This window comes from Hemitrygon akajei, chromosome 9, assembly GCF_048418815.1.
Source record: "Hemitrygon akajei chromosome 9, sHemAka1.3, whole genome shotgun sequence".
Classification (NCBI taxonomy): Eukaryota; Metazoa; Chordata; class Chondrichthyes; order Myliobatiformes; family Dasyatidae; genus Hemitrygon; species Hemitrygon akajei.
The window spans coordinates 158121601-158193689 of NC_133132.1; positions in this window are offsets into that span (position 1 = coordinate 158121601).

Consider the following 72089-nt stretch of genomic DNA (forward strand, 5'->3'; position numbering starts at 1 on the left):
TGAAAGAAGGTGCAATCAACCATGTCAAACTGCAGCCCAGTTTCAAAGGATAAGATTGAATGATTGCCAGCAATTACCTTCAGAGGATGTCACTTATGACTTTGATGAGGGCTCTTTCTGTTACATGCCATTACTGATTACACAGAGCACTTTGCAAGGCAGGAGCTATTATTAAAAATAACACATTTAACTCTGACTACACTACAGGAAGGATGTGGAAGCCATAGAAAGGGTGCAGAGGAGATTTACAAGGATGTTGCCTGGATTGGGGAGCATACCTTATGAGAATAGGTTGAGTGAACCTTTTCTCCTTTGAGCAACAGAGGATGAGAGGTGACCTGCTAGAGGTATACAAGATAATGAGAGGCATTGATCATGTGGGTAGTCAGAGGCTCTTCCCCAGGGCTGAAATGACTAGCACAAGAGGGCATAGTTTTAAGGTGCTTGGAAGTAGGTACAGAGGAGATGTCAGGGGTAAGTTTTTTATGCAGAGAATGGTGAGTGTGTGGAATGGGCTGCCAGCAACAGTGGTGGAGGCAGGAACGATTGGGTCTTTTGAGAGTCTCCTGGATGGCTACATGGAGCTGCAGAGGGCTATGAGTAAAGCCTAAGTAGTTCTAATGTAGGGACATGTTCAGCACAGCTTCGTGGGCTGAAGGGCCTGTATTGTGCTGTAGGCCTTCTATGTTTCTATGAAAGCAGAGACAAATTTTTTTTAAAGTAATTTATAAATGAAGAAATACGGTCATCTCTAAGTCTTTACTTGTTCGGCTTTTAATCACTTGATTGCCCCCTTCCCCTCATTAAGATAGCACAATACTACAAGCAACACAGACAAAATACTAGAAGAACTCAGCAGGCTAAGCAGTTTCTATGGAAAAGAGTAAACAGGCGACGTTTCGGGCTGAAACACTTTATCAGGACAGTCCTGAGGAAGGGTCTCAGCCCAAAACATCGACTGTTTACTCTTTTCCATAGACGCTGCCTGGCCTGCTGAGTTCCTCCAGCATTTTGCATGTGTTGCTTGGATTTCCGGCATCTGTAGATATTCTCTTGTTTGTGACAATAATACAATGCTAGAAAGGTCTCCTCTGCACATTTACCTTTGACTATTGTAAACCAAATTGTAAAATAATGTAAAATCACTTCTAAGTTTACAGTTATCTCCGAATAAAGTAAAACTTGTTATCTGGTTCTATTTTTATCAAGCATAGGAAGAAAGTATTGTGATTTTCAGTGAGTACCAAAAAAAATCGTTTTTATTAGACTCTCACACATAAAGGTCAAACACGTTTCAGATAAGAAGCTTTTAAGCTCCAACTCAAACATTGAACACTACATCACAAGTCTCAAAGAATAAACATTTTTCAATGATTAAAGTTTCCACTGTAGAATACACTTATAATCCATAATCTTAGCATAATAAAATCTTACAATAGCAAAGAAAATAGCTTGAGGTAATTTTAATTTGTTATTTAGAAACCATGGTGTTTCCATGCTCGACTCAGAGCTACTTTAATCACAGACAATCCTAGCATCCCGAAACAACACACCCAAGATGTTGGAGGAACTCAGCAAGTCAAGCAGCATCTATGGAGAAGGGGACATAATTCACATTTCGGGCTGTGAGCCCTGAAGAAAGGTCTCGGCCCGAAACGTCAACTGCTCTTTTCCACAGACACTACCTGGCCTGCCGAGTTCCTCCAGCATTTTGTGTGTGCTGCTTTGGATTTCCATCGTCTGCAGATTCTTGTATTTGTGATACCAGCATCCTGAAAGTTGTGTCTTCTAAAGAGATTTAAAAAAAACAATTCTGCAAGTTATACTTTTTTCTTTTTTTTCCATGTAAGGGAATATTCTAGTATGGAGCAAGTTGATACAAAAGAAATTGATCTCCCATCCAATGGAAAGTCACTTGCTTCAAAATTTCTCATTGTCCTGGAGAGCTGAATATCTAAACATAAGCATCAATGCATCAGGTCTTATGTCCAAACATCACAATATGAACATCAATTGTGATTCTTCCACCTATCCTCCCCCTGCATCCCTCTTCCCCAGTCACCCACTTTTTCCCTCGCGCTTGGCCTAACCAGTCACCTGCAAACTTCCTCTCCCCCACCTTCTCACATTGGCTTATTTTGTTTATTTATTTACTGCCCTTCAAGCTGCACCACCCTACAGCCCCCAGTTTAAACCTAGCCTAATCACAGGACAATTCACAATGACCAATTAAGCTTACAACTGGAGGAAACACGCTTGGTCACAGGGAGAATGTACAAACTTCTCACGGACAGCAGCAGGAACCGAACCTGGGTCGCTGGTACTGTAAAGCATTGTGCTAAACACTACGCTACCATGCCACTGCCCCCTTACTTCAGAGGTGATGAAGAGCCTTGGCCCGAAACATTGACTGATTATTCCCCTCCATAGATGCTGCCTGACTTGCTGACTTTCTCTAGCATTTTGTGTGTGAACTTCAATGGGATGTATTTGGCAGGCAAAATAGAGTGAGCATACATACCCGAATGACATGCTTAATCCCAGCAGCCAAAGATACATTCTGAATCAAAATTCTTCTTATAGCAAAGTCCTGGCTTTTAATGTCACGTTATATCAGAAGACAATAAAAGACAGATGATAAAAGCAATAGTACTGCCAACTGTGGTTAGTTAGTAACATTCTTGCCTCTGAGTCAAATCTGAAGCACGAGATGTGTAAGCATTCTGTAATTTGGAGGTGAGATTGTTAAACTGACCTCTGAAGTGGATGTAAAAGCTGTCCCAGCACTATTTCAAAGACAATCCCTGGAATTTCTGATATTGAGGGAAATTCCAGTTCAGATGGAACATTGTCACACAGCTATTTGTTGGAGACTAGTGTGTGCAAATTCACTTTTTATGTTTCCTTCATTATAGGAATTCATTCCTTCCTTCCTTGTGCCTAAACGTCAACCAGTACATTAGCTGGTGTTTTCTCTGGGGCATTCTTAAAACTAATATCAGCACAACTCTTTTTCTCTTCTTTTTATAGCCAAGCCATTTCATACAAAAGCTGAAAGAATCATTCTTGTCATACAGTGGCATGGGATTATTTCATTTTCTAAATTTTATTACTTCATTTCTCCCTCTTCATCACTGGATTCAGGATAATAACTTTAAAGTTAAACCATTATTATTGGATTTTTTTCAAGGACAAAGAGAATTGATTGGTGAATATGTTAAAAGTGGCAAGAATATTCAATTTTTAAATAAACTTTTGATCATCTGTGGTCTAATTACCTATCCTGGTGCTGGAGGTGTGTGTCTGTGTGCCTGTGCACATGTGTGTGTGTGCCTGTGTGTGTGCATGTGTGTAAGTGCGTGCTTGTGCCTGTGTGTGTGTGTGAGAGAGAGAGAGGCATTTAAAACACCAGACTGTGTGGCGACACTTGTGGGCTGCCCCAGCACATCCTTGAGTGTGTTGGTTGTTAATGCAATTGACACATTTCACTGCACATTTCAATGTACAAGTGACAAAAATATCTGAATCTGTTTCTGTTTAATTTGGTGTCATCATAACTAATTGGTAAGCTATAGCTGCCTTTTGTTTTCCTGACATGAATGAATCAATTTCCTATTTAAGTTCTGTGAGCCTTGCCCAGTTCTTTCCATGTCAATGAGAATGAACCAGGAATGGTGATGATGCACATGTCACTTTCTCCATTAGTTCTTCCCCATTCATTCAATTGCATGTTAACGTCACTAATTTAGGCAAAAAATCATTTTTAGATACTGTTATAGAGTCACTGAGAAGTACTGCACAGAAATAGATCAGTCTGCCCATCTAGTTCATGCCATGACCATCTAAACTTCCTACTCCCATTGACCTGCACCGGAACCATAGCTCTTCATACACCTACTATCCACATAACCGTCCAAACTTCTCAACATTGAAATCGAGCTTGTATGCACCACTTGCACTGGCAGCTCATTCCACACTCTCACAACCCTCAGAGTGAAAAGATTTCTCCTCATGTCCCCCTTAAACTTTTCACCTTTAAACCTTGAGCCATGGCCTCTGGTTGGAAAAAAAGCCTGCTTGCACTTACAATATCTATAACCCTCAGGAAGGCAGATTATTATCTGAATGGTGTAGAGTTAGGTGAGGGAGAAATACAAAGAGATCTAGGAGTCCTTGTTCATCAGTCACTGAAGGTGAATGAGCAAGTGCAGCAGGCAGTGAAAAAGGCTAATGGAATGTTGGCCTTTATTACAAAGGGAATTGAGTACAAGAGCAAGGAAATCCTTTTGCATTTGTACAGGGCCCTGGTGAGACCACACCTGGAGTATTGTGTACAGTTTTGGTCTCCAGGGTTAAGGAAGGACATCCTGGCTGTAGAGGAAGTGCAGCGTAGATTCACAAGGTTAAATTCTGGTATGTCTGGACTGTCTTACGCAGAGAGGTTAGAGAGACTGGGCTTGTACACACTGGAATTAAGGAGATTGAGAGGGGATCTGATTGAAACATATAAGATTATTAAGGGATTGGACAAGATAGAGGCAGGAAATATGTTCCAGATGTTGGGAGAGTCCAGTACAAGAGGGCATGATTTGAGAATAAGGGGTAGGTCATTTAGGACAGAGTTAAGGAAAAACTTCTTCTCCCAGAGAGTTGTGGGGGTCTGGAATGCACTGCCTCAGAAGGTAGTGGAGGCCAGTTCTCTGGATGCTTTCAAGAAGGAGCTAGATAGGTATCTTATGGATAGGGGAATCAAGGGATATGGGAACAAGGCAGGAACCGGCTATTGATAGTAGATGATCAGCCATGATCTCAGAATGGCGGTGCAGGCTCGAAGGGCCGAATGGTCTACTACTGCACCTATTTTCTATAATATTGTATACCTCTAACAAATCTCCTCTCAATCCTCAATTATAATCCTAATCTATTTAATCATTCCTTTTAACTCAGGTCATCCAGACCCGACAGCATCCTTATAAATTATTTTCTGCACTCCATCAAACCTAGAAAGATGACATAGCCGTGGCTAACAAGAGAAGTCAAAGCAAACATAAAAGACAAAGAGAGGACATTTAATAGAGCAAAAATTAGTGGGAAGTTAGAGTTTTGGGAAGCTTTTAAAAACCAACAGAAGGCAATTTAAAAAATCATTACGAAGATAAAGATGGAATATGAAAATAAGCTAGCCAATAATATTAACGAAGATTTCAAAACTATCTTCAGATACATAAAGTGTAAAAGAAGACGAGAGAGGATATCGGACTGCGGGAAAATGATGTTGGAGAAGTAGTATTGAGGAGCAGTGAAATAGCAGATGAACTGAATAAGTATTTTGCATCAGTTTTCATTGTTTAAGACACTAGCAGTATGGTGGAAATTCCAGGTGTCAGTGGGAAAGAAGTGTGTGAAGTTATGATTACTAAGGAGAAGGTACTTGGGAAACTGAAAGATCTGATCGTAGATAAGTCACCTGCACCAAATGGTCTACAACCCAGATTTCTGAAAGACGTGGCTGAAGAGATTGTGGAGCCATTAGTAATGGTCTTTCAAGAATCACTAGATTCTGGAATTTTTCCGAAGACCAGAAAATTACAAATGTCACTCCAATCTTCAGGAAGGGAGAGAGGCAGAAGAAAGTAAATTATCAGCAATTCATCTGACTTCAGTGGTTGGGAAGATGCTGGGGTCGATTATTAAGGATGAGGTCTCAGGGTGCTTGGAGGCGCATGATAAAATAGGCCAGTAGTCAGCATTGTTTCCTCAAAGGAAAATCTTGCCTGACAAATCTGTTGGAATTCTTTGAAGAAATTACAAGCTGGACAGACAAAGGAAAATTGCTTGTTGTTGTGTACTTGGATTTTCAGAAGGCCTTTGACAAGGTGCCACACATGAGGCTGATTAGCAAGCTACAAACCCATGGTATTACAGGGAAGATTCTAGCATGGATAAAGCAGTGGCTGATTGGCAGGAGCCAAAGAATTTAAATGAAGAGAGCCTCTCTGGCTGGCTACCAGTGACTTGTGGTGTTTCACAGGGGTCCGTGTTGAGATCAATTCTTTTTAAGTTATATGTCAATGATTTGGATAATGGAATTGATGGCTTTGTTGCAAAGTTAGAAACAGAGAAAACCTACAGCACAATACAGGCCCTTTGGCCCACAATGCTGTGCCGAACATGTCCTTACTTTAGAAATTACCTAGGGTCACCCAAAGCCCTCCATTTTTATAAGCTCCATGTATCTATCGAGGAGCCTTTTAAAAGACCCTATTGTATCCACCTCCACCACAGTCACCGGCAGCCCATTCCACCCACTCACCACTCTGTGTTAAAAAACTTACCCCTTACATCTCCTCTGTACCTACCTTTGAGCACCTTAAAACTGTGCCCTCTCGTGCTAGCCATTTCAGCCCTGTGAAAAAGGTTTTGACTATCCACACGATCAATGCCTCTCATCATCTAATACAGTTTGCAGACAATATGAAGATAGGTGGAGGCTATTTTGAGGAAATTTTGAAGCTATTTTGAAATTTTGAGGAAGTAGAGAGGCTACAGAAGGACCTAGACAGATTAGGAAAATGGGCAAAAATATGACAGATGGAATACAGTGCTGGGAAGTGTATGGTCATGCATTTTGAAAGGGGTGACTATTTTCTAAATGGAGAGAAAATACAAAAAACTGAGGTGCAAAGGGACTTGGGAATCCTTGTGCAGGATTCCCTAAAAATTAATTTTCAGGTTGAGTCTGTGGTGACGAAGTCAAATGCAATGTTAGCATTCATTTCAAGAGGTCTAGAATATAAAAGCAAGGATGTCTTGTTGAAAATTTATAAGGCACAGGTGAGGCCTCTCTTGGAGTATTGTGTGTAGGTTTGGGCTCCTTATCTTAGAAAGGATGAGCTGAAACTGGAGAGGGTTCAAAGGAGGACACACAGCCTCAGAAATCAAGGATATCCCTTTAGAACAGAGCTGAAGAGGAATTTCTTTAGCCAGAAGGTGTTGAATCGGTGACGGCCAAGTCACTGGGTATATTTAAAATGAGGTTTGATGGGTTCTTGATTAGTAAGGGTGTCAAAGTTTACAGGGAGAAGGCAGCCGAATGGTGTTGAGAGGGAAAAGAAACAGCCAAGATCGAATGGCAGAGCAGACTCGATGGACTGATATGGCTTAATTCTGCTCAAGTGTTTTAAAGTCTTAAATGTCAAAAGTGTTGTGAAGCTATGCCAGAATATCTAACATAATGAAACACAACCAGAGTTAAAAATTGATCATAGAGTCACATGACTAAAGCAGAAAATGTAATGATATTGCTATAGATCCAATTCATTTTTAAACCTACACAGTCTGTCCAGAAAAGAAATATAATAACATGGAACTGCAATGTTTTCAAACCTACCATAAATCTGAAATATAAAACAAACTATAACTCTACTCCAGAACCATGCAATTATGCCAAATATTATTGCCAGAAGCAAAAATATAAACCCTATCAATGTTGTGGAGGCAGATTGGAAAACAGCATGTCTGATGTCAAATTACTACACCACCTTGACAGTAAACAATTAACAGCAAACTTTGAAACCCAGTGTGGGCCAGGTCCTTTTGCATTTTCTAACCCAGGGTCGAATAAGCTAACCCTCTGCCTTTAATGGAGGTGAGGCAGGCTCTGGACTGCAAATGGTTTCACACACTCCGAGGAATTCCCTGGGAGCCTTTGTAGTAGTTCATCAAAATTCAAAGTTCAAAGTAAATTTTATCATCAGAATACATATGTCACCACATACAGCCCTGCAATTCATTTTCCTGCAGACATACTCAGCAAATCTATCAAATAGTAACGGTAACAGGATCAATGAAATATAAAGTAGAGCAAAGAAGACAACAACCTGTGCAAATGCAAATATAAATAAATAGCAATAAACAACAAGAATATGAGATAACAAGATAAAGAGTCCATAAAGTGAGATCATTGGTTGTGGGAACATCTCAGTATCCCCTTTTGTTCAAGAGGCTAATGGTTGAGGGGTAGTAACTATTCATGAACCTGGTGGTGTGAATCCTGAGGCTCTTGTACCTTCAACCTGATGGCAACAGCAAGAAAAGAGCATGGTCCTGGTAGTGAGGATCTCTGATAACAGACTCTGTTTTCCTACGACCATCTTTCATGGTAGATACATTCGATGGTTGGGAGGGCTTTACCCACCATGGACTGGGCGAATCCACTGCCTTTGGCAGGATTTTTCATTCAAAGGCATTGATGTTTCCATTCCAGGCTGTGACGCAGCCAGTCAATCTACTCTCCACTACACATCCGTAGATACTTTTCAAAGTTTTTGATGTCATGCCGAATCTCCACAAACTACCAAGGCTGTGGTGCTTTCTTTGGAATTACATTTATATATTTTACATTTATATGGTGGATCTGATGAAAACAAATGAATTTAAATAAAATTTAAATCTATGACAATAATGTTTAAAATTACTAGTATGAAATAGTAAAAATAAAAGGATTTCAAGCATTTAAACTTTTCAATGGAATCAGTTACACCATTCAAATTAAAAAACATAGAATATAGAACATAGAACTCTACAGCACAATACAGGCCCTTCGGCCCACAATGTTGTGCCGACCATGTAACCTACTCTTGAAACTGCCTAGAATTACCCTAGCGCATAGCCCTCTATTTTTCTAAGCTCCATGTACCTATCTAAGAGGCTCTTAAAAGACCCTATTGTATCCACCTCCACCACCATCACTGGCAGCACATTCCACACACCCACGACCCTCTGCAAAAAACTTACCGCTGACAACCCCTCGGTACCTATTTCCAAGCACCTTAAAACTATGCTCCCTTGTGTTAGTCATTTCAGCCCTGGGATAAACCCTCTGGCTATCCACACAATCAATGCCCCTCATCATCTTATACCCCTCTATTAGGTCACCTTTCATCCTCCGTCGCTCCAACGAGAAGAGGCGAAGTTCACTCAAACTATTCTCATAAGGTGCACCCTCCAATCCAGGCAACATCCTCGTAAATCTCCTCTGCACTCTCTCTATAGTATCCACATCCTTCCTGTAGTGAGGTGGCCAGAACTGAACAGAGTACTTCAGGTGGGGTCTGATCAGGGTCTTGTATAGCTGTAACATTACCTCACCGCTCTTGAACTGAATCCCATGGTGAGGAATGCTGACACACCATATACCTTCTTAATGACACAGTCAAACTCTGCAGTGGCTTTGAGTATCCTATCAACACGGACCCCACGATCTCTCAGATCCTCCATGCTGCCAAGAGTCTTATCATTAACATTATATTCTGTCTTCAAATTGGAGCTGCCAAAATGAACCACTTCACACTTATCTGGGTTGAACTCCATTTGCCACTTCTCAGCTCAGTTCTGCATCCTATCGATGTCCCGCTGTAAACTCTGACAACCCTCAAGACTATCACGACACCCCAACCTTTGTGTCATCAGCAAACTTACTAACCCACCCTTCTACTTCTTCATCCACAAAGAGGATGAATCCCAGAACAGATTGCTGTGGAATACCACTAGTCACCGATCTCCATGTAGAATACGAACCATCTACAACTACCCTTTGCCTTCTGAGGGCAAGCCAATTCTGGATCCACAAAGCAAGGTCTAATTGGATTCTATACCTCCTAACTTTCTGAAGGAGCCTTGCATGGGGAACCTTATCAAATACCTTACTGAAATCCATATACACTACATCCACTGTTCGACCTTCATCAATATGTTTTGTTACTTCCTCAAAGAATTCAGTCAGGCTCATAAGGCACAACCTGCCCTTGATGAAGCCATTGCTCACTATCCCTAATCAGATTATGTCTCTCCAAATGCTCATAAATCCTGCCTCTCAGGATCTTCTCCAACAACTTGTCCACCACTGAAGTCAGACTCACTGGTCTATAATCTCCTGGTTCTCTACCCCCTTTCTTGAACAAAGGAACATAGAAACATAGAAAATAGGTGCAGGGGTAGGCCATTCGGCCCTTTGAGCCTGCACCACCGTTCAGTATGATCATGGCTGATCATCCAACTCAGAACCCTGTACCTGCTTTCTCTCCATACCCCCTGATCCCTTTAGCCACAAGGGCCATATCTAACTTCCTCTTCAATATAGCCAATGAACCAGTCTCAACTGTTTCCTGTGGCAGAGAATTGCACAGATTCATCACTCTCGAAGTTTTTCCTCATCTCGGTCCTAAAAGGCTTCCCCTTTATCCTTAAACTGTGACCCCTCATTCTGGACTTCCCCAACATCGGAAACAATCTTCCTACATCTAGCCTGTCCAATCCCCTTAGAATTTTATACGTTTCAATAAGATCCCCCCCCCCAATCTTCTAAATTCCAGTGAGTATAAGCCTAGTCGATCCAGTCTTTCTTCATATGAAAGTCCTACCATCCCAGGAATCAATCTGGTGAACCTTCTCTGTACTCCCTCTATGGCAAGAATGTCTTTCCTCAGATTAGGGGACCAAAACTGCATACAATACTCCAGGTGTGGTCTTACCAAGGCCTTGTACAACTGTAGTAGAACCTCCCTGCTCCTGTACTCAAATCCTTTTGCTATGAATGCCAACATACCATTTACCTTTTTCACTGCCTGCTGTACCTGCATGCCCACCTTCAATGACTGGTGTACAATGACACCCAGGTCTCATTGCACCTCCCCTTTTCCTAATCGACCACCGTTCAGATAATAATCTATTTTCCTGTTCTTGCAACCAAAGTGGATAACCTCACATTTATCCACATTAAATTGCATCTGCCATGAATCTGCCCACTCACCTAACCTATCCAAGTCACCCTGCATCCTCTTAGCATCCTCCTCACAGCTAACACCGCCGCCCAGCTTCGTGTTATCCGCAAACTTGGAGATGCTGTATTTAATTCCCTCGTCTAAATCATTAATATATATTGTAAACAACTGGGGTCCCAGCACTGAGCCTTGCGGTACCCCACTAGTCACTGCCTGCCATTCTGAAAAGGTCCCGTTTACTCCCACTCTTTGCTTCCTGTCTGCCAACCAATTCTCTATCCACATCAATACCATGCCCCCAATACCGTGTGCCTTAAGTTTGCACACTAATCTCCTGTGTGGGACCTTGTCAAAAGCCTTTTGAAAATCTAAATATACCACATCCACTGGCTCTCCCCTATCCACTCTACTAGTTACATCTTCAAAAAATTCTATAAGATTCGTCAGACATGATTTTCCTTTCACAAATCCATGCTGACTTTGTCCAAACAACATTTGCAGTCCTCCAGTCCTCCAGTACTTCTCCCTTCCTTATTGATGATGCAAAGATCATCGCAAGAGTCTCAGCAATCTCCTCCCTCGCTTCCCACAGTGGCCTGGAGTATATCTCACCAGTCCCAGTGAGGTTTTTATATATATGGCAGCCCATCTCGGTGTATAGCAGAGGGGTAGAGCAAGTGTATCCAAGCTGTCCCCTCAGCACCCTACTCTTTCATCATGGGTTTCAGCACAGAATCCAGTAATAGAGTGGAATTACAGTCAACTATTAGTTATCAGTGAATATGAGTGGCTTAGTAACACCACCAAAGGACCAAACTACAATCCCTCTTGAGCATCTGCCAATTTTCCACATTTCATTCTGATGATGTACATTTCTGCGCTGATTCCTTGCATTACCAGTTGACGATAGCAGTTTTATATCTTATGCATCTAGCACTTTGAATTGAGTCATCTCAAATTGCCCAGTGTTTGCCTATTTGCATTTCTTGAGCATTCATTCATGTTAGTGGTAGTTAAATTTATTTTTGGTTAAATACATTCAGGATAATTGGGTAGAGTTCTGAAGATAACAGAGTTTTACGTTATTTCAGAGTTGCACTGCCTCACACCCCAGCAACATGTGCGCACATTTTCATACTTGTCACAGTTTTTGATCTGGTACCTCATTTAAACTTTCTGCAGAGGCTGAAAAAAAAGGCAGTACAAGGCAAGATGTTGGAATTTATCCAGGGTGACTCCTATCCCTGGATCCCATTTTGGAGTGTTCAGTCCAACTTTCTCATCCATAATGCACATAATGGTAAAATATGGATGCACTCCCTCCTAGACATTGCTGAAATGTACTCCACGTTACACTTCACATTATGTTACTGCCAATTTAATTTAAAGCTTCACTTTAATCATGTTCTTTTTTTTAACTTCAAAAAGCAACAGAAAATACCAGAACATTGGAAAGCATATCAAAAACCTTTCAAATGTTAAAATTTACTGCAGGCATACTTCAACTCCCACTCTTGAGGATATGCATTTTTCAAAATCTTGCTTATTCCTTCAGAAATTTCTGAACTTGCCATTGTAAATTATACACATTTGTGTATGTTAACCTTTGCCTGCTTTGTAATTGATGGAGTGGTGCCATAAAAATTAATGTTCCATTGCAAATTGACTGAAAATAATTCTTTACATATGCCCTACATAAAGTCAATGAGCTTTACCAAAATAAACCAAATTGAAAATTATAATCTCCAAACATAAACAAAAGTTCATAAAATTCTCTATTGAAAACTTTTTAACTTTGTAAAACTAAAACAATGTATTATATATTATATTATATATTAACAATATATTATATAAATACATTATCAATTTAAAGCAGTTTGCAACTCCTTAAGATCACAAAAAGATTAATATAAATCTGAGCCTTCAATTTTTCTTCTGCAATATTTCCTCATTCACAAAACCCATACTTCAAAATTCACTACTTTTTCCCCTTATAATTTTATAACTTTCACTAATAATCTTACAATATAATATTTTATGAAATTGTGGTCTTCAGATTCAAAATCCTGTTCAAAATTCTCAGAGTAGTGTATTGTATTAGATTAATAAGCTCTGCACAAAAGTTTGTATACTATACTTTAAACTATTACATTATAAAAACACTGAAAACTTCTAATTAAGATGGGTATATGTTGGAAATTAATTTTTATTATCTATTTTCTCAAATATTCCACAATAGAAATTGACATATTAAAATAAAACAGATTATGCTACTGTTAATAGCTTTTAAAATATTAATTTCAACCATATCACATCATTAGCACTCAACATTATGCCAGATATTTACAAAAAGATATAATCAGGTGATAAAAGTTTTGTTTAAAAATTCTGTTTCTGTTTTATTGATTTTATTTTGCAGCTCACCAAATTTGCCGAGGCTTAACGTCATACCATAATGATTGCGTCAATACCATAAATGTACCCTGGTTAACGTAAAACCATATTGAATGCATCAATACCAGAAGTGTACCCAGGTTTAACGTAATACCATGTTGATTGCATCAAAGTTGCTTTCAGTCAAGGAAATAAAATTAACAAAACAACCAATATTTGAAAACTACAAGTAATGGATATTATAATCTAAAACAAATACTCAAAAATACCAAAATACGCCTTAAACTCACAGTAACTATGCTGGATATAACATGTTGCAAGTAATTATCAGCTCTGTGAATTAATGTTGTCATGTTGATGCATATAGATAATTCCACTTACTAATTGATTGTACACATTACTTTATTTCTATTGGAACAGTAGATTACCTTTAGGTGGGTTTGGAGAATGAAAACAATCATTTCTCCACCAATGTGTTCCTTCTTAATGCCTTGGAAGTTATCAGGATTATTAATATTGGCCAATTTACCCTTCCAGGTGATTCTTCCCAAAAACTTTTTGAGAAATTAGGAGGGACATTTTCCCTCCTAATGATTAAAATTGATTATGATTAAAATTAAATGACTGGTGTAAATTACTGTGCTCTATGTAAGTTAGGTTCAAAGTAAATTTATTATCAAATTACCTGTATGTCACCATATACAACACAGAAATTCAGTTTCTTGAGGGCATACTCAATAAATCAATAGGATGATAACCAAAGCAGAAAGACTCTCCCAACTGGACATTCAACAAGAGTACAAAGGATGCCAAACTGTGCAAATAGAAAAAGAAGAAATACCAGTAATAAATAAACAATCAATAAATATTGGGGACATGAGATGAATAGTCATTGAAAGTGAGTCCATTTGTAGAGGGAACACCTCAATGATGGGGCAAGTGGAGTGAAGTTATTCCCTTTGGTTCAAGAGCCTGATGGTTGAGGAGTAATATGAGCCTTGAGGCTCTTATACTTTATTCCGGATGGCAACGGTGAGAAGAGAGCATGTCCTGTATGGTTGGGGTCCCTGTTGTTTAGATTTATGTGCCAATTTCAAAGATATACAAAATTTTAATGTAATAAAACAGTAAAAGTATTTAAGAACCTAGTATATTTTGATTAAATAGAGTATAGAATTACATACAATCTTTGCAGTTTATCAGTAATCTGTTAATTCCAAGTAACTTACTTATTCAATTGTTTCATGTTCATCCATTTATTATTCTCGTACATTTTGAAATGAAACTGGAAGATTCTCAGTGACATTGTCAATGAATTTGCATTCTCATTATGGAGAAGTATACATAGGTGCTGAGGAGGTTTAGGATTCTGAAGGCACATTCTCAACGACTCAGAAACAGCTCTTCCCCTTGGGTACTATTTACTTATTATTTAATTTATAATAATTTTATATCTTGGCCTCTACATTCTTCTGAGTTTGTAAAGATTTAACATGTCTTTTAAAACTATGACAAACTTCTATAGATGCACGGTGAAAAGTATTCAGACTGTTTGCATCATGACCGGGTATGGAAATACAAAAAAGCATGCATAAAATATTGGACACAGCCCAGTCCATCTTGGGTAAAGTCCTCACCACTAATGAGCACAGCTACAACGAGTGCTGTCGTAGGAAATCAGTATCCATCATCAAGGACCCCCATTATGCAGTTCATGCTCTCTTTTCACTACTGCATCAGAAAGGAGGTACTGGAGTCTCAGGTCCCATGCTATCATGCTATTACCCCTCTTGAACCAGAACAGATAATATCATTTATCTTAACTCAACGCAACACTGATCTCACAAACTATGGACTCACTTTCAAGAACTCTTTAACTCCTGTTCTTGATAGTTAATGCTTATTTATTTAACATGTTCTTTATTTATTGTGATACAGTACAGAATAGGAGAGGGTGCAGAGGAGATTTACTAGGATGTTGCCTGGTTTGGAGAACAAGTCATATGAAGCAAGGTTAGCAGAGATGGGACTTTTCTCTTTGGAGCGTAGAAGAATGAGAGGGGACTTGATAGAGGACTACAAGATTATGAGAGGCATAGACAGGGTGGATAGTCAGTACTTGTTTCCCAGGGCACCAATAGTAAACACCAGAGGGCATATGTACAAAATTAAGGGAGGATAAGTTTAGGGGAGACATCAGGGGTAAGTTTTTTACACAGAGGGTTGTGAGTGCCTGGAATGACTTGCCAGGGATGGTGGTGGAGGTTAAAACATTAGGGGTATTTAAGAGCCTCTTGGACAGGCACATGGATGAAAGAAAAATGGAAGGTTATGGGGTAGGGTGGGTTTAGTACTTTTTTTTAACGATTATATGGGTCGGCACAACATGGAGGGCTGAAGGCCCTGTACTGTGCTGTAGTCTTCTATGGTTCTATGGTTCTAGGACCTCCTGGCCCTTCGAACCACACTGCCCAGCAATCTCCATATTTAATCCAAGACTAATCATGGGACAATTTATAAAGACCAATTAACCTACCAACTGGATTGTCTTTCGACTGTGAGAGGACACCAGAGTATCGTGTCTTTGACTTTCTTTCCATAAACATTTCTAACAAATTCAACCAGATCTAGCGTGATGAGATCATTCCTGTTATTCAAAGAAACTGTCAGGGAAACAATGGCTGGACTGGTGCCATCTGCCACAGTTTGATCTACAGATACCCTTCATGAATAGAATGGAATGAATTCAGTTACATTTATTACTGTCTCTTTAGGCTTCTTCCCATTGGTTGCTATTGAGGGCGTTAGCAACATCAGTCAACACAAAATGCTCTGATGCCTCACAGATACTGACATCATTATCACAGTGAAAACACATCAGCATTAGTAGAATAAAACAATAGCAGAAAATGTTGGAAATATTGAGTGTGCCGGACACAGTCCACATAGAGAGAGAGAGAATCCATGATTCCAGTCCGTAATTCTCAATCATAACAGCACAGTATCGTTTGCACTGCTTAGGTAATCTAGGGTCGTAACAATAATGTGGCCTTCAGGGACGTGTACGTAAATTGGTTTATTATTGTCACATGTGTGGAGGAAAAGTGAAAAACTTTGTTAGGCATGCCATTCCAATAAAGATCTTTTCATTACAACAGTGCACTGAGGTGCTGCAATGGAAATCAATTACAGATTGCAGAAGAAAATGGTGCAGTTGCAGAGAAATGGCATTACAGGTAGACAATAAGGTGCAAGGCATTGAGGTAGATTGTGAGGTCAAGAGTGTGTCTTATTGTACCAGAGTATAGTTCAATAACAGTAGAATAGAAGCTGTCATACCGCCACAGAGACATAGAAAACTGCAGCATAGAAACAGGCGCTTTGGCCCATTTATTCCATGCCGAACCACTTAAGCTGCCTATTCCCATCAACCTGTACCTGGACCATCGCACTCTATGCCCACCCCCTCCATATCCCTCCCATCCATAAACCTATCCAAACTTCTCTTAAACATTGAAATCAAAATCGCTTTCACCAGTTGCTGGTAGCTCATTCCACATTCTCACAACCCTCTGAGTGAAGAAATTTCTCCTCATGTTCCTCTTAAACATTTCACTTTTCACCCTTAACCCATGACCTCAAGTTGTAGTCTCACTCAACCTCAGTGGAGGAAGCCTGTTTGTATTTACCCTATATATACCCCTCATAATTTTGCTACCTCTTTGAAATCTCCCTCAACCTATTCAATACTCCTTATAACTTAGTTATAAAGAAACTAAATTACTAAGTTTCGTAAGAAAGTGGTAGATGCAATATGATGTTGGTAAATGCACGCTCATCCACTTTGGATGGATAAATGAAAGAGCAGATTATTATTTAAATGGTAAAAAAATTGCAGCATGCTGCTGTTGAGAGCAACTTAGGAGTGCTTGTGCATGAATCACAGAAGGTTGGTTTGTAGGTGCAGTAGGCTATCAAGAAGGCAAACGGGATTGATTTTAAGAGCAGGGAGGTTAGGGAGGTTATGCTGCAACTGTACAGGGTACTGGTGAGGTCGCATCTGGAACACTGCATGCAGTTCACGTCTCCTTACTTGACTATGGATATACTAGCTTTGAGGCAGTGCAGAGGAGGTTCACCAGCTTGATTCCAGAGATGAGGGGGTTAGACTATGCAGAGAGATTGAGTTGTTTGGGACTGTACTCACTGGAATTCAGAAGAATGAAAGGAGATCTTATAGAACCATATAAAATTATGAAAGATAGATAAGATAGGGGCAGGAAAGTTGTTTTCACTGTCAGGTGAGACTAGAACTAGGAGACACAGCCTCAAGATTCGGGGAGTAGATTTAGGACGGAGAAGAGGAGGAACTGCTTTTCCCAGAGGATGGTGAATCTGTGGAATTTTCTGCCCAATGAAGCAGTGAAGGCTACCTCATGAAATATATTTTAAGACAAGGCTGGATAGATTCTTGCATTGTAGGGGACTTAAGAATTATGGGGAAAAGGCAGGTAGATGGAGATGAGTACATGGTCAGACCAGCCATGATTTTATTGAATGGCGGAGTAGGCTTGTCGGGCCAGATGGCCTACTCCTGTTCCTACTTCTTATGTTCTTAATATGTTCTTATTAGTTCCTCCAGTCCTGGCAACATCCTTGTAAGTTTCCTGTGGTGAACTACATATACCTGTCTGGACATGCCCCCCTGCTGACTGCTCCTGTGGCTCCTCCCACAGACCCTGGTATAAAGGCGATTGGAGGCACTGCTCCTTCCTCAGTCTCCAGGATGTTGTGTGGTGGTCGCTTGCTGCTTGTGCTTACTTCCAGCCATTAAAAGCCTACCTTAACTCACGTCTCCGAGAGTTATTGATGGTGCATCATTTCCTCTATATTCTTTCAACCTTTTTACATCTTTTCTGTATGTAGGTGACCAAATCTGCACACAATGTTCCAAATTAGGCCTCACCAATATCTTATACAACTTCAACCTAATATCCCATCTCCTGTGCTCAATACTTTGATTTATGAAGACCAACGTGCCAAAAGCTTTCTATACAACCCTATTTACGTGTGACCCCACTTTCAATGAGTTATGGATCTGTATTCCCAGTTCCCTTTGTGCTACAGCACTCCTCACTTCCACTCACAGTGTAATGCAAGTAATGATCCTTGAGCCTAGTCGTACATATTTTCAGGCTTTTGTATCTTCTGCCCAATGGGGGTGGAGAGAAGAGAACATTTCTGGAGTGGGTGAGGTCTTTGATTATATTAGCTGTTTGAACAAGGCAATGAGAAGTATAGACAGAGTCCATGGAGGGGATTCTGTTTTCCATGATGTGCTGTGTCCACACAACACAGCATGATTTTTTTTGAGGCCGGGCAGTTCGACTGCCTCATCAGGATGTTATATATCCAGATGGGATGCTATCTATGATGCATCAAGAAGAATTGTTGAGGGTCAAAGGGGACATGCCAGATTTCTTTAGCCTCCTGATGAAGTCGAGGCACTGGTGAGCTTTCTTGGTAAAGGTGTCTTCGTGGTTGCATCAGGACAGGTTATTGGAAATGTTTACTCCTCGGAATTTGAAGCTTACAACATTTGTGACCTCGGCGCAATTAATTTAAATGGCAACAGCCCCCCTTCCTGAAGTCAACGATCATCTCATTTGCTTTGCTGACACTGAAGAAAAGGCTGTTGTCATGGCATTACTTCACCAGCCTCTCGATCTCCTTCCTGTTCCCCAACTCATTATTATTTGAGATTCCACCGACTATAGTGGTGTCATTTGTAAAATTGTGGATGGGGTTAGAGCAGAGTTCTACCAAACAGTTGTGAGTGCATAGGGAGCAGAGTAAGGGGCTGAGGGTGTGGCCTTGTAGAGCACCAGTGTTGGGAATAACTAGTGAAGTATTACTGCCTATCTGCACTGATTGTAGTCTGTTGGTCAGGATGTCAAGGACCCAGTTGCAAAGGAGGTTTTGATCACAGTCTAGGAGCTTGGAGACAAGCTTGCTTAGAATTATAATATTGGAAGTGGAGCTCTAGTCAATAAACAATAGTCTAATGTACATAACCCAACATCACACAGAAACTCATTGTTCTCTATCCTACACAGTAGCAAGTGCAACTGCTGGAAAACTGTAACTATTTGTCTCTTCCTGAGTACACTGGAGTAACACATGATGGTGAGCTCACTGCAAACTTTATATCTGTCCTTTGCAGCAAAGTGCATGGAATTAACACAGCAAAGAGTATTCCTGAGTCTTTTGGAATAATGGCAAAACTCTTGGCAGTGTGGAGGATCAGTAAGATCTTGGGTTCTGTGTCCATAGGACATTCAAAGCTACTGCACAGGATGACAATGTTGTTAGGAAGGCGTATAGAGCTTAGTAAAATAGAAGGCTATGCGGTAGAGTAATTCTAGGCAGTTTCTAGAGTAGGTTACATGGTTGGCACAACATTGTGGGCCGAAGGGCCTGTAAGGTGCTGTAGATTTCTATGGTCCTATGAACAAGTGGATAAGTCAAAGTCAAAATGCATGTATGTCACCATATACTACCCTGAGAACTATTTTCTTGCAGTTATTTACAGGAAAACAAAGAGATACATTGGAATTCATAAAAAACTACGCATAAAGACTGACAAACAGCCAATGTGTAATTACCTAAGCTTCCTGTACCTCCAACCCAATGGCAGTAGTGAGAAAAGAGCATAGTCTGGGTGGTGGGAGTCCAGTGCTCCTTGATAATGTGCTCAGTGGTGGGGTGCACTCTTCCTGTAATGAACTGGGCTGTATCCATCAATTTCCATTGACTTTTCCATTCCTGGGCATTGTTGTTTCAATACCAGGCTGTGTGTAACCAATTAGGATACTCTCCACTGTGGATTCATAGAAGTTTGCCAAAGTTTTCAGTGACTTGCCAAATCTACACCAATTCCTCAGAAAGTTGAGGCGCTGCCATCCCTTCTTTGTGATGTCACCTATATGCTGATCTACCACACAACTAAGTCTACCACATGGACTTCTGTAAGTTTCACCAATGTTTGCTGCCGAGTCAGAGTCAATCACAATTACATTCTACTCTGTGTGAGCAATGTCATTCCATGCTTCCCTTAGAAAAATGAGAATCATGACACATAAGAATTTCCAAGTAAATATGCAGCCTTATGATACACTCAGTGGCCATTTTATCGTGTGCATCCTGTACCTAATGAAATGGCTGTTGAGTGTATGTTCTGCTGCTGTAGTTCATCTACTTTAAGATTTGATGTGTTGTGCATTCAGAGGTGCTCTTCTGCACACTGTTGTTGTAATATGAGTGACTATCACCTTCATGTCAGCTTGAACTAGTCTGGCCATTCTCCTCTGACCTCCCTCATTAACAAGGCGTTTCTGCCCACAGAACTGCCACTCACTCTTTTCTTGCCTTTTACACAATCCTATGCAAACTCTAGAGCAGGGGTTCCCAACCTGTGGTCCATGGACCCTTTGTTTGATGGTTTTGGTCCATGGCATAAAAAAAGGTTAGAAACCCCTGCTTTAGAGATTGCTATGAATGAAAATCCCATGAGATCATCAGTTTCTGAGATAGGCAAACCAACCCCATCTGGCACCATGGTCAAAGTAAATTATATCACATTTCTTCCCCATTCAGACGTTTGGTCTGAACAACAACTCAACCCCTTCACCATGTCTGCATGGTGTTGCCCGTGATGGCCGAATAAGTATTCATATTAACAAGCAGGTGTGCAGGTTTACCTAATAAAATGGCCGCTGAGTGTATAGAAGAGTCACACTATTTGGCTTTGAAAAGAAGTGGTTGAGTAAAATGTGGTTAAACTTCAAGGTGGTGAAATCAGCGGGCCTTCACAGTATGCATTCAGACTGCTTAAATGCATGAAAATATTTCTGTCAAACTACTCATACAGAGTCTAGCTCTTTTTTCAAATCAGCCCTAGAACTATCATAACTTCCAGACTGGAGGTAAAAGATACCAGACTGCTGGTTATTACTTTATTAGTGAGATCACAGATATTAAGTTAGACCTGCTTGTGCACTACAGCTCTTATGGGTCCTGCCAATTTTATCCCTGGGAATGGAATTTTCCCCTGAGAAAGCAAGATTAAATATAGAATAACTGTAGACCAGAAACAAGCGAGTAGAGAACTTGATGGAACTCACTGAGGGTGATTGATTTGCTTAAGAGAGAGCTGTGACCATTGCTTGAGTGGATTTCCAAAAGGCACTCATATATGCTTCTTGCAAAGGACTTGTAAAAACAAAATCATTTATGATAAAGTCTTAGGGCACTAAAGTACAGAAGCAGGCCATTCAGCCCATCTAGTTTACGTCAACCTGCTTTTCTTCCATGTTCATTTTCTACCTGCAACTGTGATGCACCATCAATAACTCTCGGAGACAGGAAGTGAACGATAGGCTTTTATTAGCAGCAAAATGGGAGCACAACATCTCGGAGACTGAGAGAGGAGCAGTGCCCGAATCGCCTTTGCACAGGGGTCTGTGGGAGGAGCCACAGGAGCAGTCAGCAGAGAGGCGTGTCCAGACAGGTATACATAGTATACCACAACCTGAACCATTGCCCTCAATACCTCTCTCATCCATGTACCTGTGCAAACTTAAAGAAATTTAGATAGGTATAATGCCTAGAAAACATATACTGTACAGGTACACCCCTCTTGAAAATTTTCATGTTTTATTGTTTTACAACATTGAATCAACAGTGGATTTAATTTGACTTCTTTTTGACATTAATCAACAGAAAAATACTCTTTTGTGACAAAAGTAAAAACAGATCTCTACAAAGTGATCTAAATTAATTACAAATATAATTGACTGCATAAGTATTCACCCTCTTCAGGTCAGTATTTAGCAGATGGACCTTGGCAGCAATACAGCCTTGAGCTTGTGTGACTAGGTCTCTATCAGCTTTGCACGTCTGGATACTGCAATTTTTTCCTATTTTTCTTTACAAAACTGCTCAAGTTTTGTTAGATTGTATAGGAATCATGAGTGAACTGCCATTTTCAAGTCCAGCCACAAATTCTCAATTGGATTGAAGTCCGGTCTTTTACTTGGCCAAACCAGGACATTAACCTTGTTGTTTTTAAGCCATTCCTGTGTAGCTTTGGCTTTATTCTTGGGGGTCATTGTCTTGCTGGAACACAAATCTTCTCCCAAGTTGCAGTTCTCTTGCAGACTGCGTCAGGTTTTCCTCCAGGATTTCCCTGCATTTTGCTGCATACATTTTACCCTCTACCTTCACAAGCTTTCCAGGGCCTGCTGCAGTTCAGCATCCCCACAGCATGATGTAGCCACTGCTGCGCTTCACAGTAGGGATGGTATGTCTTTGTTGATGTACGGTGTTTGAGGCACTAAGCATAGCATTTAGTCACGGATGCTGCCTGACCTGCTGAGTTCTTCCAGCGTTGTGTACGTATTCTTTGATCCACAGCATCTGCAGTTGTATTTTTGTGTTTTTGCATTTAGTCTGATGGCCAAAAAGCACAATTTAGCTTTTATCAGACCGTACAAACTTCTTCCAGCTGACTCCAGAGTCTCCAAACAGAGCCTTCCGGCAAACTCTAGCTGAGATTTCATGTGATTTTTTTTTCAGCTGTGGCTATCCCTTTGCTGCAACTGGTGAAGCACCTAACAGTTGTTGAATGCACAATTTCTCCCATCTCATGGAGCTTAGAAAGATAGAGGGCTATGCGGAAGGGAAATTTGAGGCAGCTTCTAGAGTAGGTTACATGGTTGGCAAAACATTGTGGGCCAAGAGCCTGTAATGTGCTGTAGATTTTCTATGTTCCATTTCTAAATACAGACTTGATGTTTGTTGCTTGATATGGAAACAGTTGGAAATGAAAAATCCAAAATAGATATTGAAAGAAGTTAGGCAAAATGATCAATTAATTTAATATGGATAAAAATGGGAATGAATATTTACAAAGAAAATATAATGTATCAGCAATGGAAATGCATGTAAAATAGAAATAAGCAGAATATTTAATAAAAAGTGCTAGGATTTCAAAAAATAATTTCCTGGAAACGCAAGTGCAGCTGGATGATACCATAAAAAAGTTACTAGGCTTATGAGTTTTATATGCTGACTAAAAGAGCAATAATGGGTTTATGGAAACAAATGCTCGGTGGAGTTTTGCATTCATCTTGGATACACCATTAAAGGAAGGGCATTGAATTAATAACTGATATTAGTTCACAGAGGCAATCTGAAGTATGCTAGCATGCAACTATAAGGTAAAGTTCATGATTCTGGCTCAAGTGCTAATAGGTTGGAAAAGACTGAAGAAACTTAACTGAGTCTCTCAAATATTTAACAGGTTAATGCATAAATATTAAAAGAACATTTCCTCACACTTGGGCTATGTAACTGATGAACATTAATTAACCAAAGAGTGAATTGAGAAGTGGAATCTTTTGTTTATGCAAACACAGTTAAGCATTATCTCCTGATTATTATGTACTACCAACGTCCAGAAGGGCCTTGTGATCACGAAAATCATTTAACACATAAATTTACACCATTTGATGATGCCAGAAAAGCCTCTGTGACCAACCAAACTACCATCTTATTGGAAGAAGATATTAGGTTCTATTTGCTAGTACTATTCTAGGCATCAAAATTGGACTTGACTTTCTAAAAGTTGGGGGTCAGGCACTGGTCTAAATGTCTCCAGTCAAATGTTTGTCACTCTTCCATGTTGCTACAGAGATCAGAGAGGATTTCACAACTTATTCATTACAGCCTTAAGTTTCACCTTCTTCTGGAAAATTACGACCCAGTCATATTGTTTAGAGTCATAGAGAAGTACAGCACAGAAACAGGCCTTCAGCCCACCTAGTCCATGCCAAACCATTTAAACTGGCGACTGCACCTGACCATAGCCCTCCATAACCTCCTGTGCTAATGGAGATTGTGGAGGAGATATTTTTTGCCAGTTCAAAGTGACTGGGGTCTACGAGCGAGGAAATCCTGGATCCAATTGCACAAGGGAGTATTGTAGCCCAGGTCTTGGGGATTACTGATTAATTTTGAGGGGATGATGGGATTAAATGCTGAGATGTAATTGATAAAGAGCATCCTGATGTATACATCTTTGCTGTCCAAATGTTCCAGGTTTTGTAAAGAGCAAATAAGATGGTACCTGCTGTAGGCAAATTAGAGCAGATCCAACTTGCCACTCAGACAGGAGCTGATATGCTTCAATACCAGTCTCTCAAAATACTTCATCGCTGTGGATGCAAGTGCCACTAGGCGATAGTCATTGAAGCAGGTCACCGTGCTCTTCTTGGGCACCGGTATGATTGAAGCCTTGTTGAAGCAGGTGGGTAGCACACACTACCGGAGCAAGAGGTTGAAGATATTTATCCCTGAACACATCAGCCAGTTGGTCAGCACAGGTCTTCAGTATTCGGGCAGGTACTCTGTCTGGACCAGATGCTGTCCTTGGATTTACTCTCCTGAAGGCAGCCTGAACATCATCTTCAGACAGTGAGACCAAAGGGTCATCAGGAGACATGAGAGTGCACGATGGTTCCTCCCTGCCGTGGTGGTCAAAGCGAGCATAGAAGGAAGGCATTGAGCTCATCTGGAAGCGAATCTCTTCTGTCCCATGTCGCAAGATTTAACTTTGTAACAAATAAATTGTTGACAAGTGTTAGCATAGAACGTTCTGAAATATATTGCCATTTCTTACATTTCCTCCTACAAGATGAACATTTTTGGTTTTTCAAATGTTGCAGAGCCCATACAGAAATGCAAAACGCAGTTTACCTTCTGATCCTTTATGAACATACAGCTTAGAAACAAGTTAACTATATTATAATCTTATTTCACTAAACGCATTGGCATGTGAACAAGGTCAGATAAAGGCCAGGCATGGCCTGGGTATAAATCAGCAGTTCAATCCTGTTGAAAAGGCATGTGAGAAAATGTAAAATATATGTACCCTCTGCTTTAAGAAAAGATCCTTTACATCTATGATCACATGCTTCTCTTGCTTATGTGCTCATCCCTTTGTTTTCCCTGATGTAGCTTATACAGATAGTCTCATCCTGAGATATTGATCAATCCCCAAATTATTTTAAGTACTTCAAGGAAATTATATTCCACCTTAAACAAGACACTGTTCTATGTAGCCACTATGATAAATATGGGATTAAAATTAGACATTTTAACTTGTAAGACTCACCTGCATGAATTCGGTCAACTTTTTGACAAAAACCAGCAGGAGGTGACGGCCGACCGTTGGTGGACGACATCATCTTAGTGCAGCAAGCCACCACCAAAATCTAAAGGAACAGCTGAACTCCTCAATGTTTCTATCAAATAGGACATAATATCGAGTCTAATTCCTGGGAGGGTCATTTTCCAATTTCAAAAAGTTCAAAGTAAATTTATTAACAAAGTAAGTAAATTTCACCATATATGTACTCCACCGAGATTCATTTTCTTGTGGACATTCACAGTAGGTGCAAAGAAACACAGCAGAATCAATGAGAAACAAAGGCGGACATGCAGCCAAAGTATAAGATGATGAGGGGCATTGACTGTGTGGATAGCCAGAGGCTTTTTCCCAGGGCTGAGATGGCTAACACAAGGAGGCATAGTTTTAAGGCACTTGGAAACCGAGGGGATGTCAGGGGTAAGTTTTTCACACAGAAAGTGGTGGGTGCGTGGAATGCACTGCCGGAGGCGGTGGTGGAAGTGGATACAATAGCGTCTTTTAAGAGCCTCTTTGATAGGTACATGAGGCTTAGAAAAATAGAGGTTTATGTGCTAGGGAAATTCTAGGCAGTTTCTAGAGTACGTTACATGGTCGACACAACATTGTGAGCTGAAGGACCTATAATGTGCTCGAGGTTTCTATGTTCTATGTTCAATGTGCAAAAGAAGATGAACAAAGCAAATACAATAAATAAATAATATTTATATTATTGTCTATTGTATTTTTTATTTCCTCAAAAACAATAGCTGTTAAACTGGGCATGTGGAAAGTAAAGAGAAGGTCTCAAATTTGATCAAATACTCACTAATCTATGTATTTGTTATAGACATATGTAGTATAATGCTATTAGTCAGAATTACTCTGTCACAATATAATACGATAAACTTAATATTATATAAGCATCATATAAATGCATATGAAGGCAAATCTCATCCCTACCAACTGGTAAGCATGTCAAAATGCCAACAGTTATGAAAATTTTGAATTCTGAATTAAAATTACCTATCATCACAATCTCGTGCATCTGTACATCCCAAATTTCCTAATTATCATCTGACTGGGGGACCAATAGTGAAGAATGAGGAATGCAGAAAGTTATTTGGGGAGCAGCACTGGACAAATGAAGTATCAATAACCAAGAGTACAATGAACACAAAGAGTTACCTTGTCAAAATCAAACAGTAGAAGGCTGTAGAGAAAGTGAACACATCTTCCCCATCAGGTAAATGAATATAAACAGGGGAAATTACTATGACAGCTCGCAACTTCCGCTGCGATGGAGCACCATAGATGAATGACAAAAATAAAAACAAATGCCTTCACAGAAAATAATCAATTAATATGCACCCTCATATCTTATATTCAGCCAAACAATTTGTTCTGTATGATATTGAAATAAATTCAATATTACAGACATGCAGTGTTTGGTCGTTCATTCTGAATATACTGAATCAGACTTGCACAGTGCTCCCTAATCAAAATTACTCAGTGCACATTTGATACTGTTTACTCAGTCAATGATGTCCAATGTAGTTTTTCATTGATTCTATTGTATTTCTTTGTTCTACTGTGAATGCCTGCAAGAAAACAATGGCAGGGTAGTATTGCATATGGTGACATATGCAAACATTGATAATAAATTTACTTTGATCTTTGAATTTAAAATCAAAACGGGTTTAGTTTAATCCATTCACTAATGCCACTCTCACCTGCTTTCCAACCGTCGGTAATACAGGGGCTCATCAGGGGTACCATTCAAGGTTGTCAAAACACGCAACAAGAACCAGTGCTAACTTCAGACTCTGACATTATTAATTAACTCCAGACCACCTTGATCCAGAGCTGAATGCCAGAAGTGAAGTGAACAAGAAGCACTAGAAAGGTTTGATATAATGGAGACTGAAAGGAGATTTTCTACCACGCTAGATGGTTATCATGGTTATGCTTGTTGTGTGCAAATCACCACACTTCTGAGAGATCAATTCATGGATTGATGTTCACAGAAAATGCAAACAAAATACTTGCTAAAAGATGGGCTGCAGTAGAAAAGACTAACTACCTCATAAGATTTTTTCTTATAGAAAATACTCTGTATTATCGTTGGTGTATAGTATTGATCTCTAATTCTTTTTAGAAGGTTCGAGGTTTAAAGTAGTTTTATTATCACCATATACTACCCTGAGATTCATTTTCTTGCAGGCCTTCACCGTGGAACAAAGAAATATAGTAGAACCAATGAAAAAAAAGTTTATAAAGATGAATGACCGAAGTTATCTAAGGTTTCACAAGTTTAAGTTAAGAAGACAGTTAAGAAAGACTATACTATTCACTAGATAATATTCACAGTAAAGCTTATGAAGAGAAATACTGAGGCGAATTGTTCTGTATCATTCGGAATACGAGCTCATTAGTAATCAGGAAATTAAGAGTGAGGAAGGAAGCTAGACAGAAGTCGCTCACAGAAGCAAAATAAAATCTGTGGCCAAAATTATCAATGAAGAGAGTTAAATAAGGTGAAACTAAACAACTGGATTGAACTCTGCAATGAGAGGGTCAATACCTATTTTATTAATAATATATTATTTACTAGGGGCTCAACACAAAAATACTAGAAAACAGCAGGATAACAAACCTTACCTAAAGCATTGTTGTAACACTTTTGTAATTAAATGTGCCAGAGATTTGGGAGCTAATGGAAGGTGCTGTGTTTGGAAATCAAGAGCTCCAATAGGCTGATGTGATCTTAATACCATAATGTTTGAACGCTTGCATCATTCAGACTGGCCAATGAAACTCAGGGACTTATCTAGAAATTAGAGAGTTCTAGGAGTGCATTCCGGTATTCAGGTTGAAAAGTGGTTTTCAAGTCTTAGATCTTAGTTTAGATATAATTTATTTAAAGATAGTGAGCTTTCAGGAAATCATGTTGATAGAGACATATTCATGTAGAAGTAGACAAATAAAGGATTGGGAGAAGTAGTAGGTGGGTAGTGTTTGGGAGGAGTTGGTGATGGCAATGCAGAGAGCTTCTGTATAGGTAGAAGATCCAAGAGTTTTACAGCAATTTTATTGATGAAGATAGTTGTTCAAGATTTCAATGTAAGCTAATTTTTATTCTCAAATAAAAATATGATGTGGTGAGCAATTCAAGTAGACCTCACCACTAAAAGGTAATGTTGCTTAAGTGTTAACAAACAAGAATAGAGACTTCGATATGTTAAGTAGACGGAGTAAGAATTTTAATTATGAGCACTTTAGGAATTATAATACTTAAATGATTTCATTAATTTACCATTACAATGATACAATTTATCTGCCTTTATAATCTGATCTTTACTTCATCAGTAAAATCATTCATTAATTGCCTGAACATTTAATGTTTTACGCTGTTCACTAAGATACTGAAGTAATTATAGTTATTTTTTCATTAATTTGCTGCTAGTTTTATATTTCACATAAAATATATTATTAACTCTATAATAGCAAAATAATCCAAGCTGGTTAATGTCAGTAAGTTTGGTAAGTTAGTTTTCAAAGCAAGCTTATCATCAAAGTTTTATATGTACACATTTGCCAGCTGGTGGTATAATGCAGCCACACTGGACTTCAAAGTGAGTGGTCCTGGGCTCAGATCCAGCCAGTTCCCTGCATGCTCTCCATCTGTGCTGGACTGAGCATCGAGCTAGCAACTCGGCCTCGTAAAAAACTGACAAAAATGCTAAAGAAACAGCAAGGTTGCCGCTCAATGTGCCACACAGCACAGAAAGGAACAACCACCATATGTACATATATGTCACCATATACTACTACCTTGATATTTATTTTCTGGCAGGCATATACAGGAAAATAACAGAATACAATGGAATTTATGAAAACTAAAAATAACAAAGACATGACAGACATAAACGTGCAAAGGAGGACATACTGTGCAAATAATTTAAAAAAGGAAATAAATAATACTGAGAACACGAGTTTTACTCTTCTTGAACATGACTCTAAGGTTGTTGAGTGTCCGAGTGATGCTATTCACATTGGTTCAGGGACCTGATGTTCGTAGAGTTTTAGTTGTTTCTGAACCCGGTGGTGGGGAACCTAAGGCTCCTGACCTTCCTGCCCAATGGTAGTTTTAGGTATCTCTTAGTCCAGGGTAGTAAATTATATACAGTATAAGGTGTTAAGTGAAACATAAGGATGTGTCTAGAATGTTGGATGAATATTCTTGTCAAGGGATTGGTCATGGCACATTTCACAATATATTCCTTGTTTTAAATATAGGCAAATACAACTTCAGTTAAGTAACATAGCCTAGCATTTCTTCATGCAAACCAAACCACAGGGTAAATAAGTTTAGCCTGCTAGAATGGCAGCAATGTTGGTCAAAATTCCAACCCACTTCAATGCCTCTCTCTACTGCCTGTTATGCCATTCGTGTTTAGGGCAACAATGAAGGTTCTCCATCTCTGGCGGTGTTCAGAGATGTCAGTAACTCAGATTTCACTACTGCCAGTCACGCAAGTTCCTGGTGGAAATTCAGGAATACCGTCGCACTCAAATGTAGAAGGAATCTTTTTTGCTGTTTCCATAAAAATTTTGTTTTACCAGTCAGGTAGTGAGCTGAACCCCCAAAACCTGGAGGACAGGTGGACCATTCTTAGTCTGGCCTCTACCTTTGACCTGCTTGGCATGCATGCGTGAACATACCAAGAGCCAAAACACAAAGCCCTGACTCGAGTCAACGTAGCTCTCCAGGTCATTGAGGCAGGCAAGCCTCCAAACCCAACGACAAGGTTGTGGTCCTCTTGGAGGAACACTTCAATGTTTAATGATGAGTATATATGGTCACATCCTGCGATATCACACATATTGTAACTAAGCACGTTCACAGCCTTGATTATGTCAGTAATAGCAAAGTGGTAGATCTGTATTTTATTCTTTAGGATGTCTTCTTCCTGATGGACATCTAACCACACCCACATTAGAAAAGTGGTGCTTTAAGTAAACACCTTCATTGTCATGGGCTGCGCATTCCTCTGATCACAGCTAAGTGCTTCCAGTCTGCCACTGCAGCCAAATAAGAACACACTGCTTACTTTGAGAAAAACATTAGCAACGTATGCCAGAGAATAGGCAGAAAATCTTTTCATCCCCATAACTGTGCGCAATGGGAGTAGATTCAAGTCACAGAGGAAAGAAAAATCAAAGCAATGTTTCTGTTCAGTCATTTCCATTCTAGGGAAAAAATAACACAAAGGTATGGACGTATGCCAGTCCTGCTACTGTAACGTGTATAAATAAATCAACTTCGCTTCTTTCAAGACGTTTTGCCACTTAAAATGAGCATGATGTATGCCAAAGTGGTTGCTTGCAATATCTCTCAGAAGTACATATCACGTCATGAATTTTTTTATTGGCAGTTTCCTATAACTAGAATACTTTCAACCTAGTTTAGTCTTCTCAAAAACACTATTTAATAAACCCATACACTTATAAATCATTATCATCATTATGCACATGGAGATATGTCTCTACCAAAGGAGGTGTAAGGTGCTCCTTCCCTCCACTAGCCTGCAGGTCACCCTTCAGTAAGGTGTACCACCTGCTTAGTCCCCTGATCAGGGTCATGTGATGCCATGGGAACAGGTTTTGGATGGTTGTATGAGCAGCTGTTGTATATCACAAGTCCTGGTTATGTGATGACTGACACCAGGCAGGCAATCTCTGAGGAGTATTGATAATGGCTGGGATCACCCATCTTGTAAAGACACTGCCCAGAAGAGGACAATGGCAAACCACTTCTGTGAAAAATTTGCCATGAACAAGTATGGTCAAAAGACCATGATCACCCACATTTACCGAGGCCACCTTAATTGGACTTGCTGTCCCTTAGCCAATAATTTTCACAAAGCTACATTTTCATGCAGAAATATTAATTACACTAGTTGTTAAGTCATTAAAATGAGCATAATGAAGACAGCACAACACACACAAAAGGCTGGAGGAACTCAGCAGGTCAGGTAACAAAGAAAGGAATAAAGGTAACTCATACTATATTCTATAAACTTGTGTAGGTAAACGGTTGGGAAAGGTCTGGAGGGTTTTAAATTCCTGGACTTTACCATATTGAATAACCTGCTCTAGGCCCAGTACATAGATGCAATCATGGGCCTCAGCATCTTTACTTTCAGAGGAGATTAAGGGGGTTTGGTGTGTGATTGAACACTCTAACAAACATCTACTGATGCAATTTGAAATTGTCCTGACTGGTTGCATCATGTTCTGGTAGAGCAATTCAAACACACCAAGAACATAGGAAGCTGCAGAGAGTCACGGACTCTGACTAATAGATCACAGGTACATCCCTCCCCACCACTCCGCCACGGTACCCTCCATAGGAGGTGCAGCCTCAAGATGGCAACATCCATCATCAACGATCCTCACTATCTGAGTTATGCCATCTTTTCACAGCTGCTATCAGACAGGAGGTACAGGAGCCTGAAGGTTCACACCACCAGGTTCAACAACAGTTACTTCTCTTGAACCAACCGCCAAAACCCTAATCACTACAGTTTAGCAACACCATGGACATTTTGAAAACTTTGCATTATAATAGATTTGCTTTTGTTCTAACCATGTTCTTTCTTGCTAGTTGTATATAATTTATGTTTTTTTCATGAATGCTATTTGTATGATGCTATGTACCTGTGAAGCTGCTGTAAATAAGTATTTTCATTCCACCTGTACAGAATGTACTTGCGCATATGATAATAAACTCAGCTTCTACAGAATTAGTGTATTGTGGGCAGCTTAAAAAGAGATACTTCTGCAACTGAGGGAGTGCAACAAAGATTCATTGGACTGATAACTCAGATGGCAGAAATGAGGAGGGATTGAGTTGTCTAGGCCTATATATAATCAAGTTCAAAGATCCAAAGAGTCGAAGTTCATTTATTATCAAAAGTATGTATGCAGCATACAACCCTGAGATTTGCCTTCCCACAGACAGCCACGAAACAAAGAAACACCATGGAACCCTTTCAAATAAGATATCAAATATCCAGTGCACAAAAAAAGAACAAATAGCGCAAACGGCAAAAAAGAGTGAATAACGCACAGAATATTAAATATCAAACCGCAGAGTGCTTGAAACAGTCTAGGAATATTCAGCTTAGTTCAGGTCAATTCTATTTAGTACTGTTTCATTCATTGACTGCAGGCCACAGAGCCATCCCAAACAAAATCGCACAAAATAGCAACAAAAAAATTCAGTAATCAGAAACCAGAAGCACAAATAGAGGAATGGGAATAGCTGTCACTGAATATATAAAATTATGACAAGGCTATATAAAGTGGATTACAGGAAGGATGTATCATCTGGCTGGGATCCAGGATCAGCCATCATGGAATGGTGGAGCAGAATCAATGGGCTGAATGGCCTAATTCTGTTCCTATGTCTTATGATCTTATGTAGCCCTCTGTTGACTTGCCATGACCCTAATTGGCTACCCATCAGTTGACCTTACATTTCTTTAGCTCTTAGCAGACAGGACATAAACTTTCAATTTGTTTACAGGAACACAAACTGGTGGTAAGGAGACTTGATCCATTGTCACTGGTCTCAGTGCATGAAGACCGGGAAGGACACCACTTTAACTGGGACACCACAGAGGTTCTGGTGCAGGTAAACACAAGGCAGGCACAAGAATTTTCAGAAGTATGGTCTTCTTCTGATAACTCCATAAACATACTAATCGGAATAGAAACCATATATGAATAGGTAGCCAATCAGGATCAAGGCAAGCGAATGGGGAAGGGGTGGGAGCTATATAAATGCGAGCACTCCTAGAAAGAAACACCAACAACTGTGCTCTGAGGATGTCACCTCGACTGGTGATGAAACGTCTGCCAGCCAAGTTCAGTGAACACCACAACATTGAAGAAAATTATTCTTCAGTCAGAACATTGTGAATTCTTCGTATCTAATGCATTCTCCACACATCCACCATCTTCAATGGGATCCTACCACCAGACACAACTTTCTTTCCTTCCCTCCCCACTCTCTGCTTTCTGAAGGAATCACTCCCTCAGTGATTCCCTTTTCAATTTGTCCCTCCCCACTAATCTCCCTCTTGGCACATATCTTGGCATGTGAGAGAAATTTTACACCTGGACATTCACTCCCTCCCTTGCCTCCATTCAGGGACCCAAACAGTCATGATGAAGGGTCTTGGTCTGAAACTTCGATTGTGTACTCTTTTCCATAGATGCTGCCTGGCCTGCTGAGCTCCCCCAACATTTTATTTGTGTTCCACAAACAGTCCTTCCAGGTGAGGCAACACTGCACCTGGAATCTGTTGAGGTCATCTGTTGTATACCATGCTCCAATGTGGCCTCCTCTATATTGGTGAGACCAGACATAAATTGGGGGAATGCTTCCGTCATGCACCTGCACTCCATCTGCCAAATGCAGAATGTTCTGGTGGCCAAACACTTTAACTCCCATCCCTATTCCCATTCTGACATTTCGATCCGTGGTCTCCTCTCAGTGTGGAAAAACAACATCTTTTATTCCATCTAAGTAGCCTCCAACCTGAACATTAATTCCTCCTTCTGGTAATTTTTCTCTTTCTTTTCCCCTCCTCCTTTATATCTTCTTCTGTTCCCCACTCTGGCCCCTTACCTCTTCTCCACAGCTGCCTAGCACCTCACTGGTGCTTCTCCTATCTCCCATTCTCCCATGGTCCACTCTCCTCTCCTATCAGATTCCTTCCTCTCTAGCCCTTTATTTCTCTCACCCACCTGACTTCACCTATCACCTTATAGCTTGTCCTCCTCTCCCTCCCCCCACCTTCTTATTCCAGATTCTTCCTCCTTCCTTCCCAGTCCTGAAGAAAGGTCTCGTCCCAAAACGTTCAACTGTTTATTCAGTTTCAGAAGCGCTGCCTGGCCTGCTGAGTTCCTTCATTTGTATGTGTTGCTCTGGATTTCCAAAACCTGCTGAATCTCTTGTTTTTGTGAATCCGTAGAATTCTCTGCCACAATAGAGAGAGAGAGGAGAGAGAGAACATACAAACTCCTTACTGACAGTAGCAGGGATTGAACCCAAAATTTGCGATCACCAGCACTGTAAGTGTTATGCTAAAAATTTCACTGCCGTGCCACCTCACATTTGAATGCTGTACTACTGACATCCATGATGTCTTTCTGCTGAACAAAGGGAGCCTTGCCAATCAGAGGCATAGCTTCTACAGCTAGTAAATTAAATTTCATTGTGGAATGAAAGAAAAATGGGAAGTGAGAATATAGAGTAGTTCTTAATAAACAATATTCTAAAATGATTGCTGAGCCACCTCTGCAGTAGTCACTCCAGAAATGGCCAGCATTTATCTTGTCTATGATGCTGAAACAATAATGATATGCTTATCACCAGCATTTTACTGCTGAAACTGATTGTGTCATTTTTTTCCCCAGAAAAAGTGACGTGTTAGTAATTGCACTTAGTTAATGCCATGTATCAAAGATGGGAATGTGTATAAACTAAAAAATGTGGGTCTACCTGGACTATTGTCAAGGTATAAAGGGTGCTGGCACAAATGTCAAAGAGCCATACAGAAAGACAGAACAGAGCGATGACCTTTGGCCCATCTAGTCCATGCTGAAACTGCTTCATCCACCTACGCCCATCGACCTGCAGCTGGTCCATAGCCCTCCATACCCCTACTATCCATGTACCTATCTAAACTTCTCTTAAAAGTTGAAATCAAGCTTGAATGCACCACTTGTGCTGGCAGCTCACCTTGCACTCACACAACCCTTTGGGTGAAGAAGGTTTCCCTCATGTTCCCATTAAACTTCTCACCTTTCACTCTTAACCCATGTCCTCTTGTTGTAATCTCACCCAACCTCAGTGGAAAAAGCCCATTGGCATTTACCCTATCTACAACCCTTATAATCTTGTGTACTTCTCACAAATCTCTCAATCTTCTACATTCTAAATGATACCATCGTAACCTATTCTATCTTTTCTTATAACTCAGGTCTTTCAGACCCAACAACATCCTTGTAAATTTTCTCTGTAATCTTTCACCCCTGTGAACAAAACTGCACAAGGTACTCCAAATTAGGCCTCGCCACCAGCTTTTAGAACATAACATCCCACCTCCTGTACTCAATACATTGATTTATGAAGGCCAATGTACCAAAAGCTTTCTTTACAACCCTATCTACCTGTGGTGTCACTTTCAACAAATTATGGACCTGTATTCTCAGATCCCTTTATTCTACTACACACCTTGGTGCCCTACCATTCAATGTGTTTGCCCTACTGTAGGGCAAAACTTCACACATGTCTGCGTTAAATTCCATCTGCCATTTTTCAACCCTTTTATCCAGCTGATGCAGATCCCCCTGCAAGCCATGATCGCCCTCCTCACTGCTCACTACACCCCCAATCTTGGTGTCATCTGCAAACTTGCTGATCCAGTTAACCACAGTATCATCCAAATCATTGATACAGATGACAAGCTACAAAGGACCCAACACTGATCCCTGCAGCACAAAACTAGTCACAGGCCTCCAGTCAGAGAGGCAATCCTCTACTACCACTCTCCAGCTTCTCCCACAAAGCCAATGTCTAATCCAGTTTACTACCTCATCCTGAATAAGGAGCAGTTGAACCTTCTTGACCAGCCTCCTATGCTGGACCTTGCCAAACCACTTACTAAAGACTATGTAGACAACATCCACTGCCTTACTTTCATTCACATTCCTGGCAACTTCCATGAAAAACTGATTGTTTATGATTGTTTAGACATGACCTACCATGCATGAATCCATGCAGACTATCAGTCTATATCTTTCCAAATATCTCTTTATCTGGTCCCTTAGAATCCTTTTCATCAACTTTCCCACAACTGATGTCAATCTCACCAACCTATAATTTCCTGTTTTATGTTCAGAGCTGTTTTTAAAACAACAGAACAACTTTGGCTATCCTCCAATCCTCTGTTACTCTCCTGTCACTAAGGATGATTTAAGTATCTCTGCTAGGACCCCGGCAATTGCCTCCCGTAGGATCTGAGGGGATATCTTGTCATGCCCTGGGGATTTTTCCACCCTGATCTGCACCAGGGTAGCACATCTCCGTAATCTGTACAGGGTCCATGAAGTTCATGCCATTTTGCTTCATCTCTGTAGACTCTGTATCTATTTCCTGAGTAAATACAGATGCAAAGAATTCACTTAAGATCTCCTTCATCTGTTTTGGCTTCAAACATGGATTAACATTCTGGTCTTCAAGAGGACCATCTTTGTCCCTTGCATTCCTTTAGCTCTTAACATATCTGTAGAATCCCTTAGGATTCTCCTTCATCTTGTCTGCTAGAACAGCTTCATGCATTCTTACAACCTTCCTGATTTCTTCCTTAAGTGTTCTCTTGCATTTCTTATACTCCATAAGCACCCCATTTTCCTGCTTGCCTATAGCTGCTATGCACCTCATTTTTTCTCTTAACCAGGACCTCAATATCTCTTGAAAACCAAGGTTCTTTACATTTGTTATATTTACCTTTTATTCTGACAGGTACATACAAGCTTTGTACTCTCAAAATTTTGTTTTTGAAGGCCTCCACTTACGAAGTACATCTTTTCCAGAAAACAGTCCACACTTGCCAGATCATTACTGATATCATGAAAATTAACTTTCTCCAATTTAGAATCTTGACCCGCTGACCAGACTTATATTTTTGTGAATATACTTTGAAACTAATGGCACTATGGTGCTGGGTGCAAAGTGTTCCCCTACACAAACAAAAATCTGTCACCTGCCCTGTCTCATTCCCTAATAGGAAATACAGTATTGCACACTCTCTTGTTGGGACTTCTACATACTGTGAAGGAAACTTTCCTGAACATATTTGACAAACTATATCCCATCTAGTCATTTTACCCTATGGGATACCCAGTCAATATATGGAAAGTTAAAATCCCTTACTATAAAAACCTTATGCTTCTTGCAACAGTCTGCAATTTCTTTACAAATTTGTTCCTCTAAATCCCTAGGACTGTTGGGTGGTCTGTGATATTACCCCATTAATCTGGTCATACCTTTCTTATTTCTCAGTTCCACCCATAATGTCCCACCAGCCAAGTTCTCCTGTCTGTTCTGACGGAGCCCTGTCGTGACGTTTTCCCTGACTAGTAATGCCACTCCTCCTCCTTTCATCCCTCTGTCATGTCTAAATCAACGGAAGCCCAGAATATTGAGCTGCCAGTCCTGCCCCTCCTGCAACCAAGTTTCACTAGTAGCTACAATGTCATAATTCCAAGTGTTGATTCATGCCCTAAGCTTATCCCCCTTTCCTATGATACTTCTTGCATTGAAATATACGTGGCACAGGACACGAGTCACACCATGCTCAACCTTTTGATTCCTGACTTTGGCTGAGGTCTTACCAAAATCTGTCTCCAACAACCTCTCTACTAACTATTCTGGCACTCTGGTTCCCATCACCCTGCGACTCTGGTTTAAACCTCACTGTGCAGCATTAACGCACTTTCCCACTCGGATATTAGTCCCCGTCCATTTGAGGGGCAGACCGTCCCTTTTGTAAAGGTCTCACCTTCTCTGGAAGACAGCCCAATAATCCAAAAATCTTATACCCTCCTTACTTCACCAACTCTTTAGCCACATGATAAAATGTATAATCTTTCTAGTTCTGGCCTCACTAGCATGTGGCACGGGTAGCAATCCGGAGATCTCAACCCTGGAGGTCTTTCCCTTTAACTTCGCACCTAATTCCCTGAACTCTCTTTGCAGAACTGTGTCTCTCATCCTAAACATGTAATTGGACCATGATCCCTGGCTGTTCACCCTCCCACTTAAGAATGCTGAGGACTCGATCTGAGATGTCCCAGACCCTGGCATCCAGGAATACCATCCAGGAACCTCGTTCTCATCCACAGAACCTCCTGTCCATTCCCCTAAGGAATCCCATATCAACACAGCATGCCTCTTCTCCCCCCTTCCTTTCTGAGTCACAGAGGCAGACTCAGTGCCAGAAACCTAACCTCATTCCCCCCAGTAGTATCCAAAGTGTTGAAGGGGATGGCCACAGGGATACTCTACACTAACTCCAGATCCGCTTTCCCCTTCCTGACTGTCACCCAGTTTCCTGTATCCTGCACCTTGGGAGTAACTACCTTTCTGTATGTCCTATCTATCGCCCCTTCAGCCTCCTGAAAGATCCGGATTTCATCCAGTTCCGGCTCCAACTCCTTAGCATGGATTGTTAGAAGCTGCACTTCTCACACTAATGCTCGTCAGGGGCACTGGAGGTCTCCCTGCCTTCCCACGTCCCACAAGCAGAGCATTCCACCATCCTGCCTGGCATCTCTACTATCCCAGCTGAGCAGATGCAAAGGGAAAAAAAAACTTGATCCAGAGCTTTGATTTTTTTTTGCCTTTTTTGACTGAAGCCTCAAAGAGCTAAAGCTCTAACTCTTTACACTCCAACTATGGCCATGCTTGCTCCTGCGTTCCATCAATTTGTTCCTGCTGATCAGTCCCAAACACCAAATGGTTGCTGGCCACAGCTCAGATAAGCTGCTGTGATTCACCACTGCCTTTTTCTACTTAGTCAATGGACCAGAGTTAACCACCCCCCCCCCCCCCCCACCCACAAACTTCTGATGTCCAGATTGGTCGCTGGTCAAAACTCAAAAAAAACAATATATTTTGGATAAATAATAGGTATGTGTTTCATGCAGTACTGCAGTCGTTGGGAACACACATCATTTTTACTGAACCCCACCCACATATGAGGTCATTTTAGTAGTACTGCTTCCACATCATGGTATTCAACCAGAGAACTACATTTTTAACCAGCTCTGTGTAATTTGTGCTGTCTTTTTTAAAGCAGCCAGCATAATCAAAGACCCGACCCACTCTAGCCATTCTCCCTTCTCCCATCCTCATTGAAGGATCCTCATGGATCCTTCTACCATCCATCATTCTCCCATCCAGTAGATAGAATATACAAAAGCCTGAAAGCACATACCTCCAGGCTCAATAAGCAGTCGGCACTTTAGTGCCAATGAAGGGCCTTGGCCCAAAACATCAACTGTTCATTCCTCTCCGCAGATTCTGCTCGAACTACTGAGTTCCTCCAGCATTTTGTGTGCGATGCTCTGCATTTCTGGCATCTGCAGAATCTCTTGTGTTTATGAAACAGCTTAATAAAATAAAATAAAATAAATAATGATTGAAAGCAGAATAAACAATTCCAACAAAACAATTGAGTGCTGTAAGAGTGAAGAATTCAAACTACTTGCAGTTAACCATAAAAAATGATAAACAACAAAAGTATTTGGAAGAATAACTGACATTATGCAAAACTGTAAAAGAATGTGGATTATTTGATGTGAATGGTCAGTGAACTCAAAGAATTTTCAGCATCATAGAACATTGAATGGAATTGTTTTATTCATTGTACTGAAAGCCATTCATGGTTTTCAATTACATTTTAACTGTGAACAATTAGATTAGAATCTCGTAATGTACCATTGAATAACTTCTAGAGAATGGGCAAATTTCAAGTTTTGCTGCTGTACACTTCCCTGGCTGTGGTAAGAAACTTTTAAAATGGAGTGACATCTCAGTAGCAAATCCTGAGGGAGGCCTGTTTGGCTCGTGACCAACTCACACTTCTATAATGATTGCTGAACGACTTTACAACGGGAGTCATCTAGTACTGGAACTGTGAAAAGTGCCAGGTGTTTCCTGAAAGTGACCATCTGGTGCTTCCACCCGAAACATCGACTATTTACTCTTTTCCATAGATGCTGCCTGACCTGCTGAGTTCCTCCAGTATTTTGTGTGTGTTGCTCTGGTGCCTGCATCAGTCCAGAGGCATCCTGCAGTATGACTTCCAACAGAGGCTCACAATTCTGTACAGTGGGCTGTACAGGTTAGCAGTCCAAGGAAATTGGAATGGATTGGAGGGAGGGTTCCCCATAGCCTCAGAGGCATGAAACACAAGCTTCTCAGAAATGTCCCAATGGACAGCAACAGACTAACTTTTCAGCAAGGCAAGGGGGAAAGATTAAAGCATGAACAATAAGAATTAGAGTACTCCCAGGAGTTTAGAAGAATGAGGGAGGATCTCATCGAAACCTATCAAATTTTGAAAGGACTAGATAAAGAGGACACAGAGAGGATCTTTCCTATAGTAGGAGAGTCTAGGGCCAGAAGGCACAGGCATGAATAGAAAGGCATCCCTTTAGAACAGAGATAAAGACAAATTTATTAAAACAAGGGGTGGTGAATTCATTATTACAGACAGCCATGGAGGCCGTCATTGGGTATATTTAAAGTGGAGGTTGAGAGGTTCTTGATTAGTAGGGACATCCTAGGTTACAGGGAAAAGGTATGAGAATGGGGTTGAGGGATAATAAACCAGCTTTGATGGAATGGTGGAGCAGACTCAATGGACCAAATGACCTAATCCTGGTCCTGTGTCTTAGGCCTTATGGTCTTATAGTCAAGATTCAGCTGATAGAACAATGCATACCATGAAATATGAGAGTCCTAAATGCAGACCAGGTTGCCTTTTCCACACTATAATTCCAGCTTCAGTCAAGAACATCTCTCAGTGAACTCCGATTAACAACAGTAATCACTGACAGTCACCTCTGCTGGACCACCTGCTCTACAAATATCCTTTCATAAATGATTGCCCAATCCTAAAAAGCGTTTCTGCAAAACATTTGGGTTTTGTGATGAATTACATTACACTTAACTTAAAGAAAGCTAGCACCAGAATGAAATACAATCTCTTCCAATCAACTCGATTTTGCAACTCTAAATCTTTATCAGCATTCTGACATTTCTGAACAGCAGCTCAGTAACAACAGCATGATAAGAGACAGCTGATACTGGAATCTGGAACAATAATCAAGATGCTAGAGGAAGCCGTCTGTGGAGAGAAATGGACAGTCCACAGGATCTTGGCCTGAAATGTCAATGTCCATTCCCCTCCGCAGATGCAACTTGACCCTCAGAGTTCCTCAGGTATCTCGTTTCTTGTTTTAGTATCAATGGTGACTACACAGCACCAAGGTTGCATTCATTGGGTGGAGTAGTGTAAAGCTAACATGAAACGAGAAATGAGCAATCCATTGTGCAATTCCACTTAAGGTTCATTTTAAACTATTGCAGACATTTGTTGTTTCAAGCTGTCCATGAGAAAAACACAGTATCTTACTCAACTTGCAATGTTTCTAATCATATCATCATGCCTCCTTGTTCAAGCAATCACTTTTTACTAAAACCCCCTCAACTATTCATCTGGCTTTCCTACCTTCCAAATAAAGGAGATTCCAGGAGAACAAGCAATGTTGAGTAGATGTTTAGTGGTACAATTTTTCTCTCCTGAGAACAAGTTCCACCACAGAAAGACACTTCCAAGTTAGAAACATAGAAACATAGAAAACCTACAGCACAAAACAGGCCCTTTGGCCCGCAAAGTTGTGCCGAACATGTCCGTACCTTAGAAATTACTAGGTTTACCCATACCCCTCTATTTTTCTAAGCTCCATGTACTTATCCAAAAGTTTCTTGAAAGACCCTGTCGTATTCGCCTCCACCACCATTGACGGCAACCCATTCCACGCACTCGCCACTCTCTGTGTAAAAACTTACCCCTGACATCTCCGCTGTACCACTTTAAACCTATGCCCTTTTGTGGCAGCCATTTCAGCCCTGGGAAAAAGCCTCTGACTATCCACACAATAATGCCTCTCATCATCTTGTACACCTCTATGAGGTCACCGCTCATCCTCCGTCGCTCCAAGGAGAAAAGGCCAAGTTCACTCAACTGATTCTCATAAGGCATGCTCTCCAATCCAGGCAACATCCTTGTAAATCTTCTCTGGACCCTTTCTATGGTTTCCACATCCTTCCTGTAGTGAGGCATCAAGAACTGAGCACAGTACTCCAAGTGGGGTCTGACCAGGGTCCTATATAGCTGCAACACTACCTCTCAGCTCCTAAACTCAATCCCACAATTGATGAAGGCCAACACACCGTATGCTTTCTTAACCACACAGTCAACCTGCACAGCTGCTTTGAGCGTTCTATGGACTCGGACCCCAAGATCCCTCTGATCCTCCACACTGCCAAGAGTCTTACCATTAATACTATATTCTGCCATCATATTTGACCTAACAAAATGAACCATTTCACATTTATCTGGGTTGAACTCCAACTGCCATGTCTTAGCCCAGTTTTGCATCCTATCAATGTCCCGCTGAAACCTCTAACAGCTCTCCACACTATCCACAACACCCCCAACTTTTGTGTCATCAGCAAACTTACTAACCCATCCCTCCACTTCCTCATCCAGGTCATTTATAAAAATCACGAAAAGTAAGGGTCCCAGAACAGATCCCTGAGGCACACCACTGATCACCGACCTCCATGCAGAATATGTGGGCAAGCCAGTTCTGGATCCACAAAGCAATGTCCCCTTGGATCCCATGCCTCCTTACTTTCTCAATAAGCCTTGCATGGGGTACCTTATCAAATGCCTTGCTGAAATCCATATACACTACATCTACTGCTCTTCCTTCATCAATGTGTTTAGTCACATCCTCAAAAAATTCAATCAGGCTCGTAAGGCACAACCTGCCCTTGACAAAGCCATGCTGACTATTCTTAATCATATTATACCTCTCCAAATGTTCATAAATCTTGCCTCTCAGGATTTTCTGCATCAACTTACCAACCACTGAAGTAAGACTCGCTGGTTTATAATTTCTGGGTTATCTCTACTCCCTTTCTTGAATAAGAGAACAACATCTGCAACCCCCCAATTCTTCAGAACCTCTCCCGTCCCCGTTGATGATGCAAAGATCATCACCAGAGGCTCAGCAATTTCCTCCCTCGCCTCTCACAGTAGCCTGGGGTACATCTCATCCAGTCACGGCGACTTATCCAACTTGATGCTTTTCAAAAGCTCCAGCACATCCTCTTTCTTAATATCTACATGCTCAAGCTTTTCAGTCCGCTGCAAGTCATCACTACAATCGCCAAGGTCCTTTTCCATTGTGAATACTGAAGTATTCATTGAGTACCTCTGTTATTTCCTCTGGTTTCATACACACTTTCCCACTGTCACACTTGATTGGTCCTGTTCTTTCACGTCTTATCCTCTTGCTCTTCATATACTTGTAGAGTGCCTTGGGATTTTCCTTAATCCTGCCGGGCAAGGCCTTCTCATGGCCCCTTCTAGTTCACAAAAAGAATTTGCAATAATACTATGTATACCCATCATCATTTTAGTACATCTCTGTCAAATCTCCCTCATTCTTCTACACACCAGGGAATATAGTTCAAATCTATTAAACATTGTAAACCTCAAATCACAGTGACAAGAGAAATAAAAGAAACACACGACACTCCAAGCTACTCATCACCCACTTAACGGCAAGAGAAAAGTCAAATGTGGATCCCTTACAGTCTGAGGCGGGAGAAATTACACTGAAAAAAACTGACAGATAAATGGGAAGTATCTTTTATTATGCCTGTCTTCACAAAAAGAGATAGAGACAACCTTCCAGAAATACTGATGAAATTCAAGTCCGGAATGAATGAGGAGCTCAGATAAATTATCACTGGTAAAAATGTGGTACTGGGAAAATTATATGGGACTGAAAGGCACATTGACCTCTATCCCAGGGTTTTGAAAGAAGCAGCTGTGGAGGTGGTGGGTGCTCCAAATGGTTTCTTCAAAGAAAAATTCAATAGATTCTACAGCAGTTTTCAGGGACTGAGTGTTAAATATGAAGAAACAATTGCAACCCTGCTATTTAAGAACTGTAGTCCAGTTAGCCTGACATCGATAGATGAAAAAATGTGAGCAGGAAATTAATAATATGATTAGGTAGAATTAAAATGTTTTAAATTTTTAATAATTCCACTTAATGTGTTTGAGATTTTCCAAGTTTTCACTAGCAAAGGTAAACCAATGGCTGTGATGTGCCAGGCATGAAAGGTTCTGGGGAGGCAGGAGAATTGGGTTGAGAGGGAAAATGAGTCAGTCATGATGAAATGGCAGAGCTGACTCAATGGACTGAATGCCTAATTCTGATCCTATCTCCTATGGTCTTTTGGACTTATGAACTTATAATCTCTGAAAAGATGCCATAAAAGAAATAGGAAAACTTGGTTTCAGGGGTAATAAATTGGCTTGGTATGTGGATTGAATAACTGATGGTGAGTAGAAATAAGTCAGTTTGTATTGTAAAACTGTGACTAGTAGGTTGCTGCACAGAACGTTTTGGATGAGGGGATCAAGTGCAATGTAGAGTGACACAGAAAATGCTGGAGGAACTCAGAAAATCAGGCAGTGTCTGTGGAGGGTTATGTTTCAAGCTGAGATACTTCATTAGGACTCGGGCCAAAACATCGACTGTTTATTTCCCTCCGTCAATGGTTTAGTTCCTCCAGCATTTTCTGCGTGTTGCTCAAGATTCCCAGCATTTCACATGTCAAATGTAATTTATACAAATAGCTGATGAAACAATAGCAGTATGGGCATAGAGAGGATTTGGGGGATGGAGATAAGTTAAGAAAATGGACAGATTGTGTAGATAAAGTGTGAAGACATCTTTAGGATAAAAAAAAGCAAAGAGTTCTTTTTTAAAGGTGAGAAAATGAAAGTTGTTTATTTTTGGAGGAGTTCTACACATGAAATCTGCAAGTTAAAATGCATGTACAATTATCAGTTAGAAGGCTTATATTATACTGGCTTTTGATCTGAAATGATTTGTCTAGAGATATCTTGCTACAGCGAGAGAAGGACCTGGTGAAATCTCATCTGGAAAATTGTGTATAATCCTGCTCTTTCCACCTAAGTAAAGATATAAACACAAGAGATTCCACAGCTGCAGATAAAGGATATATCTGTAAACATGAGAAAGTCTGCTGACGCTGGAAATCCAAAGCAACACGCACAAAATGACGAAGGAACTCAACAGGTCCCGCAGCATCTATCGACAGAAAGCAACAGTTGACATTTCGGGCTGAGACCCTTCATTAGGATCGGAAAGGAATGCAGAAGGAGACAAAAGGATATACTTGTGACAGAGGGCATGCGACAAAGGTTTTCCAGATCGATTTCTGGGATGGAAGATGAGACATATGAGGGAAAATTAAACAGACTGGATCTTTACTTTCTGTTATAAATACAAAATACTTTTTGGGGCTGAATAGATTCCCTGACTAAGGCATGTAGGACTAATGAATACAATCTGATAGCAAGGGGTCATCACCTCAAGACAGAATATTTCTTTATCCAGAGTAGTGACTAAGTGAAGTTATTTATCCAGGCAGGCGATAGAGTTTCAATGACTGAATATATTCAAGACAAGAGAGTGATAGATTTTTAAGTATTAAAGGAAACAAGTGATGCTGAGGTGGAAGGTCAGCTTTGATCTTACTTAAGGCAAACTATGTGAGTGCAGATGGATTCCATGCTAAAAGCGAGCATTGTAGTATTATATTTGGAGAGATGTCTAACTGAGAACAGTGCTGAAGCCAGGAAATCCCAAACCAGCATCAAAGGTCGCTGCTTTGTTCTCTATATGCTGTACCAAGCAAATAAGCTTTCTTTTGAAACTAGCTTCAGGAAAATTAACTCCTGTTTTATTTTAAGTTGTGCTGGGTTACATTTCCACTGCGTTATTTTCTTTTAAAAGAAGGAATCTACGGGGAGATTTTACAATTGACAGAGACACAAGACCGTCAATGTTATCATCTGGAGCAATAACAGAAGCAAACTGCAGGAGGAACTCAATGCATCAAGCGGCATCTGTGGAGGCAAAGGAGTTGTTGACATTTCACCCTGTATCACAATGTGCTTCCATATAATTGGCCCCCTGCCAGCTACTTTCCCATTGCAGGATCTTGATCCAAGTGCCCATTCCACAGTGTGCTGCCTGACCCACAGCTCTCCTCCGGCAGTTTTTTTTTTGTACGCTTCAGTAGGGATGCATTTAGCCTGATGGTCAGGAAAAAGAGTGAAAATGAATTTAGGGATTTTCCGAAACAAAATAAAAATCTGCAGATGCTGGAAATACACACAAAATTTTGGAGGAACTCAGCAGGCCAAGCAGCATCTATGGAAAAGAGTACACTGTCAGGTTTTCAGACGAAGCTCCTTCATCAGAAGCATTTTGTGTGTTTTCAGTTATTTTCCTTTTGACTTGCTCCTTCATTTTATACTTTGTAGAAGAAACATCATAGCATCATAGAAGTGATTTCTAACTGGAGCATAGCAGCTAATTTATAAGAGCATGCCTTGAGAATTTCATCACAGCATGAAATGCAGAGACCAAGAAATTCTTTGGTGCCTTGTAAGACGGTTTAGACTGGCACTGCATTATGGGTGAATGATGTTTCTCTTGAGCTATAAAATTACATAGCTCAGAATATTCATGACATTCAGGAGAGTGAAACCAGAGGTCCATGAGCCAGTACTCATCAGAGGATCTGAGGTGGAGAGGGTCAGTAATTTTAAATTCCTTGGTTTCACTTTCTCAGAGGAGCTGCCCTAGACCCAACAAATACAGTAAATATAATTGCACCTTTACTTCTTCAGGAGTCTGCAGAGATCCAGCATGTCATCAAAAACCCTGGCAAACTTCTATAGATGTGTGGTGTGAGGTGTGCTGACTGGTTGCATTATGAACGCCAATGCCCCGAGTGGAAAATCCTACAAAAGGTAGTGGATTCGGCCAAGTTCATCACGGGTAAAGCCCTCCCAACCATTGAGCACATCGACATGAAACATTGCTGCAGAAAAGCAGCATCCATCATCAAAGATCCTCACCACCCAGACCGTGCTCTTTTATCACTGCTGCCATCAGGTAGATGGTAGAACCTCAGCACTTGCACCACCAGGTTCAAGAACAGTTACTACTTCCCAACCATCAGGTTCTTGAACAAAAGGGGATAACTACACTCTTTCTACTTCCCACAACCAATTGTCTCACTTTAAGGACTCTATCTTGTTATTGCATGCTCTTTCATTTCATGTTATTTCATAATCATTTATTGCTATTTATATTTGCATATGCACAGTTTGTTGTTCATTGATCCCGTTTACAGTTTCTGTTCTACAGATTTGCTAAATATGCTTGCAGGAAAAAGAATCTCAGGGTTGTATGTGGTGACATGAATATACTCTGATAATTAGCTTTACTTTGAACCTTGAGCATTATGTAACTTAGAAGTGGCATTGTGCTATTAATTTCCTTCAACCTATCCACGTACAAATGTTTGTACATCACAGCTTGGTATGACAACTGATCTGCCTGTGACTGCAAGAAACTACAGAGAGTTGTGGCCATAGCTCCACTGATCACAGATCCAAGCTTCTTTCCATGGACGCTGTGTACACATCTCAGGATCAATAAATATAAATTGATAAGATAGTTTACCTACATAGATTGATTGCATGCCCATAAAGTGATGCTAGACACAGAAAGGCTCACCACCTTTGGTAAAGTAGCTAGTATAATAGACAATAGACAATAGGCAATAGGTGCAGGAGTAGGCCATTCAGCCTTTCGAACCAGCACCGCCATTCAATGTGATCATGGCTGATCATCCACAATCAGTACCCCGTTCCTGCCTTCTCCCCATATCCCTTGACTCTGCTATCTATAAGAGCTCTATCTAACTCTTTCTTGAAAGCATCCAGAGAATTGGCCTCCACTGCCTTCTGAGGCAGAGCATTCCATTGATCCACAACTCTCTGGGTGAAAAAGTTTTTCCTCAACTCTGTTCTAAATGGCCTACCCCTTATTCTTAAACTGTGGCCTCTGGTTCTGGACTCCCCTAACATCAGGAACATGTTTCCTGCCTCTGGCATGTCCAATCCCTTAATAACCTTATATGTTTCAACCAGATCCCCTCTCATCCTTCTAAATTCCAGTGTATACAAGCCCAGTCGCTCCAATCTTTCAACATATGACAGTCCCGCCATCCCGGGAATCAACCTCGTGAACCTACGCTGCACTCCCTCAATAACAAGAATGTCCTTCCTCAAATTTGGAGAACAAAACTGAACACGATACTGCAGGTGTGGTCTCACCAGGGCCCTGTACAACTGCAGAAGGACCTCTTTGCTCCTATACTCGACTCCCCTTGTTATACAGGCCAACGTGCCATTAGCTTTCTTCACTGCCTGTTGTACCTGCATACTTACTTTCAGTGACTGATAAACAGGGACACCTAGATCTCGTTGTACTTCCCCTTTTCCTAACTTGACACCATTCAGATAGTAATCTGCCTTCAAATCAAAGACCCCATCCACCCCGAACATTTTCTCTTCTCTCCACTTCTAAGGGGCACAAGATCCAAATACCTAAAAGCATTTACGACCAGGCTCAAGGAGTTTCTATACCACTGATATAAGACTTTTGAATGTTCCCTAGTTTGATAAAATGGACTTTTGACCTCATAAGATACCTCGTTATGACCTCGTTATGATGCAATTTATTTTTTGCTTGCAATGCACTTTGTCTGTAACTGTAATACTGTGTTCTGCAAATGTAATGTTGTAATGAGATTATTTGTATGAGATTGCATGCAAAACGAAGTTTTTCACTGTACCTCAATCCCTGTGACAATAATAAAACAATTTACTAATAAAGTGCAAAGTTCTCCTTTGTAAGATAGTGAATTACAGAAATCTGAAGCAACCCTGATCTTTACTGTAAGAATTGTTCTTTATCACAATCCTGGAATATCACTTCCCTTAATGAAGTGCAGGCCTCTCAAAGTCCAACTGTACAACCCCATCATGAGGTGGAAGCAAGTTAGGCTGGCCAACAGGGCTCTGCTGAACGTGTATAGGCCAATCTCCTGTATGAGTCATAGGTTCCAGTAACCCAAGATTGTGCCCAAGTCCTAGTCGAGCTTCTATGATTTGGGGGGACGGAGCAAAGTCAAGATGGCGCTAAATGGCAACTCCTTTGCTTGTACAGTCGGCCCTCCTTATCCGCGGGGGATTGGTTCCGGGACCCCCCACAGATACCAAAAATCGCTGATGCTCAAGTCCCTTATTTAACCTGTCTTAATGCAGTGGTCTTTAGGACCCAGCGGAAACCCGGACTTTATTTAACCTGTTTCTGTGCAGTGGACTTTAGGACCTGGCAGGCTCTGAATCTGCAATGCTTCTGTTCACAAAAATAATTACGATCATGATTGAAAATAAGGTGGAAGTAATAAAGCGATCTGAAAGAGGTGAAACGCCATCGGTCATTGGAAAAGCGTTAGGCTACAGTCGGTCAACGATCGGAACAATTTTAATGGAGCATGTGAAAGGTCCTGCCCCGATGAAAGCTGCAATTATTACGAAGCAACGCAGTGGTTTAATTATTGAAATACGTATGTTTCTTAAGTGTTTTATATGCATAGAAAGGTAAAATATATTCTATATACTAAGAAAAACATTCTACTAACTGACACTAAATAATACCGGATGTACCTGTTCTGATTTCAATTCCAACTTAAAGATGGACTTAGGAACAGAACTTATTCATAATCCGGGAACTGCCTGTACTTTTAAATCATCTCTAGATTTCTTATAATACCTAATACAGTGTAATTGCTATGTAAACAGTTGTTATACTGTATTGTTTAGGGAATAATGACAAGAAAAAATAGTCTGTACATGCTCAAACAAGAAGTGCTGGAGAGAGAACTTCCGGGTTTTCCCAGTACGCGGCTGGTTGAATCCGCGCATGCGGAACCCGCGGATAAGGAGGGCCGGCTGTATCTTCAAAAACTGCTCTATCTCTGTCTTTGATATCTCTTTTTTTCCTTTTGAAGGTTCCTTTGAAGACCCTGACATGGAGTTAAGCTCTCTCTTTGGTTCTTTACGGGAATGGGTTCCGCTCTCAGGGCCTCACGACCGGCCGCTTTTTGATATGTCAAGGACACGGCCTGGAAGTCGAGCGTGCCTTCAGGGTTCTGGATTTCTGTGGCTCCTGAGACGGGCTGATTCTAAGCCGGTGCCCCGACTGAAGCGTCACGGGAGAACACGGAACGCCAGGAGCGGCGGTTACCAGCCGGGGGTTGTGTGTCTGGAGGGCTGCACCTTTCTGGTGGCAACTCTCTGGGCGCAGAGTTCGGAAAAAGTGACACAACAGACTTTTAACATCGTAAATCAGCGAGTTGCTTGTTATGTCTCCCTTCTCCCTGTGAAGAGGGGACACCTCTTTTTCCCTTATTAGGGGGAGAAAGAGCATGTGGTGTGTCAAATTACCAGGTGAATGGGTAGAGTTTGGGGTTCTGCAAGTCGAAGTCTCTAGTGATGCTTGCTGCACCTTTGTCTGCTCGGTGGAGGGTGCCAATGCTTTTTCACTAGTGCAGGGAGGGGGGATCATTGCTTTCCTGCTGCTTGTGCATGGGAGGGGGGAGCGGGGGGGCTTTGGGGCTCTAACATTTATCTGTCATTCATTCTTCAGGGTACTCCTCTTTGTGGATGTTTGCAAATAAAAAGAATTTCAGGATGTATATTGTATACATTTTTCAGACATTAAATTTACCTACTAAACCTATTGAATCTCTCCTTTGCTATACCTATTGTCTGCTGCTCTGAAAATAAACATTAACTGACGCCATTTTCCAGTTAATCAAAATGCCTTGCAACAAGTGTCCCTACTGGACCCAGTTCTGTGTCATATCCTTTGGTAGCCTCCTCGATGGATTTTTGATTCAGACCAAAATTGTAATGTATCATCTGAAGCCCTCACCTGCTGGGTGGGATGGAATTATTTCTTCATAATTTACCTTTTTACTGAACAACAGTCTGAACAGAGTGGTTAAGAAGGCAGATGGTGAGTTGGCCTGTATCAGCCAGGAAACTGATTTCAAGCTCCATGTTGCAACCCTATAAAACTCTGGTTAGACCATGCTTGAAATTGTGTTCAGTTCTGGTTGCCTCGTAGGAAGGATGTAAAAGCTTTAGAGATGATGCAGAGGAGATTTACCAGGATGCTGCCTGGATTGGAGAGCACCTCTTATGAGGAGAGGGGATGAAGGGTAACTTGATAGAGACATACAAGATTATAGGAGGCACAGATCAAGAGGACAGCCGGCATCAATTTCCCAGTGCAGTAATGGTTAATACAGGTTTCCCCCGCTACCTGAAGGTAGAGCGTTCCTATGAAACCGTTTGTAAACCAAAATGTCATAAAGCGAAGAAGCTATTGCCATTCATTTATATGGGAAAAAATTTTGAACATTCCCAGACCCAAAAAAAACCTACCAAATCAAACCAAATAATACATAAAACCTAAAATAACACTAACATATAGTAAAAGCAGGAATGATATGATAAATATACACCCTATATAAAGTAGAAATGTTGCATGTACAGTGTAGTTTCACTTATCAAAATCGGGAAGACTGTGGGCCTAAATCCATTTGGAGAAAAAAAATCGGCGCATACACGCATGTGCACATACACGCCTACACATGTACACACATGCGCAAATAACTGCCCGCACAAGTTTTCACGGTCATTGTAGTCTTTCTTGGGGTAAACACACATATAAAGTGGGCGTCTTTTTTTCGTAAAAGCGAAAATCCTCTTTGGTTAGCGAAAACAGGTACTAATGTAGGTCTTTCGTAACAGCGAGTTGTCGTAAATCGAACGTTCGAAAAACGGGGGACACGTCCTGCCAAAGGATTTTGGCCCGAAACGTCCTATACTCTTTTCCATAGATGCTGCCTGGTTTGCTGAGTTCCTCCAGCATTTTGTGTGTTTTGCTGGGATTTCCAGCACCTGCAGATTTTTTCCTGTTTATAACTTTTAAGGTGATTGGAAGAGCACAGAAAGATGATTTATTAACCCGTTTAAGAATTTTATTCCATCTATCATCAGAAATCTGACAATTTAGGTCATCCTCCCAAGCTTTTTTTATTTTATCTAAAAAGTCTTGTCTAGAATCAATCAACAAGTTATAGATACTGGTAATAGAACCATTAACAAATGGTTTTAAATTTAAAAGATCGTCCAGTAAATTTTTATCAGGACCTATAGGAAAAGTAGTTAATTGGAAACGTAAGAAATAACTAATTTGAAGGTATCTGTAAAAATGTGTTTTTGGGAGTGCAAATTTAGTTGACGATTGGTCAAATGAAGCAAGAGATCCCGAGATAAACAGGTCCCAAAAAAACTTAATACCTAGTTCATCCCAATCCTTAAAGACTTTGTCAGTCATGGAAGGGATAAAAAAAATAATTAAGGAGAATGGGAGATGATAATGAAAAATTCACTAAACCAAAAAATTTCCTAAATTGAGACCAAGAGAAGAAAGCTTAGGGCAGGGATTCACAACCTTTTTTATGCCGTGGACCAATACCATTAAGCGAGGGGCCAATGGATGTCAGAGGTTGGGTTTTTACACAGTAAGTGGTTGGTGTGTAGAAAGCACTACTGGGGGTGATGAGGGACAGTTAAGAGAGCCTTAGATAGGCAGATGGATGATTTAAAAAACGGTGGGCTACATAGGAGGGAACTGAAAGACCAATCTCAGAATAGGTTGAAATGTTGACATGACATAGTAGGCTGAAAGGCCCTGTATTGTTCTGTGTTTAAAAACGTGCCCTCTTCACCCTCTCTAAAGCTGCTACATCCTTCCTACAATTTTCTACAATTATGTGATAAATGTGACATTTGTTATGGTGAAATTTGCAAGGTTATTTAAAGCTAATGCAATCAATGAATACCGAAACCACAGACTCCCTCAAAGAAATGTCATCAATACAACCTGAAATATGCACAATTTCATTACCATAAAGGAAAAAAATGACCATCCATTAAAGCATATTTAATTAATAATTCATTGACATTGCTTTGACTACTAAATTAATTTTACAATTTGATTTATTATTTTGTATCGTGCAATCAGTGGAGAAATAAATTCCTTTCAGTTTAAACGAAAGCATTTTATCGCATTTAAATTCTGTATTAACTTTAAGTTTAAATAATCAAGCATTTCATAGAACTCTGTACCCTTTCTTCCAAGAAATAGACATAACGATCTTAAATTGAAATTGTAATTATTGGTATTATTGTTGGCTTCAACGTTCAAAGTTTAAAATAACTTTATTATCAAAGTACATATATGTCACCATATGCAGCCCTGAGAACAATTTTCTTGCTGGCATGCTCAATAAATCCATAATAGAATAATAAACACAATAGAATCAATTAAAGACTGTACCAACCAGGTTGGTGTTCAACCAGGGTAACAGTTTGAACATTTGTGTGTAAAAATATCAAATTCAGATTTATCATCATTGACATATGTAGAGAAATTTCTTGTTTTGTCAGAATTATCAGATTTATATATATTTTTTTGATATTAGGCTCAGATGCCTCCAGGTGAGTTTCTTAAAATGTGATTTGCAAGCTTATCTTATTCAAAGAAACATAAGTAATGATTGGATTCAAGTAACTTTCTGCTTAATTGTAATCCTCCAACTTTAAATCTCCATGTTGTGGAATGTTTACTGAAGTAAAAACTACCAGACTCATCCAGTGTAAAGTTGGAAGCAATAATTAAGGTTAATGCTTAAAATCGAAACACTCCAGATAACACAATTGGACGTTTTCTTTTCAAATTTTTCACTCGTGACCGAGGATATTTCATGCTGGGAAACCATAATTTCCCAGAGGTTCAATCACAAAGAGCACTTCTGTAACCGAAAGGTGCAGTTAAATTTCATTTTCTTTTCCAGAGTAAAATGCAATTACAGTATTTTTTTCTTGGGATTAATCACAGCTGACTGGAAATCCAGCTGAAAAACATTTGTTGCAAATGATGCTTGTGTCAGTGATAGATGTTTTTGTCTCTGGCCATACTGGCATTACTCGCTGTATGTCTTTGCCATAACAGGCACATTTCACTGGACACCTTAAGCTGATTAGGTGTAACTCCAATTACTTCAGTGTGAGCAATTTCAAGTTCCTGGGTGTCAAGCTCTCTGAAGATCTAACCTGGATCCAACATATTGATGCAGCCATAAAAAAAAGCAAGACAGGGGCTATATTTCATTAGGAGTTTGAAGAGATTTGGTTTGTCACCTAAACCACTTTAAAACCTCTATAGTTGTACCGTGGAGAGCATTCTGACAGGCTGCATCCCTCTCTGGTATGGGTGGGGAGTGGTGGGGACTACTGCACAGCACTGAAAGAAGCTACAGAAAGTTGTAAAATTAGTCCATAAGACCATACGACGTAGGAGCGGAATTAGGCTATTCAGCCCATTTAGTCTGCTTCGCCATTCGATCGTGGTTAATCCCAGATCCCACTCAACACCATGCACCGATCTTCTCACCGTATACTTTCATGCCCTGACTGATCAGTAAACTATCAACTTCTGCCTTAAATATATGCACAGACTTGGCCTCCACCGTAGTCTGTGGAAGAGCATTCCACTGATTTACTATTCTCTGGCTTAAAAACCTCCTCCTTATCTCTGTTCTAAAAAACTGCCTCTCAGTTATGAGGTTCTGCCCAGTTCTGGATACCCCCACCAAAGGAAACATCTTCTCCACATCCATATCTCCATATCTAGTCGTTTCAACATTCGCTAGATTTCAATGAGAGACCCCCCACATTGTTCTAAATTCCAGTGAGTACTGCCCCTAAGCTGCCAAACGATCCTCAAATTTGAACCCCTTCATTCCTGGAACTATCTTTGTGAATCTCCTTTAGATCCTCACCAATGACAACACATCATTTCTGAGATATGGGGCCCAAAACTGTTGACAATACTCCAAGTACAGACTGACTAGTGTCTTATAAAGGCTCAGCATTATCTCCATGCTCTTATATTCTATTCCCCTTGAAATAAATGCCAACATTGCATTTGCCTTCTTTACCACAGACGCAACCTGTAAATTAACCTTCTAGGAGTCTTGCACAAGGACTCCTAAGTCCCTCTGCACCTCTGATGTTTGAACCTTCTCCCCATTTAGATAATAGTCTGCACTATTGTTCCTTTTACCAAAATGCATTATCATATATTTCCCAACACTGTGTTCCAGCTGCCACTTTTTTGCCCATTCTTCCAATTTGTCGAGGTCCTGCTGCAATCACATTGCTTCCTCAGCACCACCTACATCTCCACCTATCTTTGTATCATCCACAAATTTTGCCACAAAGCTATCAATTTCATTTCTAAATCATTGACAAACAATGTGAAAAGCAGCATCCTAATACTGCCGCCTGTGGAACACTAGTCACTGGCAGTCAACCAAAAAAAGTCTTTTATTCCCACTCGCTGCCTCCTGCCTGTCAGCCATTTCACTATCCATGACAGTACCTCTCCTGTAACCATAGGATTTTATCTTGTTAAGTAACCTCATGTGTGGCACCTTATCAAATGCCTTCTAAAAATCCACTGCATCTCCTTTGTCCACCCTGCTTGCTACTTACTCAAAAAAAATTAATAGGTTTGTCAGGCAAGATTTCCCTTGACAGAAACAATAATGACTTTGACTTATTTTATCATCAATCTCCAAGTACCTCATCCTTAATAATAGACTCCAACACATTCCCAACCACTGAGTTTAGGCTAAGTGGCCTATAATTTCCTTTCTTTTGCCTTCCTCCCCTTCTTAAAGTGTGGAGTGACATTCGCAATCTTCCAGTCCTCTGGGACCATGTCAGAATCAAGTGCTTCTAGAAAGATCATGACCAATACATCATTACCTCTTCAGCAACCTCCCCCCGGACTCTGGGATGTAATCCATCTGGTCCAGATGACGTATCCACTTTAAGACCTTTGAACTTGCCCGGCAATTTTTCCTTTGTAAGTGCAATGGCACTCAGTACTGCTCCTTAACACTCACAGACCTCTGGCACACTACTAGTGTCTTCCACAGTGAAGACAGATGCAAAGTACCCATTAAGGTCATCAGCCATTTCTTAGACCCCCATTACTACCTCAGCAGCATCATTTTCCAGTGTTCCAATATCATCTCTCACCTCCCTTTTATTCTTTATATAACTAAAAAAGCTTTTGGTATTCTGCTTTATATTTTTGCTCATCTGCCCTCATATTTCATTTCTTCCCTTCTTATTGCTTTTTGAAAAATGAAAAATGCTGGCAGAACTCAGCAGGCCAGACAGCATCTATGGGAGGAGGTAGTGACGACGTTTCGAGCCGAAACCCTTCATCAGGAGTGAAGTAACATGGGATGGTCGAGGGGGGATAAGAAGTGAGGGGGAGGGATGAAGTTGAGAGCTGGGAAGTGATAGGCTGGAGGGAAATGGGCTGGGGGAAGGTGGAGAATTATGGGAAATAAAAGAGAAAGAAAGGTAGGGCTGGGGGGAGAGATTATAGTGAGGGGGGAAAAAGAGAGAGAAAGAGAACCAGACTAAAATTATAGATAGGGATGGGGTAAGGGGGGGCAAGGGTACAACGGAGGTCTGTGAGTTGAATGTTCATGCCGACAGGTAGGAGGCTACCTAGGCAGGAGATAAGGTATTGCTCCATCAACCTGCGTGTGGCCTCATCTTAATGGTAGAGGAGGCCATGGACAGACATGTCGGAGTGGGAGTAGTCTGTGGAATTGAAGTGCGTGGCCACAGGGAGATCCCGCCACTGCTGGAGGACTGAGTGCCGGTGTTCGGTGAAACGGTCTCCCAGTCTGCGGCGGGTCTCCCCAATGTATAAATGCCCACATCGTGAGCACTGGATACAGTATATCACCCCAGTTGGCTCACAGGTGAAGTGGTACCTCACCTGAAGGGACTGTCTGGGGCCTGGGATGGTGGTGAGGGAAGAAGTGTGGGAGCAGGTGTAGCACTTCTTCCGTTTGCAGGGATAAGTGCCTGGAGGGAGGTCAGTGGGGAGGGATGGGGGGATGAATGGACAAGGGAGTCACGTAGGGAGCGACCCCTGCAGAAAGCCAAGAGTGGGGGCAAGGGGAAGATGTGTCTGGTGGGGGGATCCTGTAGGAGGTGGCCACACACTTCAATTCCACTGACCACTCCCACTCCGACATGTCTGTCCATGGCCTCCTCTACCGTCAAGATGAGGCCACACGCAGGTTGGTGGAGCAATACCTTATCTCCCGCCTACCTGCCGGCATGAACATCCAACTCACAGACCTCCGTTGTACCCCTACCCCCCCCCCACCCCATCCCTATCTATAATTTTAGTCTGGTTCTCTTTTTCTCACTCTTTTTCCCCCCTCACTATAATCTCCCCCCAGCCCTACCTTTCTTTCTCTTTTATTTCCCATAATTCTCCACCTTCCTCCTAGCCCATTTCCCTCCAGCCTATCACTTCTCAGCTCTCTACTTCATCCCTCCCCCCACTTCTTATCCCCCCTCAACCATCCCATGTTACTTCACTCCTGATGAGGGGTTTCAGCCCGAAACGTTGCCTCCTCCCATAGATGCTGTCTAGCCTTCTGCCAGCATTTTGTGTTTTTATTTATTTCCAGCATCTGCAGATTCACTCTTATTGCTTTTTTAGTTGGCTTTTGTTGGAATTTGAAAGCTTCCCAATCTTCCAACTTCCCGCTCACTTTTTATACCTTATATGCCTTTCCCTGGCTTTTAAGCAGTCCTTAACTTCCTTTGTCAGCCACGGTTGCCTACCCCTGCCATTTGCAAATTTCTTCCTCTGTGCTACATATCTAACCTGTGCCTTGTAAGCTATTCCTGGAAACTTCAGCCATCTCTGCTATGCCGTCATCCCCACCAGTATCCCCCTCCAATCCACCTGGGCAAGCTCCGCTCTTCTCTTCACAACCTCCGAAGACTTCCTTTATGTTAAGCTCCCTAATAAGATCTGGGTTATTACACAACACCCAATATAAGACAGCCTTTCCCCGAGTAGGCTCAAGCACAAGCTGCTCTAAAAAGCCATCTCATAGGCATTTCACAATTCTCTTCTCTTGTGATCCAACACCAACCTGATTTTCCCAATCCCCTTGCATTTTGAAGTTCCCCTTTACAATTGTGCCATTACTCTTATCACATGCCTTTTCCAGCTCTTTCTGCAATCTCAGCCCCACATCCTGGCCACTATTTGAAAGCCTATATATGATTCCAATAATGCTTTTTCACCCTTGCAATAGTCAGTTCCATCTTTCATCTCAGTAAAATCCAAGACATCGTCAAGGTGCAGTGCCTCAGAAAGGCGGAATCTATCATTAAGGACCCCCATTACCAAGGACATGCCCTCTTTTCATTGTTACCATCAGGGAGGAGGTAGTGAAGCATGAAGGCACATACTCGGCAATTCAGGAACAGCTTCTTTCCCTCTGCCATCCAATTCCCAAATGATCTAACTATTTAATACACACACACACACACACACACACATATATATATATATTTACTATAATTGATATACCTATTTATTTTTTCTTTCTGTATTATCATGTATAATGATAATATAGAAACTAAATTCCAATGTGTCAGTATTTCAGTGGAGTAAAGCAAATTACAATGGGAACTGGCCAAGGTTGAAAGGAAAGGGACACTAGCAGGAAGGACAGCAGAGCAACAATAGCTGGAGTTCCTACGAAAAATGAGGGAAGTACAAGACAGATATATTCCAAATAAGAAGAAATTTTTGACTGGAAGGAGGACACTACTGTAGCTGACAAGTGAAGTTAGAGCCAAATTAAAAGCAAAAGAGAGAGCATACAAGGAAACCAGAGCTAATGGGAAGATAGAGGATTGGGGAGCTTTTAAAAACTTTCAGAAGGAAACTAAGAAGGTCATTCGGAAGGAAAAGATGAATTATGAAAGGAAGCTGGCAACTAATATCAAAGAAGATACTAAAAGCTTTTTTAAGTATATAAAGGGCAAAAGAGAGTTGAGGGTTGATATACGACCAATAGAAAATGACGCTGGAGATATTGTAATGAGAAACACAGAGATGGCAGAGGAATTGAATGTGTATTTTCCATCAGTCTTCACAGTGGAGGAAGACATCTGCAGTGTACTGGACATTCAAGAGAGTCAGGGAAGTGAAGTATGTGCAGTGAAAATTATGACTCAGGAAGGTCTGAGGGTGGATAAATGTCCTGGATCTGATGGAATGCACCCTTGGATTCTGAAGGAAATAGCTGGACAGATTGCAGAGGCATTATCAATGATCTTTCAAGAATCGATAGATTCTGGCATGGTACCAGATGACTGGAAAATTGCAAATGTTACACTGCTATTTAAGAAGGGTGGGAGGCAGCAGAAAGGAAACTATAGATCTGTTAGCCTGACATCAGTGGTTGGGAAGTTGTTGGAATCGATTGTTAGGGATGAGATTACGGAATGCCTGGAGGCATATGACAAGATAGGACAAAGCCAGCATGGTTTCCTGAAAGGAAAATCCTGCCTGACTAACCTACTGCAATTTTTTGAGGAAATTACAGGCAGAGTAAACAAAGGAGATGCAGTAGATGTGGTGTACTTGAATTTTCAGAAGGCCTTTGACAAGGTGCTGCACATGAGGCTGCTTAGCAAGATAAGAGCCTGTGGAATTATAGGGGAATTACCAGCATGGGTGGAGCATTGGCTGATCAACAGAAAACAGAAAGTGGGAATAAAGGGCTGGCTGCCGGTTACCAGTGAAGTTCCACAGGGGTCGGCGTTGGGACTGCTGCTTTTTACGATGTATGTCAATGATTTGGACAACGGGATTAAAGGATTTATGGCTAAATTTGTCGATGATACAAAGATAGGTAGATGAGTGGGTAGTGTTGAGGAAACAGAGAGCCTGCAGAGGGACTTAGATAGTTCAGGGAATTGGACAAAGAAGTGGCAAATGAAATACAATGTTAGAAAGTGTATGGTCATACACTTTGGCTGAAGAAATAAACAGCCAGACTATTATTTTAATGGGGAGAGAATTCAAAATGCAGAGAGTCCTTGTGCAAGATACCCTAAAGTTTAACTTCCAGGTTGAGTCAGTTGTGAAGAAGGTGAATACAATGTTGGCATTCATTTCTACAGGTATAGAATATAAGAGCAGGGATGTGATGTTGAGGCTCTATAAGGTACCTGTGAGATCACACTTGGAGTATTGTGTGCAGTTTTCAAGTCAAGTCAAATCAAGTCAAGTTTATTGTCATTTCAACCACAAACTGCTGGGACAGTACACAGTAAAAAAGAAACAACATTCCTCCAGGAACATGGTGCTACATGAAACAACACAAAACAGGTGATGCATTTTGGAAGGACAAACCAGAAGACTGAGTACAGTCTTTAATCATTAATCAATGGTCAGTTACTTAAGAGTGTGGATGAACAAAGGGACCTTGGGGTTCAAATCCATACATCCCTCAAGTTCGCTGCACAGGTTGATAGGTTGGTTAAGAAGGCCTATGGGATGCTAGGCTTCATTAATAGGGTGATTGAGTTCAAGAGTAGAGAGGTCACATTGCAAATCTACAAATCTCTGGTGAGACCACACTTAGAGTATTGTGTTCAATTCTGGTCACCTCATTATAGGAAGGATGTGGAAGCTATGGAGAGGGTGCAGAGGAGATTTACAAGGATGTTGCCTGGTTTGGAGGACAAGTCATATGAAGCAAGGTTAGCAGAGCTGGGACTTTTCTCTTTGGAGCGTAGAAGAATGACAGCAAACTTGATAGAGATCTACAAGATTATGAGAGGCATAGATAGGGTGGATAGTCAGTACCTGTTTCCCAGGGCACCAATAACAAACACCAGAGGGCATACGTACAAAATTAAGGGAGGGAAGTTTCGGGGAGACATCAGGGATAAGTTTTTTACACAGAGGGTTGTGAGTGCCTGGAATGACTTACCAGGGATGGTGGTGGAGGCTAAAACATTAGGGGTATTTAAGAGCCTCTTGGACAGGCACATGGAGGAAAGAAAATGGAGGGTTATGGGGTAGTGTGGGTTTAGTAGTTTTTTTTAAGGATTATATGGGTCAGCACAACATGGAGAGCTGAAGGGCCTGTACTGTGCTGTAGTGTTCTATGGTTCTACACTAGACTATGTGAGACAGCACAAGGCTACACTAGACTACATAAAACAACATAAAAACTGCACTAGACTACAGACCTGCATAGGATTACATAAAGTGCACAAAACAGTGCAGGGCAGTACAATAATTAATAAACAAGACAATAGGCACAGTAGAGGACAAATTACAATATAATAATAAATGATGTAGATGTCAGTCTAGACTCTGAGTATTGATGGCTTGGGGGAAGAAACTGTTGCACAGTCTGGTCGTGAGAGCCCGAACACTTCAGTACCTTTTACCAGATGGCAAGAGGGAGAAGAGTTTGTATGAGGGGTGCGTGGGGTCCTTCACAATGCTGTTAGCTTTGCGGGTGCAGCGTGCAGTGTAAATGTCTGTAATAGCGGGAAGAGAGACCCCGATGATCTTCTCAGCTGACCTCACTATCTGCTGCAGGGTCTTGCGATCCGAGATGGTGCAATTTCCGAACAAGGTAGTGATGCAGCTGCTCAGGATACTCTCAATACAAACTTATTTTAGAAAGGATATACTGACATTGGATAGAGTTCAGAGAAGATTCACGAGAATGATTCCAGGAATGAAAGGGTTACTGTATGAGAAACATCTGGCACCTCTTTAGCTGTATTCCCTGGAGTTCAGGAGAATGAGGGGGGATCTCATAGAAACATTTTGAATGTTAAAAGGCCTGAACTGATTAGGTATGACAAAGTTATTTCCCATGGTAGGGGAGTCTAGGACAAGAGGGCACAACTTCAGGATTGAAGGATGTCCATTTAGAACAGAGATGCAGAAAAAAAACAGGGTGCTGAATCAGTGGAATTTGTTGCCATGGGTGCTGTGGAGGCCAAGCCATTGGGCGTATTTAAGGCAGAGATAGATAGGTTCTTGATTAGCCAGGGCATCAAAGGGTATGGGGAAAAGGCAGGGGAGTGGGGATGACTGGAAGAATTGGATCAGTCCATGACTGAATGGTGGAGCAGTCTCAATAGGCCGAATGGCCTACTTCTGCTCCTATATCTTATGGTCTTATGTATTGCATTGAACTGCTGCTACTAAGTTTACAAATTTCACCACACATGCCAGTGATAATAATCCTGATTCTGATTCTGACCTTTTTGCAAAGGTCCTGGACCTGCAGTGGGAGCCAAACTCAGATAAAACCCTTTTAACTTAATTGGCATTCAGTTCTTTATTCCCATTGCCCTATCCCAATGGCTTTTTTTTTGAAAGAAAGATTAACTTTATTTTTAGCATGCACACCGAAACATTAAGTGAAATGTGTTGCCTGAGTTGAGGATGAGCTGGGGGGCAGCCCACAAACGTCACCATACTTCAGTCGCCAAATAGCATATCCACAAGTTACTGAACTATGTGTCCTTGGAATGTGAGCAGAAACCAAAGCACCTGGAGGAAACCCATGCAGTCCATGGGCAGAACATACAAATCCGTTACAGACAGCAGAGGGATTTGAATCCTGATCTTATAACTGGTACTGTAACTCATACATCTTTGGAACATGGAAAAACGGTGGAGCACCCAGGAGGTATCTACACAGTCACGGGGAGAATGTACAAACACCTTACAGACAATAGTGGAAACTGAATCCTAATTGCTGCCATTGTAAATTGTTACACTAACCGTTATACTGCCTTGCCACATTATGTCTTTCTTTCCTCTTCAAGGTCGTTAGGGTTCTGTAGGAGTCTATGATCTAAAGTCCAAACTACTGTTCTTCGCAAGCAGTGACTTTTCAGACCGGCTGTGTGGCCTGGTGCCTCACTCCCTCCAGGAACGGCCTGGAAGACGTGTGCCTTCGGGAAGCGGCCTCATAGATGAGCCGATTCCTCGCTGGCTGAAGCATCGTGGGAGATCGAAACATTGAGACAGCAGGCAGTATATGCTGCTGTCAGAAGGAGGCCACTACACTCGAGTGATACCTCTCTCTCACTCTCTCTCTCTCTTATGATGGAAAATGAGAGCATTTCGTTCCCCCAGGCAGTCGGCTTGGAGAAGTGATGCGGAAGATTGTAAAATCGGAACAGAAAGTTGCTGGTCTCTGCTCTCATTGTTGCAGGAGTGACCTTTCTTTTCCTTGAAGGAAAGAGAGACCCTGTTTGAGATGCCAAAGTCCTGGTTATGAACTGTAGATCAAAATCAACTGGACTCTAGATCAAGATCTCTTTGGGGGCTTTTGCTATTGTGTGCATGGTGGGAGGGGTGGTAATGTCGGTGTTTCTGCTGCATTGGAGGGGGAAGAGGCTTTGTAGTTCTGATGTTCTTATCACTCATTCTATGCCATTTCTTGTTAGGGAAGGCAGGCGGTAGCAGCAGGTTCCTCCTATTCAGAGTGCCTGGCTTTTCCATCAGCTCTTTTAAGGCCAGATTGATTTCCTTCACCTTATAGCCATTCTCCGGGAACATCATGTGCAACTGTCTTATTTCCTCATGAAGAACTAACAAAGATGAACCTGTCACTACTACCTGTCTCTCCCATATTTCCACAGTTTCTGGAAGGATTGCCAGGGTCCTGAAGAAATACCGGATAAATACCATCCACAAACCTGTAATGAAACTCAAATCACTGCTTATGTGGGCCAAGGATGACCTGGGACTCGGGTCAGATGGCACTCCCAGGATTCCCTGTGAATACGGAGCAGCGTATATCGGTCAGACATCCCACACGGTGAAAACCTGCATCAAGGAGTGCAGGAGGTATACCCAGAGAAAGCAGCAGAAGCAGAGCATTGCATTTCCAATGGTCGTAGGATTGACTTTGACAGCTCAAAACGACTGAGCCGGGCCAATGGCTTTTGGGACCACCTAATGAAGGAAGCAATTGAAATAAGTCAAGTCAAGTCACTTTTATTGTCATTTCGACCATAACTGCTATGTACAGTGCATAGTAAAAATGAGACAACGTTTTTCAGGACCATGGTGTTACATGACACAGTACAAAAACTAGACTGAACTAAGTAAAAAAACAACACAGAGAAAAAAATCAACAACTACACTAGACTACAGACCTACCCAGGACTGTATAAAGTGCACAAAACAGTGCAGGCATTACAATAAATAATAAACAGGACAATAGAGCAATAAAGTGTCAGTCCAGGCTTCAGGTATTGAGGAGTCTGATAGCTTGTGGGAAGAAATTGTTACATAGTCTGGTCGTGAGAGCCCAAATGCTTTGGAGCCTTTTCCCAGATGGCAGGAGGGAGAAGAGTTTGTATGAGGGGTGCATGGGGTCCTTCATAATGCTGTTTGCTTTGCGGATACAGCGTGAAGTGTAAATGTCCGTGATGGCAGGAAGAGAGACCCCGATGATCTTCTCAGCTGACCCCACTATCCGCTGCAGGGTCTTGCGATCCGAGATGGTGCAATTTCCGAACCAGGCAGTGATGCAGCTGCTCAGGATGCTGTCAATACAACCCCTGTAGAATGTGATGAGGATGGGGGGGGGGGGGGGGTAGGAGATGGACTTTCCTCAGCCTTCGCAGAAAGTAGAGATACTGCTGGGCTTTCTTTGCTATGGACCTGGGGTTGAGGGACCAGGTGAGATTCTCCACCAGGTGAACACCAAGAAAGCTTTTGGGTGGTGAAAAAAGCTTTTGGTAAGTTGGCCTTTATAAATCAGAGCATTGAGTATAGGAGTTGGGATGTAATGTTAAAATTGTACAAGGCATTGGTAAGGCCGAATTTGGAGTATTGTGTACAGATCTGGTCAGCCAATTATAGTAAAGATGTCAACAAAATAGAGAGAGTACAGAGACAATTTACTAGAATGTTACCTGGGTTTCAGCACCTAAGTTACAGGGAAAGATTGAACAAGTTAGATCTTTATTCTTTGGAGTGTAGAAGGTTGAGGGGGACTTGATAGAGGTATTTAAAATTATGAGGGGGATCGATTGAGTTGACGTGGATAGGCTTTTTCCATTGAGAGTAGGGGAGATTCAAAGAAGAGGACATGAGTTGAGACTTAGGAGGCAATAGTTTAAGGGTGACACGAGGAGGAATTTCTTTACTCAGAGAGTGGTAGCTGTGTGGAATGAGCTTCCAGTAGAAGTGGTAGAGGTAGGTTCGATTTTCCCATTTAAAGTAAAATTGGATAGGTATATGGACAGGAAAGGAATGGCGGGTTATGGGCTGAGTGCGGGTCAGTGGGACTAGGTGACAGTAAGCATTTGGCACGGACTAGAAAGGCCAAGATGGCCTGTTTCCTTGCTGTTATTGTTACATGGTTATAAATTTGGTGCTCTTAACGATCTCTACCGAGAAGCCTAGAGGTATATCTAGAGGTAAATCTAGAGGTATAGAATTTTAACAAAGACTAAAGTCTCACTCTAAGTAAGAGTTTGATTGTAGACATGGTAGGACACCGGAAACCCGATTAGTTAAGGACTAACCAATCAGGAGGAATAGACGACGGATGTGTCAATACCACTGGACTGGACATGCCCAGGTGCCATCCCTAATGAAGATGGCAGAGTTTGTCATTGAAATGCCAATTAAAATTGATATTTGTACACGGCTGGAAGCTCGAGAAGAGTTTATTCATCATAAACACCAGTAAAGCACTGGATCCGTTCTGATAACTGTTCGCAAAGCAAAAAATATCAATATAGCTCCTTAAATGCAATAGAAAATATCACTGAAGCTTCGGCATAGAATGAGTTAAGAAACACAAAACTCTTAAATCTGCTTCTTTGAAATATATTGGCTCTTTTCTTGTATGTGAAAGTTTGTTTATACATGAAACCGATTGAAATTTAATCTTTGTTTCCATTTAAATTTAATATGTATACATTAATTTTCATAAAGTAATATGTTGCTTTAAACAGTATCTTTTTTGTTATTCATTTGGCAAAACCATTCAAATTGGTCAAGTCCCCTACATGCCAAACTGTGGCTGTTTAATCCAACTTAACTTTATTCAAATTGCCAGAACTACTTACCATGTTTGCACAATACTGTATTTGTTCTACCATCCAAATGAAGCTGCAAAGAGAGTGTTGATACTTGCAAAGATGATGCCTGCCAAAAAGAGGGCAAGAAAAAGCTGGTAACAAGTAGCTAAAACTTGAATCAGTTTATTGTTCTTTTAAGTCAAAGTGTTTTAGCTATTTTTAATCTCTGCTCCCAATGTTTAAATACCTTGACTAAATATAAGACAAAATAAAATATGTAGCAGAATTTAACTGGTGCTGGAAAATGTGAATCAGAATTGCAGCTGGCTGCATATTGATCCAGTGCAGGATCAGTATCTCACCTCATCACCATGATGGTAGTGTCCATCATGAGTTAACCACGCTTTTCAGTGCATTAGTGCTTGTTCCCAGAACTATTCCCATGACTGTCTGTTACTGAATGAAACAATATCTCCCAGTGCAGCCTGCTCTACTTAGTGAGACACAGTGTAGATTGGGGGACCACTTTGTCGAGTGCCTTAACTCCAACTACTTTCTCGTTTACACTTATGCACTGACAAATGACAATACAGGTGGCTCCCGTTTTTCGAACGTTCGCTTTATGACAGCTCGCTGTTACGAAAGACCTACGTTAGTACCTGTTTTTACTAACCAAAGAGGATTTTTGCTTTTACAAAAAAATGACACCCGTTTTATATGTGTGTTTACCCCGAGAAAGACTACCATGTCCGTGAAGCCTTGTGCAGGCAGTTGTGGGCGCATGTGTGTACGTGCGTAGGTGTGTACGTACTGAATTTTTTCTTCAAATCGATTTCAGCTCACTGTCTTCCCGATTTTGATAAGTGAAACTACACCTTTCATACAATATTTCTACTTTATGTAGGCTGTATATTTATCACATCATTCCTGCTTTTACTATATGTTCGTGTTATTTTAGGTTTTATGTGTTATTTGGTATGATTTGGTAGGTTATTTTTTGGGTCTGGGATCGCTCAAAAAAATTTCCCATATAAATTATTGATAATTGCTTCTTCGCTTTACGACATTTCGGCTTACAAACGGTTTCATAGGAATGCTCTACCTTCGGATAGCGGGGGAAACCTGTATTTTAATTCCACTCCCCACTCCCATTCTGCCATGTCAGTCCATGGTCTCCTCTACTGCCAAAATGAGGCCACTCTTGGGTTGGAGGAGCAGTAGCCTATTGTCAGCACGAACATGGATTTCTCTCATATCCATTAATTTCTCTCTCTTCCTCTCCTCACCTGCCTACCACCTTTCTTTCCAGTCCTGAAGAAGGGTCTCAGCCTGAAACATCGACTCTTTATTCCTTTCCGTCAATGCTGCCTGACTCGCTGATTTCCTCCAACATTTTGTGTGTATAGTATATCAGTCTCTCTATATATAGGAGAATTTAAATGGTGCTGGAAAATGCGAATCAGAATTGCAGTTGGCCTGCATACAGGATCCAAATAAAATGTGTTCTCTCACCTCATTGCCATGATGGTAGTGTCTGTCATGTGTTAACTCTGCTTCTCATTGCATTAGTATTTATCCACAGGATGTAACTTAGTGCATAGCTTGTACCAGATGAAACAAGCCAGCAGTGCTCGAAACCGTTCCAACACAACCTACGGGGGAGGTGCTCATTCCCTACCATCGGAGGTCACTCCAAAGAAAAGGGAAAGTGGATTTAAACCATGATTAAATGAATACTTAATCTCTGCAGGATAGGCCGCACACTCACCCACCCCCTTTACCATTCCACAAATCAAATCAGTGAATCCTCATTCCTCTCCTTCTACTTCAAGGATATCCTTCCCTAGAAGAGAGAAAAGATCAACAGACAATACATTAACACCCTCCCAAGAGGACCACAACCTTGTCATAAGGTTTGGAGGCTTGCTTGCCTCAATGACCTGAAGAGCTATGTTGGGTGGAGTCAGAGCTTTATGTTTTGACTCTTGGTAGGGACACCCGCACCAAATATGTCGTAGGGTAGGGGTCGGACTAAAAGTGGTCCACCATCCTCCAGTTTCAGGGATTCAGTTCAGGGCTAACAACCCAGACTGATAAAACAAAACTGTTATGGAAACAGCAATGAAGGTTCCGTCTACATCTAAGTGAGGTGGTACTCCTGAATCTCCACCCAGGACTTGTATGACTGATAATAGTGAAAACCGAAAGGAAACTACTGACATGATGAAGGAAGTCCTGAGCACCGCCAGAGATAGCCGGCAGCAAGCACACTCATCCAGAGGTGGCCTCATCGCTTCCAATGTCATTGCAATAAAATATGTCTCTCTTGCGTGCAAATTCGTTCACAATAAAGGTCAACCAAATATTTTCTTTCTTACTTGCTTTTTGTTCCAAGTTAACTTTAAGTGATTCTAACACAATGACAACTCGGTCCCTTGGAGAGTCATGGAGTCATCCAGCAATAAACAAACTCTTCAACCCATCATGCACAGGCAGACTCTCGAGTACCCGTCCACGCTCATAGCATTTTCTATCACTTAACTCTTGGCGTTCAAGATGAAAATTCTGGATATTTGACTGCAATGCACAAAAAATACTGGAGGAGCTCAGCAGCACAGGCAGCATCAACGGAGGGAAATAAACAGTCAAGGTTTCAAGCTGAGGGCCTTCTCCAGGACTGGAAATGGAAGGGGTCAGAAGCTAAATACTTAGGTATTGTGAGATGACCTGCATCTACCATCCCCTGAAGCAGTACCTTCCAAATTCCAGCCTCCCTCTGAATAAAAAATACTTCAACTCCCCTCTAAACCTTCTACTTGTTACTTCAATTCTGTGTCCTCTGGTATTTGATGCCTCTGGGATGTTTGTTACCATCTACCCGAATAACTTTGTGTTCCTCAGCAGGTCCCTCCTTGGCCTCCCTCGCTACAAGGAAAACAAACCCATGCAATTTCATTTCTTTTTGATTTTCATTTCATTTTTAGAATCTTTTTATTGAAACATAATCTTCTACAGCTATAAAATGATACAAAACTTTAACAAGTTGATAAATATACAATTAATAAAGCTGAAGAAAAGAAACTCTCATGAGAAACTCTCATTTGTCATCATGACTGGAAAGCTCCATTGCCGGTAACTGTCCCCTTTACCCACTGTAGTGCAATCGTGCTCTTTATATCATGCGGCAACCAGAAAGGTCCACAGAACTCGAGCTGGGCCTTGAACCAATATTTTGCATCATAACATCCCTGTCTTATATCCTACGGCTCAGCTGCACACCATATGATTTTTCTTACCACCTTATCCACCTCCACTGACACTCAGACTTGTACACCAAAGTCCCTCTGATCCCTCGGGCTCTACCATTTTCCCATGTAACGTTGAGTAATGTACTTCACATATATCCAGCAGTCACTATGCACTGGTGATGGAAATAGTGGCTTTTTGGATTGTAATCAAGAGGGACATTTTGTTCTGGTTAGTTTTGAACTTCCAGTGTATTGTTAGAGCCGCTCTTATCCAGAAAAACAGAGAGAGCGTTCCAACATACTCCCAGCTAGTGCCTTGTGTATAGCAGAATGTCAATGAATTGTTAAAGCTCATTCTCTGTCATGTACCAGAGTGTTACAGACTTTAGTCATTTTTATTTAATTTTTTTTAAATTTAGAAATACAGCGTAGTAACCAGCCCTCCCAGCCCAATGAGCCCGTGGTGCCTAATTACCACCATGTGACCAATTAACCTTCTAACCTGTCGGGAGCAGTGCAGAGGGGAGTAAATAAAAAATACGGAAGGGACTGGAGTGGCCATTGTTGCACGTGGGCCAGTGGTGAGAGTGGGAGTGGACATCAGTTCAAAGGCGGCTTCGGCTCGTAAAAGGTGGCAGTTCTGGGTAAGTTACCTGGGTAGGTTTCTGTTAAGCTTCCCTTTTTTCTTACTGCGCCAGGGATACTTAGCACAGTTCAAATGGCCGATGTCTGTTCTTCACATCGACTGCTGGAGTCCAGGGAGACCCAAAGTCTCTCAGGGAACTACATCAGTATGAAGAGCATCCGGAAGCAGCTCATCGAAGACCGTGTCAGGGATCTGGAGCAGCCGCTGGATGACCTTCAGCTTGTATGGGAGCGTGAGGAGTTCATCGATTGGAGTTACAGAGAGGTAGTCTCCCCTGAGTTCCAAGGGATGGGTAGCTGGGTGACTGCCAGGCAAAGGAGTGGGCAGGTGAATAGACTGTTGGCACAGAGCACCCCTGTGGCCATTCCCCTCTATAATAATATTATTTTGGATACTGTTGTGGCAGATGACCACCGACTATGGGTCCATGGTGCAGAAGGGAAAGAGAGGGAAGAGGGGAGTGATAGTGATAGGGAATTCAATAGTCAGAAGCACAGACAAAAGATTCTGTGGACATGAAGAGGAAACCTGAATGGTATGTTGCCTCCTAGGTACCAGGGTCAGGGACGTTTCAGATCTTGTGCACAACATTTGGAGGGAGGGGAGCAGCCAGATGTCTTGGTACATATTGGTACCACCGACATAGGAAGGAAAAGCAAAGAGGTCCTGAAGAAAGAATTTAGGCAGGTAGTCAGAAAGCTGAGAAGCTGTAGCTCCAGGGTAGTAATTTCTGGATTGCTACCTGTGCCAAGCGCCAGGGAGGGTAGAAATGGGATGATTCGGCAGATAAATAAGTGGCTGAGAAGCTGGTGCAAGAGGCAGGACTTCAGGTCTTTGGGTGATTGGGATTCTTTTAAAAACTTGCATAAGGAATCTAAGAATGTCATTAGGAAGGAAAAGATGAATTATGAAAGGAAGCTGGTGACTAATATCAAAGAAGATGTCCCATGTAACCCATGTCCCATGTCCCACAAGGATCTGTTCTGGGACCTCTACTTTTCGTGATTTTTATTAACAACCTGGATGTGGGGGTAGAAGGGTGGGTTGGCAAGTTTGCAAATGACACAAAGGATAGTGGTGTTGTGGATAGTGTTGAGGATTGTCGAAGATTGCAGAGAGACATTGATAGGATGCAGAAGTGGGCTGAGAAGTGGCAGATGGAGTTCAACCCAGAGAAGTGTGAGGTGGTACACATTGGAAGGACAAACTCCAAGGCAGAGTACAAAGTAAATGGCAGGATACTTGGGAGTGTGGAGGAGCAGAGGGATCTGGGGGTATATGTCCACAGATCCCTGAAAGTTGCCTCAGAGGTAGATAGTGTAGTTAAGAAAGTTTACGGAGTGTTAGCTTTCATAAGTCGAGGGATAGAGTTTAAGAGTCGCGAGGTAATGATGCAGCTCTATAAAACTCTGGTTAGGCCACACTTGGAGTACTATGTCCAGTTCTGGTTGCCTCACTATAGGAAGGATGTGGAAGCATTGGAAAGGGTACAGAGGAGATTTACCAGGATGCTGCCTGGTTTAGAGAGTATGCATTATGATCAGAGATTAAGGGAGCTAGGGCTTTACTCTCTGGAGAGAAAGAGGATGAGAGGAGACATGATAGAGGTATACAAGATATTAAGAGGAATAGATAGGGTGGACAGCCAGCGCCTCTTCCCCAGGGCACCATTGCTCAGTACAAGAGGACATGGTTTTAAGGTAAGGGATGGAAAGTTCAAGGGGGAAATTAGAGGAAGGTTTTTACTCAGAGAGTGGCAGATGCGTGGAATGCACTGCCTGAGTCAGT